At 24.8% G+C, this 72089-nt stretch overlaps 1 non-coding gene across 1 annotated transcript; it reads left to right on the top strand.

Moving 5' to 3' along the window:
- The first annotated feature begins 54881 nt into the window (after positions 1 to 54881).
- TRNAQ-UUG (transfer RNA glutamine (anticodon UUG)) lies at positions 54882 to 54952 on the top strand. The gene has a single exon. It is a non-coding gene; the product is annotated as a tRNA-Gln (tRNA).
- Positions 54953 to 72089: the final 17137 nt, after the last annotated feature.

Genomic DNA, 72089 nt, shown 5'->3' with positions numbered 1-72089 from the left:
CTAAAGCTATAATATTTCTCTCTACCTATTACATCGATTACGATAACAAAATACCCATTGGCAAGTCTGAAGTATGTGCTGTTAGATCTATCCTTTTTATTGATGTGTCTTGGATCTTGATAAATTCTAGAGACCCTTGTTTAATTTTTTAAACTCCTTTCCTGTTCTTGTAAACCTTTTGCTTTTTCTTATAATTCTAATATCGTCGCAATAGAGTAAATCACTCAACGGGTAGCTATTATGGCGTAGCCTTCTTCGAGTTCACTGCAAAAGTTACATATGATTAGGAAAGCGGGTGGCTCTATGTGTGGTATGTTAGTTTGCACCTTTTAGCTTTTTTGTAAAATAATTCGTTGTAATTATCTATGTATACTATATTTCAATAAAAAATTACTTTTGTTATTGAAAACCTGCTATTTTGTAAGTTAAGGATTAATCAAAAGGTCTTTACTCCCTTTAATTACCTCTTAATTTTCTTAAGCTCTATAGTAGCATTAGAAAACTCCATGATGTCTTCGGATATTATATTACATATGCATAGTTTTTCTTCGATAATATCTCGTTTATAAGTGGCTTAAAGGAAACGAAATGCAATAAACAAGCAAAACGGAATTTTTTTAATTGTTTTTTGTCGTGGATTTGCGCCAATCAATGCAGATTTTTCTTTTTTATTGTCATCCAAAGCGATTATGATAACGTGTAGTCATCAATTGCCGGTAAAATTGTTGCTTTAGCTAATTTTTTGATTTTTTTATCCTATCGAGCAAGGGGTATGTATTTTTTGTAATCTAGATTATAGCTCTATTGTAGACTTAATGGCGTTTTTTTATTCACCAGTGCAATCTCAAGCCTTGATCTCTAAAGGCTTGCAGAGCCCAGCACGATACCCTGCGTTTTTTACTTTTCAATCTCAATATCTACGTGTTTATCATGGATTATATAAGTTCATAGTCTTCTCTGATGATTATAAACGTGTTTTTTGGTATCAGTTATGTGCCTTTTTAATGTTTTGGTGCATTTTAAGATATCTCTGTGACCAATAAAATTAAAATTTTTCTTTGTTTCTTGAAAATATCTAGAAAAAAAAACATAATAAATTGGTCGTTTTTGGTATTTACTTTATTGCAATTTTGTTCTATTTGACATGTTTTTCACTCTATATTAAAACTCATGATCGCCATTGTTTTCGACGTGCCTCATTATAATTATGGTTATTAGTTGCATTTAAAAGAATTTACTACGTATTGTATGATAACTGTTTTTCCCATGTAATTCTTTTTAATCATTTAATAAGGGTACAAAGTGAATATAAAACTAAACTGAAGATTAAAAAATAATCAAGCCTATGAATATAAATACAATATAGCTATTTAATTACTTTGTATAGTTAAGTAAAATATAACCAGATATGTATAAAAAAGTAGATAATAATATTAGAAAACTTTTGATAAAAAAACAAAATACATCTACAACCATCAAATAAAAAAGCTGTGTTTTCAAAGATATGAACTTGAATATAAATTAAAAAAAAACCGCAATTTGACTCCGTCGGGATACTTATGCTCTTGAAAACGCATTTTCACAAAAAGAAATATCCCTTAAAATATTATACACTGAAAATAAAAAATGAAAACACGACACACTTGATTTGATAAAAAATTATTTAAATTTAATTTGCAAACTTTTTAAAAAAATGAATTCAAACTCTGTGTAAATTACAAAAAAAGTGTTTACTGTGCAATATATAATTAAAAACACTACATCCAAATTCCATAATACTTACGAGAACTCAACACTGAACGCTAGATGTTTTTATAAGTGGCCACAGTATATAAATATGTGACTATCAAAAAATTCAGACTCTGCTTAATTCTGAATAACCACATATTTTGATAATTATTATGCGTTCACTGTAATGAATCATATAAAATAGTTAATCACCTCGCAAAAAGATGCAAAAAGTGCTAGGTTTGATCACTAATAGGAAAAATGTGATATTAAGATGCCTTCACTCATGCTAGCAAGAAAAAATGGGAAGTATAAAACTAATTAAATTCACAAAAATCCGAAAAATATATATGATAAGATAAAGGTAGTTTCAAGAATTTAAATGGGAATTAAAATATCTAGTTACAGTCTGATATATTCGCAAATGACAGCAAATGAAATTGAGTCAACATGATATAAATGGTAATAACCAATATGAATCAATAAACTTAGTCAAAAACGACAAACAAAGATAATATAATTTACTAGAATCTGAATTTTCATTTATCTTCAAGTGTATTGCCGAAGTTTTTACCTTATACCGTATAGTGAAATGGTATTATTATAAAATTTCATGAAAAATATATGAAAGAGCCAAAGTCAAAAACTAAAATGAGTTAAATATATAAACTAAAAAATTGTGATATAATTTTGAATTACTGAGTCAAAGAAAGAAGAAAGGTGCAAAATATGATTACAAAAAATTGAAAGTCAAGAGTATAGATATATTTCATGCATGAGCATATAAATTAAGATCAGCTCGAAGCAAAAATTAAAATTTTGAAACCAAAATAAACCAATTCTGAAAATACAAATTATTCCCTTAATTTTTATTTATTTCTTTTTATTGCCTCTATTTCTTGTGCTTTAGGGTATAATTTAACACCATTAAGATTCAAATTATCGGATGAATTTTATTTTCACTTACGCATCTAAAAGAGCCATATCATTTTATTTTATCACAAAAAAATAGCGTAAAAATGGTTTTATAAGATTTTTGCTATCGTAAAATTTTAAAAAAATAAATTTAAATGTAGTTGTTTGCATCAATTGCCTTTTGAAACTCTCTAGATATTCTTTTACTCTCTTTTTAAAACCTTTTTCTTACAATTCTTCAATTCTAAGCATTATGTGTGCTATGATCATTACTACCTGAAAGAGATATTTTTGGTCATCTTTTTATCTAATCTATTGCTAAAATACGATTAGTTATACATTTATGTTGATTAATTCATTTTTATATATTTATTTATGTATTAATTGTTCTACCGGTATGCTTTTCATCATTTTTTTGCCTACCTTAGGCCAATACTATGACTTTTTCAACGTACTTGCTAAGCTCAAAGAAGGAATGTGACTATCTGCTATACTTCATGAAGTTATCCATATTTTTGCCTGAAGTTCTAGAATATTCTAAAAATTAAGCTTGGAGGGCTTCTTAGTTGTCTAAAATAGTTCAATTGCATACCATATCATTTCAAAAAATGTTTCTGATGACTTTAGGTATTAGATAGAAGAGCAAAAGCTCGGCTGTCTCTGTGATATTTGTTTTTTGCAAAAGATGGTGGCTAATGAAGTAAAAGAAACTCTGATATCGTAAATTTATGCTTTTTTGTCAGTTTTCTATGCTTCAGTTGTATGCGGTGCTATTTATGTGGCTTCCACGATATTGCTTCGAAGAATAAGATATTAACATAAACTTATTTTAACTATACATCATATGGTTTTATTCTTTAGTGTTAATTTAGCTATAACAGACGTATTATAGATACAGGTACTGTCGCTATGTTGTTTTAGGTTTGGTTTATATCATTGATTCATAGTTCTCTGTGGAAGAAACGGTTATATGTTATATACGACAAAATTTAATATATTTTCTTTGTCTAATAATGCTCTTGTTTATCTCCTTTTTTGGATTCTAGTAGTTCATGTGGGTTTATATTTATGTAATCGTACGTATTTGACTATGCAAGAACACATTTTTGGCCGTAATTTTTTTAATTGTATCTTATTTTATTCCCTATTTTTTTATAAATAGGTTTATTCATTAATAATATAATTTTCAATCAAACATTGACTGATACGTGTATGAATGGTATTCAAACAAAAAATATATAATACTTATTTTAAAGTTTTATTTTTTTAGTATTTTTATTATTATTATTATTACCATAAGGTTTTCGTTTCGAAATAAGCTTTAAAAAATATGAAAACGGCGAAAGACGACTATTGAAAACAAAAAAATCTAGTATGTGTATATATTTATATTAAATGAAAATATTATGTTCTTATCTTTTAAAATCATTATACAATATTATTTTTCAATATTTAGCAAGTAAAATTATCTTCAAAAACTTTTTCTTGAATATTATTATTTGGTAAATGTCTTTTTGGTGTATAATTTATCGTTAAATTAGAATGAATTGACACAAAAATTCAAATGTATTTCCTAAAATATATGGAAAAAAGGAATGGCATTAAGTCATATTCTTATTTACTCTTTAAAAATCTTAGTGTACTAGATTAAATCATTCGAGAAATATCAGTATAAAGTCATCATTTGATAAACATAAAAAGATAAATGATATTACGTTAAAATAGATAAATTTCTCAAATATCAAGAAAAATATAGAAATATTTTGATTTTGTATAAATTCTTATTTCAATTACACAAAAAATTTCTTTAGCGTTTAATTTTAAGAACTAGAAAACATATAATGAGTAAAACTAAAATGGCTGTATTTTATACTGCTAGGCTCAAGGACAAAAAATAGGTCTTTCATAAAAATATCAGAATTAATTTAAAGGTAAAATTGAATCTATGTGAAAAAAGGATTTAAAGGGACTGCAAGAATATTCATACTAAGCATTTTATTTAATACTATCTCACATATAATGAATATTTTGATTCATACTATAGATTTCATGAATAAATTTATCAATATACAGTTTTATTGATCCTATAGTGGAACATTGAGATATTTTTGCTTGTGATTTGATAAAAATTCTAAAGTAATTTCATTTTTCCTGGCAGTTATACAACGTGGGCAACAAAGACTTGATGTGTGGGGGAATAAGATTCAGGCTCTATTTTAAATTATTTTTCGTTAAAAATTATGACATTTAAACTTGATTATAATCGAAATCGGCAGTGTATATTTTTAAAACAATTATCATTATTGTTTTTTGAACAACTATTTAACGAAATTATTTTTGTTCAAAAGATATATTTCGTCTTTTTGGTGATCTATCAAAAAACTTTGCAACTAATATAGTTGATTTCGCTGTAAATATAATATTTATGAATTTTTAAAATATTACAAATCTAAAGAAGCCCCTTAAACTTGAGTATGCCATTTTCATTGTAATAAATTTCGAAAAAAATGTACATTATTCGATATACTTTATCGATTACACTTGAATTTATACATATTAATTTTTAAAGATGGTAATGTATTCATCTTTTTCTAAGTTGCATATTATATGGCCTTAAGGATTGCATCAATAAGTCTATTATTAAGATGATGGTAAAAAATATTAAATAGGCACAAATTTGAGTACAAATTTCAGATTATTATGCAACAGTGTTTAATAAAGAAAGAGGATAATAATAATGCGGATTTTATGTATTTAAAATAAGAATAAAATTCATTTATGAAAATGTCGATCTTTGCAGCATAGATGATTACGGTATTTGATAATTTGATGTTTTAGTTATATTAATTGTTTATCAATTAAAATTGGTGTTTTTTTGAAGAAAGGCTCTATAACATACAATTAAGTTACAGTCTAACGAAATGACTTTATTTATGAAATTATTTAATTTGTGGATAGCCAGTCATACAATTAAGTTACAGTCTAATGAAATGACTTTATTTATGAAATTATTTAATTTGTGGATAGCCAGTAAAAATAAAGAGCTCACAATTTTATTTTTTGAATTGTTCAAAACATTTAAAATTTTATAACAATATTTAATTTTTTACAAGTCTAGAAATTATTTCCTTATATTGCAATTACTATTGTTTATCTGCGAATAACAGTAAAGAATCAATATAAATGTTCGTTTTCTGTCATCTGGTGACATAATTATCTAACAAAAATAGATGTTCCAGCTAAAATTTGTACAAAATTTTGTAAGTATTTGTTAGTTAGTTATTATAACTATAATGGGTTAGACTTCTTTGAATATATGCAACAAATGTCATTCTGTCTATTTAAAAGCCATATATCGTATGTTTTTCGTAAATATTATATATCCAGCACATCCTTTATTCAATTATGTGCACTTGAAATATCGATTAAATGGATAGTAATGATATTTCCCATAAAAATATAAAGGTATATATTACGTAAAATCAAATTTAAAAATCTTAATTTTGTGCATGTGATCTACACAAGATTTTGGGGCTTTTTTTAATAATTCAAGCCATTTTTTATTATATTTTTTAATATTCTTGACAGCAAGAAATGAATAAAAATTTACTCGTTGCTGATATCTATGATTTAAATTGTATATTTAGGAATCAAATAAATAACATTTTTGACCAAATGAATTTATAACCGTCTTAATAACGCTTATGCTTATCTTTCTCATCGATTCGTGCTCTATAACTATCTCAAATTAAGAAATTCATATAGAATTATACTTCCAAGCTTGTAAAGAATACTAATTGCTTCTTGAAGCTTTTATTAATAAAATAATATTTTATTTAAAAATTATACATAAAAAGAATTATTGTCAAGTCAATTAAAATTACAAAAATTATAGAAATTAAATATTTACACACACATCTAAACAAAATTTTTAATTTTCTTTTATTAATGATATATTTTTAACCGTATTGGACCGAAATAAGTATTTGTAAAAAATTCTTTTGCTGTTAGAAAAAAACTTTATATTTTATACGTAAAATATAAATTTTGAAAATGTTTATTTAGCTATCTCCAAAATTCTTTTATTTTTTAAACTTTCTGGAATATATCTTAGTTTGAAGCCTCGAAGTATGATTATAATTTTAGTCTAAACATCTGGTTTTTACCTGGTTGAATTTATTTGACAATAGCAAACGCAATCATTCATTATGTTTTTGATACTATATTTAGTAAAATTTTACGATTTCACAATCAAAAAATTGTTCGAAAATTACTATCTGCCTTAATAATCGATCAAAAATTGAATTAAATTTAAATATTCTGCTATTTGATAAAATTTATGCTCAAATACACTATTAATATTCTTATATTCACATAGTACAAGAGATATGAAAAATGAACATGCGAAATAAAAGAAGAAACTAAATTAACCTGAAATATATATCAAACAAAATAGGCCTATAATTTTATTATGCGATAAGAAATGTATTGTTGTTATGTTGGTTAAAATAAATATCTTAGCTTTGACGACTACACTCAAGTTGTGGCTAAATAATATAGGATGCATGTCATCTTGCGAAAAAATTTGGTTTGATATACGAATTATAAACGAAAATAATAGTATGAGTTATGATTTAGGATGTTATGGTTAAAAAATTAGATAGACAATATTTGCGGGTGTTTAAATTTCCTTATAAATTACATATATGCTTCTCGCTTCTCAAGGCTCTTGAACTCATATCATTTGACAGAAGAAATGCAGCTTACTAATATAACCAGTGAACAAACCAAAGGATACATTCAAGAGCTGTGCAACATCCTAACGGGCTGTGTATATCTCAATAGATAGAATTTACAAAGAGAATAAATCTACGTATAAATAAAAAATTTTAGCATGTTGATACAATTTTTTACAGAGCCTCAGGTTTTCAACGAAGTCGAGGTATATATTCAAACTCCAAGACTGAACAATAACTTGAACTGATAAGTCTTGGGATAGAAGGAATATTGAAAAGTATTTAGCGGAAATAGTGATTATAAAAAGCATTGATTAATTTTTTACCTAATATTGTATCACAAATCTTTTTTACGAGTATAAAAGTCGAATCAAAGTTATACCCCTTTAAAATTCATCAATTAATATCTGTTTTTTCACCATGTATTAACCGCATTTTAAACATATTCAGATGTTGTTAAAGGGAATTACACCGAGATTTTTTTTCTAAATAGAATCTTTATAAAAAACATCAGACGGAACACATATTAAACCTTATAAAATCATTAGAAATACAAAATTTAAATAAAGATACTGCTCAATCATATGTTTTTGATGGAATTCAGCTTTTGAAATGTTCATTTAGCGGATAATTGTTTTTTATACCTTTTTAAAAACAGAATCAAGCTTCCACATAATAAAAATTTCAAAAGCCTGATATTCAGTCTCTTTATCTTAACGAATAATACCTTAATATTTTTTTTATGTACCTTTTTAGAAATGCAATTAAAATTCTCCATTATACAAATTTAATCGGATTTATATTAATTCATGTTTCTTGAAAATTAAATACCTTATTTTTATGTTTTATAGGATGTTTTAAATTATTTTCTTTACTGTTTTAAAAGGTGTTACTATCGGTATATTTCAACTTAGAATGAAACATTGATTTAAGAAATGATGTTTATGGGCAAATGAAAATAACTTGTAATGCTTTTAAGATAGTCATAGTGTATAAATTATTGAGATAATATATTTGCATACTTATTTATTATTATCATTTGTTTATGTGTTATTGCAATGACTTTCTATTGGTACTAGCTCTATTACCAAGACTTTTTTTAATTTTATTTATTGTAGTATAAATGTATTGTTTCTGTTTGTAAATATTCTTTTTTATATGCACTATATAGGTTAGAATTGTGAAACGGTAAAATAGCCATGGATTTTTTTATTTTTACTTTTTAGTTGCAAAATGTTGAGAAGAAGGCTAATAATACCCTATCAACATATATATGTGCATTTACACACATCACTTCGTGAAAATATGCAATATTTTTTTCATTTTTACCTTTATTAAATTCTTTGAAATTACATAAAACTAATCTAAATATCACAGCACAATAAATCAACATATTAATTATTAATTTCCACCTTTATCTGCGATTTTTATAATATGCTTTATTCTCTGTAAAAATAAAAATTTAAATTTAATTACTTTATTAATTTTGAAGAGTTTGAAATTTTATTATCCATTATAAAAAGCTTTAAGAAGAAAAATAAGCATTAGAAAACTGTAATTGCTTGTCTATTATGTTATTTAAGTGTTTATTGCAATTTTCGCTATTCCTTTACTTCTAGTTTCTGGTGTAGGATTTAAAAGACTATAAACCTATGTGTATTGTATTTTTCTTTATAGATCTTGATTGTGCATGTAAAAGAATATTTTCACAATTATTATAATTACTAGATATCTATGATTTTTATAGATTGTTTATTACTATTTTTTCGTTTTTTATATAAGATTTTCATGCCTCTGTTTTTATATACTTGAAAACATTTTGTGACATACATTTCTTTGGTAAAAAATTGCAAAATTCACCAGTTTTGATATTTGAATAAATAACACATTATTTTGTTTCATTTTTTCTTAAAAATATATGATTTTACTCTTTAATTATGTTAACGAGCGTCCTCAATAAATTCATGAAATTACAATTTCCTGACCCAATAATTAAATTGAATCAATTATTTTATGCGCTACTTTTCCGACAGTTAATATTTTGATTTTATAAATATGAATACTCCATCTAAATGCATGTAATTTTTGAACCAATATGATCATCAGTTTGTCCATGCCTATATTTAATTATGTATCTCAGCTCAATTATTTGTTGTGTTGTATAATTGCATTTTTAAAATATTTAGTATGATTTTATGAGATATTCGGCTTTTGGTTCCTTTGTACAATATAATACAAGTTTTAGTCTATCATACCAAAGTTTTTCGGTTGGAATACATGATAAACGGCACGTGGGAATAGAGATTGTCATATTTTTAGCTGTGTTTAATAAATTCATATAAGAAAGAATAAAAAATACTTATTGTATGCATAAAGCGAAAATAGATCTAATTTTTCTCTTTATATTGCCATCATATTTTTTGTGTGTATATTTAGCTATTTTGGTTTATATATTTCTTCTAAATGTAATGTTACGAGTGTAGTGATTTCAAGGCATAAATAGCATTTAACTCGTCGTTTTTTTACTACAATGTGACACTTTTCTTGAATTTTAAGCAAAAACATATAGATTTCTTAATTTACAAGGTTATTTTATTTTTAAGAACTTTAATGGTTATCTTTTATTTATGTATTAATTTGAATCGCTATCATTTATTTATGAATCGATTTAAATGGTTATCATTTATTTATGAAACAATTTGGTTTTTGAGCATTTAAATTTGTTCTATTAAAACTTTAGTTTGCTTGTTAGAACGAATTTGGCCAATTTTTCTTTTAATATCCTCATATTAACATATAGATCCTTGCATATCTTATAAATTTAAGTATTTGTTTCAAATTACAATTATTTTAGCGAGTTCCCGAATGGGTCTTTCTGACGCTTTAGTATATGGGTAGAGTATTTTGTTGATTTTATATAAAAAATAACGTTTGTTTGAGAATATAGTGTATCATATTATGTAAGAGTCAATATGCAGTGGCATTGAATTCCCAACTATTTAAAGGTGCTAAATATAGATAAAATATGAGAATTACCCGTAATTTTTTTAACTATATTATTTGGGGTTTATGACATAGAATAGATCGGCTATGGTTGTGTGATGTAAAAATTAACTTATAATCTATGGTTACACATGTATTCTAGCTTGATTCCTCATCGCACAAAGGCATTTATAAAATCCAAAACTGATAATTAATGCCTCCTATGCGTAAAGAACACACCAAGCATTTATAGGGAAAGGCTATTTAAGATAATGACATTGGGGTTTTTTAGTAATTAGATAGCTGTGGCGCTGAAACAACTTTACTTGATTCTTGACACCGATTTCGGCAATCAAAGCCATCATTGATATGATGAAAATATTTCACAAATGCAAGTGGAAAAATTGAAATTTCAAATAAACCTTTATATATTTTCATCGTTTGAACCAAGTATATTTTTTGAATGTACTTATTATATAAATAGGTGGTTTTATTTATAAAATAATACCAACAAATCGAATTCTCTTTTTATTAATTCTCATACTTGTACCTTTTTTAATAAATATCTATTTTTCGGATAACTCTGCGCTCTTTATGCGTCTGAATTGGCTTTTTCTATAGTAATATTAAAAATTTTAATTTTCTCTTTATAATATTCATCCAAATTTTGTGCACACTTGTAATAATGTGTAAAAGGGGCATTATATAACAAGCAATTCTCGATCATTTGCTTAAAATCGTTATCAAAATCGATAAAATCGCGATATTTCTCACTTTCAATTTTCTTTTCCATCGTAGAAAGATCCATAGGCTTTTTTATAACAGTGTAATAGTCGGGAACATCGCTCGCTTTTACAGGCACCATAAAGGGCCAAGAATTGGAATTCGCTTGTAAATCTGAAAGCAGGAATTTCAATACATTTCTTATATTTTCGTCCCTGGATCTTCTAACTAACATATAGTCTTGAAGTTTTGCTTCTTTAACTCCTGGAATGTCATAAATCGATGAAAAGTCTTTGGGATTTATTCCATCTCTTATAACATTGAATGAACTCCTAACAGATAGATCTTCAACTAAAGATTTTTTTCTTTCAAATAGAAATTCATCCTTTCTTATATAATTTATTTCCCATATTATTTTACATTGCATCATTGTACCCCCGTCATAATCTTTAATACATCCTACCCAATTCCTAAATTTAATTTCAGTTGAAAATCCATTTTTTTTGAAATATCCAATAGCAAAATTATCTGCATAAGTCATCAAATGAACAGAATGATTTTGCTTTTCATATTTGGGTTCCAAATAATCTAACGATTGTTTTTTGTATATTAAAACACCAGACCCAATAACTTTTAGAAATTTATCTATATGAGTTTTTGTATCAGCGGGTTTCAAATTGAGATAAAATTCAGATTTGATGTGCTCTTTAAAAAAGTCCATCAAAAACCCTCCATATCCTTTAACTTGTGAATCTGCTTCAATTGCACAAAACACAATTTCTACAAATGTCTTTTCATAAAATGGACGGTAACAAATCCCTCCTACAAGACGTAAACTTTCTAAAACAACAAGTGTTCGATGTTTTGGATCAAATATTTGTCGATGTATGTATTCTTTGGGCATCTTTGGAAGCTGTGTTTGAAAAACTGTTGTTATTTCACCTATTAATTTAGAACCTCCATCTATTTTAAGACTGTGGTAAATGTCATTACTTAGTATTTCAAATGTTACTATTCCCGCTTTGAATTTCTCTTCTAAATCTTGTACTCTCTGTTTTTTGTCGTTGCGATTTTCTGTGAAGAGTTCGAATGTCATTTTTGATTTTGGGTGGTTGTATAATTTCTAATTGATAATAGTTTTAAATTAAATTTATATATTAAAATTTACCTTCCGTCGTATATTAAGGAGTTAAGGATACCAACAGAAGCATACGCACAAACAATAGTATTGAGAAAAATACTTGAATTTATAAGTCCTGAGCGTAGAAGATGTATTTAGGAAGACTATAGCATAATGTCTTGAAATGAATATCCTGGAAATCTGTGATATAGAGAAATCTGAAGTCTTGTTTTTGCAAACACGAAAAGTTAAAATAAAAATTAGCCCTTGAATAAATAAAATATACAATAAAATTTGGTGACACACTCCATATACCAATATATATAAAGTATGATTAATAAATTTATGCAATATAATGAATACTTTATAAATTGATATTTAATGCTAATTAAAAGGCACTTGAACTCATCTCATTTGAGAGAAGAAAGAGCAGTCTATGAAGATAGGTCGGGGAAGGTGTCAAAAGATGTATCAAGGAGTTGTGTAATATTCCAAATGGGCTGACTACGTGTCAATAGATATATTTGATAAAAAGAAACTTAACTCACAAATAAATAAATAAAATATTATATAAATTTATAAAGTTTGCTTAAAAAAACTATTGCGTCTTGGGTTTTAGAATTTTGCGAATTTATTGAACATAATTTCTTAAGTTATTAGTAAACTGCGAACCAATAATTATTCTGCTTTTTGGAACTTATTTAGGATATTTTGCAAAGCTTATGAGTTCAAGTAAATTTCAAACATTTTAAAATAAATTTTTATGAATTTCTAAGCATAGTAAAAAATTATCATTCTTGTATCTTTTAAAAATAACTTAGTAAAAAGATTCAATCTGCCATTTTAAAATATAGATCAAAAATTCAATTTTTGAAGTCGATGATATATTTATATTTTTAATTATTTCTATTAAAAATAATTTTTTAAAATTTATTTATAATTCAGGGTATCGCGAACATCCATATTTCTTATTATGCTGGCATAAAAAATGATGTTTTTTTTAGCTATTAAAAAAAAATTGTGTATATTTTTAGCGATTAATTTTGTTTAAATAAAATATTTTTTATATTTTTTTCTGATCAAGGTTATAAAATTAAATAGTAAACATAAAATAAAGCGTTTAATATTATCCATAAATTAATAAAAATTTATTTATTACAATTTAGTGAATAAAACTAAATATTTAGCATTGAAAATATACAAAATAAAATAAAATACTATTTTTGTGTCTACATCTGCTTAAATATAATTGAATGAATGTTGAAATTTTTCAAAACAATGTTTCTTAGTAAATATACATTTAAAATAATTTAAACTTTTCATGGCATTTATTCAAATTTCTTTATTACATAAAATAAAAAAAGTCGAATTTTACTTCTTGTGTATATTAATTAAATCACAACAAAATATTTTGTCTTATAAATTATTAAAAAAAATAATATGGGTCATTGTAATGTTTATCGAAATCTATTATTTTAATTTACAATGTATATTAAATATGCATTAAAAAATCTTAAAGCTTTGATGAACATACAAATTCAAGCATCTTTTAAGACATTTTATTTTATATATTTTTAGCCGTCAGTGCTTATATATTTTAATGTACCATATTTATATGTTTTTACATTATTCGATCAGGTTATATGTTCTTCGTTCTTTCTTATGGCAAATAAACACAATAATATAATAAATTGTTAATTTCGCCTTTAAATTACAGCAGTCGATACGAAGCGATCCGATAATATATTTAAAACAAACCTTTAATATGATGAGTTTGAATTGGGATTTTTTGTGTATTTTATAACTAAAAAGGAATTAATAACATCTTTTACGTTTCCTTTTTTTTTGTAAAATATAGCATAAAAAAGGCACCATTTATCAATATTTATTTAAAAATTAATTTGCTGTTTATTTTAAGAATAATATGTTTGAATATCAAGTTGTAAACTCGGCAGGTTTTCTAATCTTCTTTCAAAAGAAAAACATTTAAAGCGAAAATAAGTGTTAAAAAATGTTTATATTTCTTTATAATGATATATATTAATCTTATAAAATTCAAATTACAGATCTGTAACTTAAAAACGTTTGAATTTAAATTTATCAGCGTAGAGCAGCAATAAGACCATTATGCGGTAAAAATTTCTAATCAAATAATGATATAATGTTATGCACAATGGAATTTATTGTGTTTGAATATTTTATATTTAAGATCGATTTCACAATATCTTGAGTTTTTATCTAAAAATAAAACCTTTCCATGGTAAGAGATTTGATTGTGACTGATTTTATGGGATTTTTCTAAATAAATAACTGCCATATGAAAAATTATATTTCTAATAAACAAGCTATGGAAAGAGATCAAGATATTGCAATTATATTACTCTAATCATCTATTTTCTATCTTTTGAAGTTTTTAATTTCTTTATCATAAAAAAGATAATCTGCATAGTTTCAAAATTACTTTTTTTTACTGCTGGATTTTCAAGTTATATTTATCATTTCTTTCTCGGACACATATTAATTATCTTCGTCGTAAAGAAGAGGTAAACATAATTTTGTACATAAAATTTATAGAACATTTTGTGCTATTTTATTGATTTTCTGTGTTATATTCTCAAAAGACCAAAATTCAAAAAAATTTACATATGTCTTTATAATTAATTCAATAACAAATGCTTTAAGTTTAATAAAAGAATTTTTTAGCTTCATATATCTATATATTCTACCGTATTATATATTTAAAGGCATATAAAACATCGTTAAAAATTATTCAGCGGATTTTATTTAAAAACTGAATAGTTGATCCATTTTAATCTTAAAAAAGTCAATCCCGTAATCGGAAGATTTTAGGCTTGTACCATTTAAAATATCGTAAAATTATTTAATCTATGTAAATTGCCTATAGCGAATAAAACATGATTTTTTTCATTTGTTTATTCGTTACTTGTATATTTATAGAGTCGATTATGTAAAAATAATAACTTTCTGTGCAGATTACATATAAAACAGTGCAATATGCGGGGGAAATTATGCATAGTTGAAAAAAATATGAAACTTTGATCGAAATAAAATAAAATTAGTAAAAACTTAGCAATTTGAAATTATAAAATGTTAAAGCACAAAATAGTATTTAATAATCTAATTCTTGTTTTTTTTACAACCATAGTTTTCTTCTCTTTATAAATTAAATATTAGATAAAAAAACCAGACGATATGATATTATAGTTGTAAATTGATTATATTTATATCCTTTTTTATTATTTTTATATGTGAAATTTATTTCGATGTGTATGGTTTTTAGATATAATGATATCTTCTGCTTAAAGGTATTGCAATCATTTTTTAAAAAAATATGATCGAAGTAATTTTAAAATTTGTAATAATCTTTTTTGTAATAAATAAACAAATTATAATTCATGTTTGACTTTTTATAATTTTAGACAAAAACTCTTTGTTTTTTCAATTCTAGCATAAAGGTCGTCCCTAGGTATGGTAGTTATACTATCTTGCTCATTATAAGCTTAGCATGGGTGTTTATAGTTTAGTAGCTTACTTGAACACCTGAGTTATTTTATAATTTTTAGGGGGTAGTAATAAATTGGCATAAGGCTTTTTTGCAATTTATTATTCTGCTTTTTTTACTGCTATAATATAATTAGAATTAATGTCTTTGAATTAGACATTATTGTTTAGAATCTAAATTCTAAGGAAATGAATATTCTTATGTGCGTAAATACATGCGCTATAATATCAGGGCAGAGAAAACATAATATTTTTAATAAGCGAAGGTTAAGATGTATGATGGTGATTTTTTAACTCGATTGAATATAAAATAATACAAATATTAATCGAGTATGGTGCAATCTAACGTTTTTTCTCGGTTCTAAAGTCTTAAAAATAATAAGATGAAGTTAAATCTCGAATAAATATGTATATGTTTTTAAAATGTATAAAAAATTATTTATTTAAGGTTATATTTGTGCATAATTCAAAGTGTTTTTTAAAAAATTATGCTTTAAAATCCTACTGTTTGTATCATGTGTTCGTGGTTCTCTTTATGTTGAGTGATAACTGTATGCAGATAGATATGTTGTTTAACACATGAAAAACTAAATCAATGAATTTAAGGATGCTATTAATAATCTTGAACTTTCAATTTTCAAATTTATAAATTATCAATGACTGCAAACTATTTAGTTGAGTATAAATAACTGCATCCTAAAACTAATAAATATTATCTAATATTTGATGCCCTGGTCAATTCATTTTCGATGATCTTATAATTGAAACAATCAAACTTCGAATAAAATGCATTCAATAATTTAACATGCTTTTACTAAAAAAAAATGGTTTTTTTACACGCCCCTGTTCACTGTTATATTTTTTAATTCATAATAAGGCAACACAAAGACAAAAAATGCGTTTTGCATTCTGAATTTTTTTGTTTTAGAAATTATTGATAAATATTAATATTATGATACTTTTACTTTTTTATGTGCAAAATAATTCTTCGCGCTTTATTTAGCAATATTATCTAAGTTCAAAATATTAAAGAACTGAGAATCTATTGCTTGTATAAAATATTGAAACACTATTTATATCAGATATGAATCGGTATGCGCAATATTATCCTCATATGTGGTTGTTTTTAATGATTAATTTTGTCTGGTGACAATCAAAAAAAGCTGAAATATCTATATATAAAATTAAAATCATCGCTTATAGTTAGTATTATTCATATCAGCCTCTTTTAAATTTTTTTGATCACATTTAAAAAATTTGAAATACCTTTCACCCATAGTTTACCACCTAAACTATAATTTATTGCAAAATAAATATAAAACAATGTATATCTAATTGTTTTCACACCTCGTATTCCTTTTAAAAAATAGTTACACATATTAAAGACAACAATATCATAACTTAAATCCTACGGTTTGCAGAAAGTAGCCATACTATGGATTTAATTTCGTAGTAGGGGCCATGATATTTTACTGTAATTAAAATTAAACTAAAATAAAATTTTTATAATTGATTTCAATCTTCTTATTGATAATAGGTGGTTACCATTAACTGAAAATTAAATAGTCGCCGTATTATGCAAAATAACAAGTAATTGTGTTTCTTTTGTTAGTACGGATTCTTTAGTTCCCTTTATAGTACTTAAAGATAAAGGTTTTTTCATTGTAAAAATCAACATAAAAATAATTTCATTATTCAAGACTTCAATCAAAATTATATGTGGCGTCTTTTCAACATAATTAATATTGTTGCAGAATTTATCTGCTTACTTGCGTGAGAATTATCAACGAAATTGCATAATAGATTATAAAAAACTTATCAGATTCTCATGGATAAAATTCAAAATATGGACATATATAATTTTTACGATTGGTTGTTTACCATTGAAAGAATCACTGGTTCTATTGGATTTTGTATCAAAAGTGAAACAGTTTTGACAAATATAAAATGATTTCTTTAGTTTCATAATGATTCTGATAATAATTTTGGTTATTATAGTTGTATTCTTCTTTTCCATACTTTTATCACTTGTTCTAAATGTAGCATGGTTTGTGGGGTCGACATTTGCTCAGCTGTTTGGTATAATCATAAGCATGAACGTCGCAACACTAATAGTAATAGGGTTGATTGTATATTTTGTACATAAATGGTATCATAGTCAGCATAGACATTAAAACATTGCGGTGCCTAGATTTTTCGAATTATACATTTAATATCTTCAATAAAAGTTAATCCACCAGACTTTAATGTTTTAGAATAATTTTAGCATAAATATTTGCTTATTTTTTTTTAATTGTTAAAATAAATTGTTTTTTTTGTATTTCTCTTGTAAACGAAAAATTGTAAAAATATGACCTGCTAGCACCATAGCTGTCATTAATATACAAGTGCAAGACAAAAATTATCCTATATTTTATAACATGGGACGGTGAGGTGACACGATATCACAAAAGGCACCCTAAGGAACTAGATATCACAAATCAGATCGAGGCATATATACAAACCTTTAGATTGAGTGAAACCCTTGAATTAATAATTCTTGATGGGGAAAGGTATTGAAGAAGACTTTGTAGGGAAGAAGATAATTGAAAGTACAAATACGCTATGGCTGCGGGGAATGAAGCAAGTTGTGCTCAAGAACAAAAATTTAAATTATAACTATAGTTTTAGTCTATAAATAAAAAAAAATGATTTTTGTTTCTAGAATTGAGGGTGTTTATAATAAATGCATGTGATTTATTTTGCTAAATAATATACCATTAAAAAAAATTATTTTTACTGATGTAAAATATCTAATCTCTTGCATCTGATAAATAAATCTTTATAAAATAAAATTATTGTAAGTATTTCGCTATTTTCGGCCTAGAAAGACGATTCAATTAATATTAAACAAATTTTAATATGATTCACATTTTCTACTTGAATATGGTATGAGTTTTAATTTTATAATTTATAATCAACGTATAATATAATTTAATCTTTAAAAAAAAATTACAATCACCAGATGCAATTTTATGATTCTCAAAATTTTTTATGTATTCTTTTAAATAAATATCAGGTATTTATTGTGTGTAAATATCAAATATCACATCTTTTGTTTATATTTTTACATGTGTAATTAATGATTCGGAGTATTTTCAATCAGTAAAAAATGATGTTAATATAATTTTTTGCTTCAATTTTATAATATTTTTTCATGTTTTTATGAACTTACCAGTATTATACTAACTATATGCCTTAAGTACTTCATATGGTTCAATAATTTATAATAAATACTAAAAAATTGATTTCTTATTACATTCTTCGAAAAAATTTATGGGTTCCAACTACACCAAATAGAAACTTATTATTACAAAAAAAAATAGAACTTGGATTAATAAGCTTTATACATTCAATAAGAGAATTATAAAGTCTAAAGCGCAAATATTGTCTTAAATATGGCTAACAATCTAGAATATTTGTGCGATTCATCATATTCTGCTGGCAATATTTAGATGAAGGTATGATTTTTTCTTAGGTATTTCTTATATTCGTTGCGATATATCAATAGGTATTTATACATAGGAGCTTATGTAAAAATGCATTTTTGTAACAACATATGTCTTTAAGCTCTACTTTGCTCATGATTCTTTTCTTGCTAACGAATTAAGTGATTTTGGGTCACGGCTGATCATGTCGTCGTTTGTAAATTTAATTTTAAAAATATTATCTTTCAAGGTTTTGATTCATACCCTATCTGATTTGATACGTTTAAGAATGTGATTTCTCTGTATTTGATGCCCAACAAAATAAATTTGAGCCGATTAATTTTGTAATCACGCGATTTATGCAATGAAATAATTAAAATTTGGAAATGTTTGGGCTCTGTCACCTTCTTAATTTTAGTTAGAAAAAATTCTTGGGCAATTAATTGCTGTATTTTATGCTGAATTTAACTAATGGTTTATTTCTTAACGTACTTATATAATAAGTAGCATGATTCCTGTTTCATGTAGAATATAAATGGGTACCAAAATTACAATATAATTCTGTTGATAGAAATTTATGGATTTTTTGTCAATGAGTTAGATTATGATTTTTTTATATTTTAATTGCTACGACATGAAGACGAAATTTGAAATAATTTTCATCGGTAAAACTTTTCCTTAAATTATCATGAAAGTCATTCTCTGGAATATTATTTTATTTAGCTTGTATGCAGTTTTGTGCATGTAAAATTGTTTATAATGCGTATATAAATGAAAATAAATTTTTTTCGTGCTTTAAACTACTAATAAGACTTGGGGTTCATATATACACTAGTTTTTGTGTGACTTGCTGAGAAAATAAAATATGAATAGGATTTCTTTTATCTAAATTTCTATGTATGTTGAAAGATGTAAATTTTAGTTGCAGCTTTTATGAAAGTTTGAAGTTATAAAAACTATTTTTGAGGATTATAATATTCCTCTGTAGGAATTTAATATGCTGATTAACAATCTTAAATAATCTAAAGCGCTTTCTGAATAATTTATGCGTCTAAATAACTTGAGATAATAATATGTATTGAAAAAAAAATATATTTTTTTATTTTATATGTCTATTTTTTATTTAGTTGATCCGCTATAGTAGATTAAAATCTCATTTAAATAGTAGTAATCTAAATAAAAAATGTAAAAAAATCTTATATATAGCTTCAGGAATTTAAAAACGAAAATACAGACCTGCCTGGTAAAATATAAAAAAAACATCTTACATTATTAAAGTGCTCCATTGATCTAAAAAATTTACAGATGGAAAATATTTAGTAAACACTTACATGTTGCTTTTAATTTAGAAATTACTTTTTATAGTGTATGGGATAAAATCTCGGCACCTCTCAACAATTTTAACAGGAAAATAAAATTTAATTTATAATATATTAGGCTTGAATATTTTAGCATTGATATAGTAACAAAGTAATATTTTAAAAAAATATTGAATTCAAATTTTAAATTATGATAGTGTTGTTTCTGGTGAAATCTTACTAAAGCTTTATTTTATATAATATAATCTATATTTCAATTTAAATGCAGAACTATAAATCATTTTGGGATACAGGGACTTGATTTTTTTTATTAGAATCATAAATATAGAAAAAAAAATAAAAGCATAGTATAAGTTTTAAAAGCTTAAAAATACCAAATCTTTCTAAAAATTATAAATCATATTTTCTTCTATAAAATAATATGATTTTATAATTAAATGTACTTAAAACACATAGAATGCTTATTTATGTAGATGAAAGGTAAGATAAGCATGTGTATTAATTTTTTACGGAATCATAGATATAAAAAATGGCTGTAAACGGGCCTATTTCGCAGTAAAATTTGAAAATAATATTTCATGAATTACAACATGTTTATAAATTTTATTTAAGCTAAATTATTTATTATAATATTACTTATTCATTATTAAGTTAAATTTTTTAGTTTATTTTTTTATTGATTTTTTAGAAATACCTTATAAATATTTTTTAAATTGCTTAACATCAGATTTCTAGTTTTATAGACGAAATATCTAATGTAAGTGTAATAAATGCTTCTTATGCTAAATTTTCGATCTTATGTGTGTTAATATATATTATACTTATTTTATTTAATTTCATATAAACAAAAATATTTTATTAGACCGATTTTGTCACGAAGGGATTGATAATTTTATTGTAGATATATATTATATGCAAGATGGCGAAGGTTAATCGGTGTAGATATTTAACCAGGATATTCATTTAAATGATTGAAGTTGGAATCCTTCTCACACAAAAGCATTGATAAATTACCGAACTGGTAATTATACCGCCATTTGCAAGGGATACAGCAGGGGCTGTTAGGCAAACCTAGTGTAAAAGAAAGCCTTTTGCTGCAAACATACACTTGATTGCGGCGCTGAAGCAATATGACACGATTCATGAATGCAAGAGCAAGTAAATAAAGCCAGTATTTCTTAGGGACTTTTCCTTATATCCATAATATGATTGACGTAGTCAACACCTTTAATTTTTTTAGGTATATAAAACCGAGTTTATTTTATGCCTAAAAATAAATAAAAGTATGGGGTTTTGTTTTGGCCTCTTATTTATTGAAGTTAAATTTTTGTTTAAAAGATTCCATTTATAAAGAATAATAAGGGTTTTTTTCTTGCTGATATTTATTCTCTAAGATATCGGAAAATAAAAACCACCGAATAGAAATTTATACTACTTTTCTAACCTTAAATTAAATTTTTATTTATAAACTTAATAGTTTATCTATTTTATATATTAAAGCTTAGAAATAAGACTGAAATTATCTTATATTTATAAATAATATTTTTTATCGCGTAAATACGTTATGTATCTTTTGTACGAGCAAAATATAAGCTGACCCAAGACTAGTCATGAAAATATTTCTATTTCTAATGCACAAATTTTTTTGCACATATCTAATATTTCAAACCTATTGATGGAAAGAAAGTCCGGCAAAAATCGTTTTATTAGTGGCTAAATATAGTTAATACTCGATATAATAAGGAATAAAAACGTTTAAAATGATTTTGGGATGATAATATTGCATTTAAAAGATCAGATTTACTTTTTGGGTAAAAATTTCTTCTCAATTAGTTAATTGCATTTTTAATTGCTTGTGCTATAATTTATCACTACCATATTGTATTGTTATCATAATAGATAAGGCATTATTTTTATTTGTAGAAAAGAATATTTTGCTATCCGTTGAATCTGTAAAATTTTAGATGCAGTTATTATTTTATGGCATGTACAATTGAAGCCTTTATCTGTGGTAAATTAACATAAATTCCATGTTTTTATTTGAAATACTACGGTATTTTATATAAATTTTGAAGTTTTTTATATTGGTCATCAATCTTTGAATATAATTTAGTTCATAGTAGCTAGTATTGCGATGGTTTCAAAAAAATAATTTTAATCTTGTGGTATAAGGTTTTAAGTCGATCTAAATTTCATATGAACCGTATTGAAGGCATAAAAATGTTGTGTGTGATCCTTTAAAGTACTAAGAAGCTGGTATTATGTAATGAGGACATTCCAGTTGTAATTAAAATGCTTTTACAAAAAATTAGGGCAGGGTGTTTTATAATTTAAAATTCATAGCTGTTAATAGATGTGTTTTTGGCGGTAAGTTGTTATTTATAATCAATAATAATTGTATTCCGGCAGAAAAAGATGGTATCGATAGCTTTAAAAATGTATTTCTACAAATTATGAATAATTTATAACATTCTTTCAACTGGTGAATAAATATCATTTTTAAGAAAGCTAAACATAAAGGATTTATAAAATTTATCATCTTCAAAATTAATGCATGAAACTTCGTATATGCATAGTATTAGATTTATTTATAGGGCAAAATTTTTAATCATGATTATATTTTTTGTTTTAATGCATAACTAGCTTGATTTCCCTTGTGCACAGCGTCTTTATATTTTCGGGTATATTCACCTATTCGAAGTCTTCTTCGATACCTTTCATCCCTTGAGATCTATTAATTCGATGGTCTCTTTCAATTCAAAGGCTTTTATATAGGCCACAATCTGGTTCGTGTCTTCAAAATCCTTCAGGTACCTTTTATGACACTGTTCACCCCATCCAAATATATAACATATGCGATAATTTTTGACCGAAAATTGTATATTAACGATAGTTCAGATGCTAGCAGATTATACTTTTATTCATAGTTTTTTATTATTTATGGGTTGATTTTCTTTTTATCTATTTAGACGTGGTTAGCATATTGGGAGTATTGCACAACTGCTTGATGCATCTTTTGACACCTTCCCCCGATCTATCTTCATCAACTGCTCTTATTCTCTCAAATGAGATAAGTTCAAGTGTCTTGCGGTGTGCGAGAGCTTGCATGTATGCTTCTAATTCGTCCGGGATTTTTAACACCTCAACATGATTTTTATGGAATTTTGTAACCACCCTATCCCAATTCATCACATATAGTATCATTATTCATTGCATAAAAGGTATTTATATATCTTGAGGCAAATAATCGTAAATATTAAACATACTTCATGCTGCTTTTATGTGCAACGAAATATTCCTTCATAATTATTTCATCTCTTAAATATATATTTACAGGTTAAGTTTTTTATGCTGATTCTTAAGTAAATACCGTTTTAATATGTTTTTATTCTACTTAAGTACTATTTTCTTGGCTCTTCTTTTGATGGGTAATTGAAGTATTTTTTGTAATAAATATGTATAATATACACCAAGCTACAATAATACACTTCTTTATATTCGCCTGTTGTGATTCCTAAAAATGATTATTGTTGCTAGAACTGATAAATAAAATATATTGAATTATTTTAAGTAATTTTAATTTTGTTATTTTAGTTGTTTATTTTTAAAATTATAAATGATACCATACATTATTATTATTATTATCTGGATTTCGTAAAATACGATATAAAGCTATATGAAAATATAAAAATTAACTAAATATGATTGCAAAAATTGTACATTTACAAAAAAATAAACAAACGATTTCTGGAAATAAATATATTAAAATTTTACATTCAATCGATGTGAACCCTATTTATTTTAATCACACCAAATTATTAATTTCCAACGTTTTCTAGCATTTCAATTTAAATAAATACACTTAATAAGCTTTAAAAAATGTTTATCTTCCATATTAATTGTGTACGCATATTTTTTTTCCGATCGGGAGTCAATTCGGCATCTGGAATACCCATTAATGCTTGACATAGGCATATTCTAAAATTTTCTTCTTTGCAAGTACATCAGTTTTATTTACTTTTCAAAATTCAATTTTTTATGTATTGGTTTAGCTGTTTTTGTTTTTATATTTATCTTTTAGAAGCCTATTTAAAGGTTTTTAATGATATATGGTGTTTTTTCATAAACAGGAATTAAATTTAAAAGCTAAAGAATGCCCAATATATAAATAATGTTTATTTTTGTGAAGAAAGCATCAGAGATTTTAGTTACATTATTTTCCCATATATATTTTCTTATAATGTGGATTAAACCGCTTTCTTGCTTGATCATTTGTGTTAGCTAATTTAACTTCTCATTTGGGAAATAAATATAGTACTATAAATTTATTTTCTATGTGATTGAATTTTTAGCCAATGCATTATTCATCTTTAAGAATTATAAATTTTTTTAAAATAAATTGCTTTTTTCATAAATATAATATTGTTTTAACTGACCCATAAAAATCGAAATAAAATAGAGTTTAGAAGCCAATGAAATAGACAGATTTGTCAAAAACTTCACAATGATTTTAGGCCCGTTTCAAAAAATAGATAATAAATAGCATCAAATATGTAAGATGTTTGCATTCACAAAAACAAGTTTGACTAGTTCCAAATAATGAGTGTAAAATGTATTTGGTTTCATCCGATCAATGATGGTAAAATCCGAATAAAATTCATGCTAAAGGAAATTTTTAAAGACTTTTAAATTATTCAGAAGCTAAGATATGAAGGACATAAATCCAGAAATTTTGGGTTTAGATGAGGTGGGCTATATATTAAATTAACATTGCTATAATAGCTAGGATTCAACGAATCTCTTTCACATTTATTAGTAATTTATCATAAAAGGCCTTGATAAACTTATAGTTCTTTAAAATGAGATGGTACAATTAAATTTTTGTGAAAATATTTATTCACCGTTAAAATCATTTTTTTATATATTTATTTATCGCCTTTCAGCACTTCCTATTTGCTATTTTATCTGTTCATAATAATATATGTATGCTCAAACTCATATTTTCATAAAATCATACTTTTTACCAAAATATATTTATTAAGATTCATGCTTTTGGCCTTTTCACCTTTATCTTTCATTTTATAGCATGGGTATTTACGTCTATCTTTTAATAGAATGCTTAACCTTGACCAAGATTATTAGATATACACTTTTTATTACATTTTCACGGCTTTTATTCATTAAATTATGAATTTTTTTGGCTTTTTAAAGATTAGCGGATAAGTATGTTTAGTATAATAAATATATTTAACTACCCGAAATTTTCTAAATAAAATACATTCAATATTTGAAATTTTATTGCAAATTTCGCTTAATAAAATGTTTACCCATATTATCATCTGTATTTTCTTCTCTTTAATTAATACCTGCTGTTTTCAAGGTCACTGCATGAACCTTAGATTAAAATTCATATGTGCTAAAATAATGGCCCAAAAAAATAACGCAATGCTTAAAAATTAAAATAATACCTTTCTTTTAATATTTTTACATAGAAAACGATGATATATGGGTTAATCTCTTCAGTATCTGTTATCATTGGAAATAAATTTTATATGTTTCTATTATGCTTAAAGAAAGTCTTAAACGGAAAAATACCCTTCAAAACATACTTAATCGGTTCAAACTTCCTACAAGGTACACCATATTCCTGATGTATTAAAACTTATATTTTTGTCAAGACCAGATTATTTCAGATTTTAGGGATTTCAAACATTTCGAAAGTAATATAAAATTAATAACGAAATATCACTTATTCTTCGATATTCATTCATTTTCGTGATTTTTAAAATAAAATTTTTTAATGCACTTTTATGTTGTGAAGAAAATTGGCTAAATTTTATACATTATATTCAGCTATAAGTATTAAATTTTAATATTTCTTTTTCATGTAATATTTGCCTTTTCCAGTTCCTATTTATCTGATTAAATGGACAAAATATTTCCTTAAATCATGATTAATCAAAATGGTTTTTCTTTTGGTAGAATCAAAAAAAAAATGCAGAAGCCTATAGATTAATCTTATCAATAAATTATGAGTTACTAAATTTTAACCTGCTCTATCATAAAAAAATAACACTGGATCATTTATAAAATTTATATTTTTACTTGCAATTATCTATGTGTGTTTAGAAATTGATAAAAAAATGTTTGAATAAATATTTTTAAGCTTTAATTAAGGATTTTAAATTAGTTGGAAGCTCTATTTTGTAATAATTTATAAGTTCGTGGACAAAATAAAAAGGATTTTGAGTAATTCCGGTTATGAAACACCTTTATAACTAGTTATTTTCATAAAGACTCTCCATAAATTGAATTTTAAATCAAAAAATTTATTCTATGCACAATATAGGAAAAAATATAATTATCTGAAAATTCGAATTCTAAACGAAATCTTGGTTATATTTCTAATAGCTACAACAAAAAATAGCAACTACTTTTGAAATTTATGTAATATATTTTCATATTAACAATGATTTGAAGGGCGAGATACATTCAATACTTATGTTTTAAATATTAGAGTTTTAATTTCAAGCAAATTATATATAAAATATATATTTGATTATTGTTCTATTTATAAGTCTTAAATTTTATTTAATTACTGAATTTCTTTTGGCTTATCATCATAGCCAAACTTTTTTTATTCTTTTAATGATATTTCAAAAAGAAATTAATAAATATAACGTTAAAGAAATGAAAATCGCCTTAAATTATTCTAAAAATGTTCAAAAATGAATATATAAGTACAATATCAATGAAGTAAATCTTTTATTTAAAAATTCACATGATTTAATAAAAAAAATAGGTAAAGGTTTTATATCAATGAATGAACTTTGTCTAAAATTATTCTAAAGGTAGTTCAGAAATAGATATGGCGTTTTATATAGAATAAATAAAGTTGTATTACTCTGATTATATAAAATTCAAAAAAAATATTTGCGTTTGAAATTTGTTTATTGCTTTTTTGTTTCTGTATTATTTTATAATATTAGAAACTCATGTGTTTTTGTGATTACTCTGCATAAAAAATACGTTTTTTTTATATACTAAATCTACTCACACGCGCTAACCCATGTATGAACCATAGAAGGAATTTATATTGGACATAACTTACTTTATATTTTATCTGACTATAGTTAAGTCAAAAGAAATACTTCATCATGAAAAGAAAAATAATTGTCGCCTTATGTGAATTCAAAATCAAATGTTTAAAAGATGTCAAATAATTTATCAATAATCAAATATTGTTCTACCTGAATTTATTACATGTTTGAACTACTTTTTTATGAAAATTATTTGATTCATAAGCGTAATTACGCATCTAATAATTCAAAAAATATGGTTTTTATTCGACCACATCAATCGTTTCATGTATCAGTAAAAATCCTCATCATCCCAATCATGACTTTATTGGCTCGGACTTCACTTATAGGTTTAAGTAAAGTCTTTTTAGCGCTAAAATAAATTTATTTTCATGTCTGAAAGCTTTCCTTTACTGTCAATCGTACATTCAATGGTTAAGACATCTAAAGACGCATAACGGCATTATATCCTGTTTGATAATTTAATAATTGTTATGTGCGATGGATTCGAATCTTCAGTCATTTAATTTTAAGATTATAGGAATATTTACAACACTTGATAAATAACACTTCAACTAATTCACCCTTGATTTGTGTATTAAAAGGTTTTTAAAGATATTTAGGTATAAATACGTGAATAAGAAGATGTAACAATATATTTGAGATTTTTCAGATTATAAAAAAACCACTTTTATAATCATATTTATAGAATATCCAAATGTTTTAGATCATTATTCTGAAAATTTAAGTTTAATTTTGTTACATATCCAAAATTTGATTATCAAGCAAAAAAAAAATTCAAAATTATATAAATTAATCTAAGTTATATTTCAAATATTTAACCTTTCAAAAAAAAAGAAGAAAAAAACCACGATTCCTGAATGACAAAGACTAATTTTCTATGAAAAAACAAAAAAATACCAAATTCGTATTTAAAAAAAATATATAAACCCAAATTCATCATGATCTTTAAAATTGTATATATTGCTAATATTAATGCGCATGTCACCGACTCATGTATAAAATAAGCGAGACAACAGATTTTTGGTCATGTGATTATGCATCAAAATATATTTATAAATTATTTCGTGTTATTTCTGATTAAAAACACGACTTTTAGTCCAATGTATTATTTTTTAGATATTTACCAAACAATATCGTATATATCCATATTTTTTTACATAAATTAGATTTTTTCCTTAGAATATGTTTTTCAAGCTATTATCTTTTTAATTTATTTATAAAAGCATTGTATATCAATTTGTGATTTTTTTGTATACGTCATACATCAATATTATGAAAATTTTCAACAAAAGTATACTTATGATAATATTGAAATTTTCACGTGATTAATGTGAAATTTAAACCAATGAAAACAATAAATTTATGATTTTTTGTTTTTCTAAAGCAAAAAACAAGAAAACAAAAAGTTTTGAATTTTTGAAATCACATTTTAAAAACAATTAGGCATTCGAAAATAGATACCAATTTCATGGAATTTAGGGTTTTATATTGAATATTTAAGGTTTTTATATCTATTCTATAAAATATTTTATATTTTCAATTTGATGTTGCATTTAGGTTCTATATAAATGAACTTAATTTAACATAATTTAAATCCCTGTGAATTCGAAAAAAAACACAATTTCTTTTTGGATTGATCAACTCTCAAGATTATATTTACAAAAAGAATATGTATGTCAGTGTAAAGTAAAAAAAGTGAGATTATTGACTTGTAATCTCTGCAATATTATATTTAAAAAAAGAAGCTAAATTTCTGTATAAAGTAAAATAGTGTGATCATTGATTTATAATCTCTGCATATACATTATTTGAAAGGTAAATGACTCTATTTGATCCGAATAATCAAATATTATGCAACTTATACCTTTTAAATATTATTTTTTGTTGTAATTTTTCATTTTTTTTGTCGTCTAAAAATACCTAGCAGCACCACATTATTTTATTTTAAAAAAACTATATAATTAATAAATAGCAACCTATTGGTATATCCGATTCATTTATATGAAAGGCGTTTCATTTCATATGCGAATTCCAACTCCCATTAACATTACTTAAGAAATTCGATTTATTACGCAGCAATCTTTAATTTATAGTTCATTTTTTAATATAAGTTGCTATTATTTGTTATCTTAGCGCCTATAGACTTTTTCTTATACAATTTAAAGTAAAAATACAGTATATGATGTTTGAAACTTCTTAGGGTTTTTTTATGATTGAAGAATGCAATTTTATAACTTTATTGGATAGAAATTGGTTTTCTATATTTAATTTGCTCCATCATCGGTTTAGATATTAATATTAATGATAAATGATCTTTGGAATCTATATGGATGTTTGGCATCAAATTCCAGAGTAAAACCATTTTGTATATTTGCTCTTAATATATTTGCTGTGGCTGGTTAAATACATACATCTAAATTTCGATGTGATATTAATATAAAAAGTTATTATATTTTATACAAAATACGGTTTGCTTAAAAAACCGATTTTTAACAAGCTTAAATAAAACTTATGATTCTATTCAGTAAAGTGTTCTCTTTCGTAAATTAATTAAGGTTTATTCTATGCTCTTTTTGATAGGAAATATATAAATACTGTCGTAATACCATACGAAAATAAAAATATTTGTTAAGTTTTTATGTTTTTGCTTCTGTATATAATGTTTTACATTCGCGAAATACTAGGTTTAGAAAAAAAGAAGGGGTCTAAAATCCGTACTTATATAAGGAAGTATGATAAATTGGAATAAATACAGTGAAACTCAATTCACTCTGAAAGGAATATTTTTTGATTCCTATTTTTATGGAAAATAATGTTGCATTAAATTTCTTTTTTTTGAATTTTGGAGATTTTAGTTATTTAAGAGAGGTATCATAATTAATTTTTTAAAAATATTAACAACTTTTTCACCTAAAATAATTGAATTATAATTAAGTGTATCAAATCACGATGGTCAAACGAAATTGAAATGATTTTATCGATAGTATTTTAAATTTATATCAGATTTAAGTGCTGTTTCACAATGCCAACTGATATTAAAATCATGTAATGGATAAGTTATGCAAATCTAATAAATAAAAGCATGTTTTTCTTATAAAATTTTACACGCGATTATAATAAATTTGATTCTTCCGAAAATCGGGAATAAAGGAAAGCCATGCTTGTGATTTTCATAAATAGTTGGTTTATTTGCTTTCAATAATCTAAAAGATAGAATTTAAATCGCTAAAAATTACTTTCTTAAAAAAAGTATACAATTTCAAAATATAATATAAGAATTTCGATTCATGATTAAATTATATTTGAGATATAAATGGAATCTCTTATTTGATTTCCAAGATAAAATTGAAATAGATAAGAATCTAATAAAAAAATTTCGTGTTCCAATTATAAGTGGCTTTGGTTTTGATTATATACAATTTAATTATATCTAAATTAATAAAATGTTCTTTTAATTTCTTGAGTTTGAACTTTCATAAAGATTTTTTTTTATTTTGTTGGATACAAGAAGACATTTAAAAGCGTGGCTTAATTAGAAAAATTATATTTATGGTAAAAAATAATGGTTTCCATAAAAGTAATTTTGGATATAAATTTATAATAAGTACTATTGGTAACATTAATAATTCTATCATAAATAATTTAATTAATCCAAGAACGTCATATAATAAATTTTTAAGATTAGATTCTTAATTTCGAGAATTCTAAAAACTAAGAGTAAAAATTGTGGTCACCTTTTTATTGTAATTGGATTATATCAATATGGTAAATGCGTAAACTGTATTTATTCGTATGTTTACACCTCTCTGGGCATATAATTAGGTCGTAACTGACTTTTAAGAACACTAACTGCATTTTTTTCCAACTCCGTTCGATCTATTTGAGGTAAAATATTCTCAACTGTTGGAACTGGAATATTGAATTCTGTAATAATGTTTCGATTTCTTATTGCCATTTCAGAAATAAATTTATCATTAGAAAGATCTGGGTGTGTATTAATGCAGGTTTGTAAGTCTTTAAAAAATTCTATCCCGGTTAGTGATCTTTTTTCGAAAAATGGTTGATAATAAGCAATCACGTGATAGCTTTTGTCTTCATGTACTATTGAAATTGTTTTTTTGAAGAGGGTGAATTCTTCATTTAAAGCATCATTACTTCTTTTATCGTAAGGAAAATAACTTAGTCTTCTTCTATGAAGATCGCTTATTCGTTTCTCTTTCTTTAGTGCTGATTTACTTAAATGCCTAGGAACCTCCTTGTACAATAAAAAATGCCCAACTATCTTTGATGGCGACCAGATTTTCCCATCTGTCCATCTTTTCATCCCCTCATCACTTTCTATGAAACAAAAAATCGATCCGCTTCTTATTTGCTCTCGTTCATCCATCGTTAGTCTATCTCTGGCAGGTTCAAAGAGCCTAAATCTTATGGAATGCACTATCAACATCGCTTCTTCTTGAGTTTTAATATATCCACATAGTTTTTTCATGTCTTTGACTTTAGACAACTTTTTTATGTCTGCTTCCATCGGTCTAGTTCTGTCTGGTTTTTGGTTGTGATTTGATGATCTAAATAGCATATAATTTAAAAGGAGATTTTTGAATGATTTATTCTTTTTCCTTAAATAAACAATTTGATTAATTTAAAGTCTAGGCTGCTATATGTCTAATTTATCAAAATAGTAAATTATGATTTTAATTTAGTGATTAGAACAGATTGGTATTTCAATAACAATCTATTCAATAAAAAGATTGAAATATGTCATTAATTAAAGTTTCTAAAATTCAATTGGTGTCAAATTTAAATAAGATATAAGATAAGGAATAAGGAAAGTCCTTTAAAAACAACTCAATACAAAAATTCAGTCGTGTTTATATATTGTAATTTGGTCTAATTACACTATGAATGGTTAATTTAAATTCTATCCTCCCCGGTCCAATTAAAAGCATCCTATTGTAGAAATATACCTATTAAAGCAAATTATACTGTGTTTATTATTCTGAAATTTCAAATTCATAATAAACGTTATATATTCAATATAATACAAATTTATCTAGTAAAAATTTTAATTGAAACTTCTAAAAACTAACAAAAAACTGAATATGTTACTAGATCTATTGGTTTGGCTTGAAATAACTCTCGCTTTCAGATTATTTGACAAAAAACTTATATCTTCAATTTAAAAAAGAAATGGACTAAGTGAAGACTTTTTAAACTTCAGTTACCAACAATAACACATAAAGTAGGTATTTTTCTTAATTGTATTATTTCTATTTGTGATAACTTTTAAAAAGGAACTTGTGATAAAAGCTGCTGTATCTTCAATTGTAAGATGAAAGCTTACCTTTGAAAGACTTCTTTAATCTTTAGTTTTCAACACTAACACATAAAGTAGTTCTTTTTGCGTAATTTTATTTTTTCTCTTTGTGTTAACTTCTAAAGAAAAACTTGACATAAAAACTGCAGTATCTTCAATCGTAAGATGTATTCTTACCTTTGAAAGACTTCCTTTAATCTTTAGTGTTCAACATAACACATGAAGTAGTTGTTTTTCTTGATGAAATAGTTTCTCTTTGTGATAAAAGCTACTGTATCTTCAATTGTAAGATTATTTTCGCTTTTGAATAATAATTTAATCTATGCTATTAAAAAAACAAAAAAGCTTACTGCCTTTCTACACACTATTGTTCAAGTTTGATATTCTTTAAATTTACAGAAAAAATTGTATAAATCTGCTGTACAAGAAATTAAAATGGATTTTTACTTTTTAAATACTTCTTATATCTTTAGTGTTCAACATAACACATAAATTGGTTAAGCTTCTTAATTATATTGATTGAATTTATGTCAACTTTAAAGATGAACTTGACATAAAAGCTTTATATCTTCAATTAAATAATGGACTTTCGCATTCGAAAAATATTTTAATCAAAGTAAGTAAAAAAACGAAATGGACTGTTGTGTCTCTTAATACTATTTTTTATGTTTAAATCGATCTAAATTTGTTTCAAAACTTGCTCGAAGCTGTTATGACTCAAACTTAATGAGTAATTTTTCCCTTATTGGATATTTTAGGTTAGAAGCCAAAAACTAAGGAAATTCAAGATGTTTTTCTTATGTATATTATTTAAAATACTTTAAACTTAAAGAAAAACATGAAATAAAGCTTTTATAGTTAAATTTAAATTTGAATTAATAGTATAGAAAGACAATTTCCTTATAGCTTCTAGAAAAATGCACAAAAGGGTAATATTTTTTTAATTCTATTGTTTAAGTTTGAAATATATATGCAAAAAACAATCTATGAACAAGCTTGTTTAGATATATAATATCGGTTTTAATTTTACAGGTACTTAAGAAAAGTTTTCAAAAGAATGCAAAAAAAGGGTTGTTTTTTCTGATGTTATTGTTTCATCTACAATTACTCGAAGCATAAAAAAGGATATCATAAATCTTAACAAAATTTTAATATAGATCTGTTTTTAAAATTCATATTTTGTTTTCAGATAAATTTATGAGAAGAATTACTAAATTACTTGAATTTGGTATAAATGGGGATATATACACGTTTAAAGTAAATAAAAAACTCTATTTAGAGCTAGGATATAAATGAAATTTGCTGAGATTCAATTGCAGTTTTTCAACTGAATTCCTTGAATGTCATTATATATGGTTTAAAATTATATTTTTATGGTTTTCATTGTTTTTCAATTGTATTTTACAAATTTTTGTTGTTAATTAACTTTTTTTTTAAAAAAATTGTTATATATTCTAATCATAGATATCAACATATTTGGATATTGTTTGAATTCGATTTAAAGAACTTTTAATATAAAAAAGAACGTAATGGTCAAATAAAATATCTACAAAATTTAATCCCGCAGCAAATGAGTTCGATCTTTTATCAATAATTGTAATTAAAATATAAATTGGACATTTAATTACAATAACATTAAAAAAATACATTTTGATTAATAGAAGACCACGCATTGAGGCTGATCATTTATGTTTAATGTACCCTAAAACTCGAATTATTCAAATAAATCTTAATATTATACTAATTTTTGAGTTCTACAATATAAAAATAATTGGAATTTTAAGTTTAAGTTTAACAAATTAATTATTTTTATGCTCCACTTTCTTGACTTCAAAAAATTTTAGTTTTATATTATCTTAAAGGCAACCACAGCTTAGTGGCACACATGGCTAAATATTCTTAAATTATATGGAAATAGATTAAATTCTAGAACTTCTTGTAAAACATATATTATAATATAAGAATGGCCCAATCTATATATTTTGAACTTTTATTCGTCTTATTAAAATAAAATTAAATGAATAAGAAACTTATTATATAAATTGTTATTTGAGTATAATTATAGAATTTTAAATGATTAAATTTGATTCTGCCATTAAAATTGTTCAAATATCTTTGACAATATATATTTGATCAAAATAAAGAAATTTATTTAGGAAGAAACTGATACACGTGATTACTGAAATAAAAGGTTAATTGATTTTTGAATAAAAAAAATATTTTTATTGAAAATGCACATCTAAACATTTTAATTTATTTTATTATCTCAATCGTTTAAATTTTAAAATACGAACAAATAAATTATTTATTTGATTGGAACAAATGTGTTTATTTCATTTTTTATTGATATTTTTTTAATTTATAGTCCCGTTCTATTAATAAACGAAGAATTTAATTGTATGTAATTTAATCACGCCTAAAATTTTTTAAATTATTTGAATGAAAGTTTAATTCTTAGTTTTAAACTTTTAAAATAAACATGTACTTTTTATATAATGAAAATAGTTGGTAATTGTTGTTTAATACTTATTAATTGTAACTATGTGAAATTTCGGTTTTATTTTGTTAAATTTTTGTAATTGCTATTAAGTTGATGATATCGGCTTTAAAATTTTTAGTTACCAAATTTTGTTTTGCAAGGATATAATTAAGTTCAAAAGTCAGCGTATTAATAATGCTAAGCTAAAATTATAAGATCTCTTGACTTTCTAATCCATAGTGGGCATGACATTTTATATCAATATTCCCTCTTGATATAATTTCATGAGCTCTTGAATGCCTGCTTCTACAAATATCCCTTACTTATATCATATATCCTTTAAAGTTTGTGAATTTTTTGCGGAAAAATAGATGATTTTATTCGTAAATTTTTTTAACCTTTAGAACTTGGACTTATAAGCCTAAAAACATCATCTAACACTATATTTATATTTTTTAGATTGTTTTGTACCATTCTAACTCTATTAAAACACATCTCTAATAGAACTCGTGGCCTAAGTTATATTTTATTTGACCAACTCTACTTGTGTTGTGCTTGTTTGGCACGATTGACGAATCAAAACTTTTATTTCAGAATGGGCATTTAAACTTATACTGATTGTTTTTTTGATCCTGGTAACTTTATTTAAAACCTTTTTTACTGCAGCTTTATACAATATCTTGTGTTGTATATATTAACCTCGGTTTTCTATACCTTGCATGGACTTTTCAGCTGTGTCATCTCATCATTACTAATTCTTGATTTAAGCTAAATTTTTTATAGAATATGGTTTTGTGAAAATATAATGAACAATCACAGGCAAAAAAAAAAAATTTTTTTAAAAATAGTTTTTAAAAATAGTTTCGAAAACATGTGGTTTGAAACCGTTGACGAATCAAAGGCCACATAATTTTGCTGAAATAATTTGTATTTTCTTGATTTTATACATTCCTATAGCATAATTTGCTTATGTTTCGCTTTTAGTTGTTTAAATCTGAATATTAGATTTTTTATGATCTTTTTTAACTACCAGTGGTAGCTATTTTTTTAGATTTGACGCTACTATATAGAATTTCGAGTATCACCTGATGACTTACTATGTTTTTACCGTGAAAATATTAATTTAACAAACGATAGCAGACTTTTGTTTGATAAAATATATTTAAAACATATGTGTAAAATACTCTCAATATTTATATAACACGTTTTAAAATTATTATATCAATCACCTGTAACCTTCATTTATTTATGGTGACTTCAGATAGTTTATATGGTGTAAAATATTAAGATTTTTGATAATAGATGCAAATGTTAATATTTCGAAAAAAAACCTTTTTTTTAGCTTAAAAAAATATGTTCTTATATAAATATAGAAAAATCTTATTCAACATTTTACTTTTTTTATGCATGTTTTACCATGAGGAATATAATTTCCGCCTGTGCATCGCACATTTGAATATAAATCACTCTAAATAAACTAACAATAAATGCATTTTACAGCAAAAAAATTAATAATTTTATATTTAATTTCTCTAGTATTCAAACGATACTTTTTATTGCCATTATTTCTATACATCTTGCGCAACAATAATACGTATTTGCGAAAAACGGCACCTCGTATATTTACTGTCATATAAAGATGCCATATATTTTTCCTGAAAATAATCATTTATAACCATAATATAGTTTAATACGAACTAATCATAATACTGCTATTATTTTCATGTATCTAATTGTATGATAAAACACCTAGAAAATACCAAACAATTATATAAATTTAAAAAAAAAAATTTACAGCATTAAATGATCTTATCTTGTTTAAAATGATAAAAAATCCACATTCCGGAAGGCTTTAAAATATTTGGTACTCTATAATTATACATTTTTTTCATTGTGCTACATAGTATGGTTTCAAAATTGTTTATAAAAAAAATCCACTCGATTTTTCATAGGTTTATGCATATTATGGCTTTCTTCCGATAATTTTTTTTAAAAAGTAATATGCTAAATTTATTGTCAATAAAGTTGTGTTTTTACATATTACTAAGACATACAAACTAAGTTGTTATGTAAAATGCAAATTTTAAATCTTAAGCTCGTCTATACATGTTTTAAAAATGAATATATATTTTATTTTAAAGCTTATTAAATTTAACTCTATCTGTTTGCCCAGATTTATATAAAAAATTACTGTAATTTGACTAGTGATCTTTTAAATAATATTATAAGTTATATTCCGTCGACTAACTATAGATTGAATAAAAATGTTTTATATAAAATTATTTCAATCTATTGAACTATTACTGCGTTTCCTATTTTTCTTAATTAATAAATTTTTAGTGCATATCATGTTTTCTATGCCATTATATAACCGATTAAACCATTTTAATATTCATATTTATATTATGAAAACACCAAATCATTAATTTTATTATGCTAATATCCAAGAAAACCTTAACTTGTTCATATATCTGAATAATTAATAGAAAACCAAAATAATTACACGGCCCGATATGTTTTTCAATATAAAAAACAATTTTTTTGTTACATTAGTATATTTGGATGAATTTATACACAAGTTTATGGTGTTATTTTACGTTTATCTGTCGAGAGATGTAAGAAACTTCTATATTTTTGGCCGAATAACATTTAGCAGTATAAACTATAATTTTTGATTTTTTTGTTGCATACGAAAAAATTTCATATGGTTTATATTCATGAATACATAATCTGGATTTATCGCGAAATCAACAAAATTTTCTCGCTTTTCTTTCATTGAACCTTATATCACGGAAATGCGAGTTTATAGTAAATAGTAAACACAAAAATTTATGTTTATTTTGCTAAAAATGGTGTAATATAATCAAATAATCTGTTTGATTTTAACTTCTTTTATTGCAGTTCATAATGTTTATTTATATTATAATAAGATGGTTCGTCTAAAATTAATTATATCATAAGCGATTGTTTTGTAAATACAACTTTTCATTAAAATTAAATTTACATTAGTATCGCGAAATATCATCTCAATCATATATTTTGATTGATGATCTAAGCGGTGTTTTTAATACCAATAAAACACTTGAACAATAACACAGCAATATTACAACTCAAAACTTCACTTATGAATGGTTACTGTGTTGTCATACCATTTAAAATTGCAAATATAGGAAAATTTTTATTAAAAATGTATTTAATTGACCAGAAAGAAATTCAATTTTTAGTCTGTCCGTATTTTGAAGTTCTTATACAAAATAACCCAGATAATTTTTTTTCTATTATAATATTATATGCGTATATTTTTGTAATAAGAGTGGGTAATTCTACACGAATAGAAAATTCTGAATATTAATACAAAAAAAACTCTTATTGATAGAAATATAAAAACTGATGTTATTTTTCACTGATATTGTCTTGGTAGAATCTTCTTTTTAAACACGTATTTGATTGTAATAATTATCTCATAGAACATACTTTAAATCTTAAAAATATCCGAAAATTGACAATAAAGATTATAGTTGTGGCAATATTCGGTTTATTAAATTCTAATAGCATAAGTATGACATATGGATGAAATAAAGTATTTTATAAGGTTTCAATAAGAAACTGTAATATTATGCACCATTCTTGAATTATTTGTGTAGCAATATTATCTTTTTTTTTGCTGCTTTTGTTATTTAAATTACAAACAAATCTTTATTTTGTTTTAAGTATACTATAAAAATTTGTTGTATTTTAATATCATTTTATTTTACCATGAAGTATCTGGTCATTTTAAATGCTAAAAAGTACGGCATAAAAATTTATTTTTTATATTTAAAGCACGTGTTTTAGACGCGGAAGATTCAATATGTAAGCCATTTTATATGTAAAAAAAATGTCAAATCGGTTTTCATGCGCCTGAAATTTTTTTTTGATTATTGTATAATATTCCCATATGTTGATAGCTATATTTCTTGTTACTAAGATTTCCATTCAAGGGTTACATATAGGTGTTTTTGTTATGTAAATGAGTTGTCACACACATATTTAAGCTTTAAAAATTGTCTAAAAAATTTATTTTAATGATTTATTATGTTTAAACTATGTGGATAAGGTAAATATGATGAAGTTTTAGAACAGAAATTTTATAACAGTGCAAAAAATGATTTGTGATCTAATTTTTTTGCGGCTTATAATAATTTTATTGTTTCAAAAAGGTTTGTTTTAATCTTTTTATCACCTATTCTTCGCAATAACTATATCTTAATTTTTGAAGTAATCAGAATATATTAACAATTCTAAAAATTTTACAAAGTTGCGATCGTTTTATTAATAAATTAAATTTTTTGTATAAATTGATATTCTAATACGGAATAATTTCCTATAAATTTCATTTTTGGGTGTTAATACAGCAAAAAAAATTAATTGTCTTATTGTAAGGTTCTGTATATTTTTTTTATGACTTAGATACTCTATATTCTGCGAATTTATCCTTATTAAAATTTATAGACGCTTATTTTCTAGATAATAGAAATGTTTTAGTGCTCTAATTCGCAAAAAAAATCTGAAGATCATGTTTCTAAAAGTCTAATCTTAGTAAAAATACGCAAAAACTGTAAATATAAATGCAGTATACAAAAAATCCTAGTATATTCAGATGTATCGCGAAAATATATTCACCCCGATCAAAAAGCAGCTATAAAAATTTTTTTTTAAATATGCGCAGCAATATACATGACAAAATAAACTAGATTTATACAACAGATCTTCTAAACATTTTATACCCAACTAAATTGTGTTTTAAAGGAATATAATTTAACGGTATGTAATAATTTTGTTAATATATAAATTTCAAGCGCCCAGAAGATATTTTTTAGGATTCAAACACAATTATGATAAATAAAAATCCCAAAAGATGTTGTATTTTTCAAGAATGATACCTATCAAAAAATTACATCGTTCTCACAATAAAAACGCAAAAGTCTATTAAATTTATGTTTTTAGCATTAAATAAATTTCTATATTTTTTTTCCCAAGCTAAATTGCAGCAAAAAAACACTAATCATATTAAACTATTTAGATGTTACCTCTTTTAATCCTAATTAGTTGTGGGAGCATTCAAGAAGAATTAAAGCCATCTAACGTGCATAATTTATAAAAATCATACAAGATACTCTTGTTTACTATAAGTAAAGGTGAATCAAAAGATTCTTAAAAAATAAAGGTTGGTGTGTTTTAAAAATCAACTATAATTTTTTTGGTACTTTACGCTATCGTCGTTGTTTTTACATTTAATATCGGTTTTTTATTTGGTTTTTACATAATCATATATGCCTTTTGAGTTTCTATAGTGAATCTAGAGGGGAAATAAGTGTTGCTCCTTTCTAGTTAATTTAAAATCTTGTCGCAAAATTTAAAGCTTATCTATATTTTTTGTACTCATGATAAATCTACAATATTTGAATCAAATGGTTCAAATTATAATAATCTCAGATATTCATTTGAGAAGACGGATAATATATTGCATTGGCTTGATTAATAATTTAGTAAAATATGGTTATATTTTTAATCTTCGAAAGAAATGAAAAAAACATAATAATATATTGTATGATAAATTGAAAGATCTATTTTTTTTCATTGTATATTCGAAAAAAATTATTATCGTGGATATTTTATTGTATTATAATAAGATTATTAAAAGTATATTTATTGAATTTAGGGCTTCATTATTCGTTATAAAATTAGTTTTTGTTCTCAAGTACAACTTGCTTGATCTCTCATGGGAAAAGCGTATTTTTTTCCCACGCTATTTTCAGCTCTCAGAAGTCTTCTTTAATATCTCTTCACTGTTTAAGACTTTTAATTCATGATTTTTTCTTAATCCCAAGGTTTGTATATATACCTTAATCTGGTTAGTTACTTCGAGTTCTTTCAGATATTTTTTATGATTTTGTGTTACCAAGCCGACCCAAGTTATAACATATGGAATGATTTTTGTCTTGCACTTGTATTGTCAGTCTAGATGTTAGCAGATACACATTCTCAATTGTTCGTTTCAACTATGTTTATATTTTCAAAACTAGTAAAATTAATTTTTTAGAGAGTGATACAGCTCTTACTTTTATTATATATAAAAATATCAGGTCTGTCGTTTGATAATTTTGTAACTACTTTGATCCATGCGAATTCATTTTACATCATTACTTATACTGAGTTTATATGAGGTTAATTGGTTTTTAGAATCTATTTTTTTGTTAGCAAAAAGTGAAATCACACAATAAGATTATTAATTTATTTTTATTTAATTATCGGGTAAATTTGGCATCGGAATTTTTGATTTTTTCTTTAAGCTTAAATTGATTGATTTCCGTGGGCATCTGTACATATCAAGTTTGGAAAATTACCTATATTCTCTTCTCTTAAATCTTCTATAATACCTCTACTCTTTTCAAGACCTATTAGTTCAAGGGTTTTTCGCTATCCTATGATTTGAACATATGCCTCTATTTGGTAAAATATTATTAAAAATTTATATATAATTATTCCTATTATGAAATTTACTAATATGGGCAATATTTTTTAGAAAAAATTGGGTGTAAGTCTTCGGCTTTGATTTTACCTATATATTATTTAACATGACCAAAAATGATAATGCTGTTTGTATTGTATCGGGGGTATATTTTTTAGAATATATTTGGCTTGACAAAAATTTCTTTAAAAAAAATTGTTGATTCAAAGTTTTTTTAAACGTTATATTTTATGCATTGTAAGTTGAGATAGTCTTATTTGTGACTTTATAAATTTTCAAATATATAAAAAATATATATTGGCATTAATACATCGAAAAATAAAATGCTATTTGTGCAACTATAATTTTGAAATGCATTTAATATATCCTTCATTAAATCTTTTTAGGGGAAATTTTTACTTACACTTCAATATAAAATATAAATTTTTATATAACATGAAATTAAAAAGTAGATAATTATCATAAATCCATAAATAAGAAGCGTTTTGTCTTCTATATACGGGAAAATAACTTTTTAATGATCTATATGTTTTTTTCAATTTTTTAGTTGTTCAGAATATATTTTTTATATAACTCCTTTAAAAATATACCTGATTGAATATGACACCATAATACTTGCATATAAAAAATAGCATCCATCTAAAATCAAAAATATTTTTGTAAAAATTGTAACAAAATTTACCATGCTTCTTAAATTTATTGGCTCAGGTGAAAAACCTTTTAGTAATTAAGAATTGTATTTTATATGGCAAAAAAATTGACCTCTGCACTTTTTCTCAATTGTCTTTAAAGGTAGCAATGGTATAAACATTATTATTCTCACTTAAAAAAATAAGTAAAGCAGCATAAATCTCTTTTAAAACATTTTAAGATATATTCAATGCTTCTAATATTAATAATATGTGTTTTTTCGATTAAATATCAATACATAGTAATTTGTAACCTCATCGAAAGGCTAAAAAAATATACGTGCTGTATTGATCTATTGGTTGCTCTTAAATATAAAAAAATCATAAAATATCTAGTTCCCGTGGTTTTTGATTATTATAATATTTATTTTGTAAATTTTTAGCAATATAAATACATTTTTCAAAGGTTTTTTATTTACAATTATTTATTTAAATTGACTTCTTCAATCTTTTGAGCGTTTGCAATTATATATAATATCTATTTCTTCTTTATTAATCATTAGAGTTGTATTCTTTTAATAGAATAAGAGCAAGGCCAAGACCTTTATAAAAAAATTGCGAGATATTTAGACTTTTTGTTCCAAAAAAAAGCCGTATGGATTCATATGAAATAAATATAAGATATTGACAGGTGAGATTGTCTATTCAAAAAAATGTAAAAGATTTTCGATTCTTAAAAACAATAATTCTGATGTATTTGAAATTGAAAAAACTAAATATATAAATTTATCTAGTTTATGTTTTTTTCTGCTTTTAAAATTGTGTTTTAAAACAAAATTACTTGCAAATAATTTATTAAACATTTTTGTGTTTTTTTAAAGTTCTACAAACATGTAATTTCAATATAAATGCTTTTTTTTTGCATAAATTTTTTGAATTTTCTTTAATTTAGCTTAAAAAGGTAAAATAGAGTATTTATAGCATGATCACTTCTTTTTTATTCATAATTTGACAGATCTAAAAATTATAAGATATAGAAAAATTAAAGTGAAGAGAAAATCAGATACGTCATTGATAAATAAAATCTATAAATCTGTACTTTTTTTGATTATCATCATTTAAATTACGTGTTTATTTTGGTCTTTTGAAAATTCAAAATTTTATTTAAGCATTAAAATATAATCTGGCTTTACTTTTTTAGAATTTAATGTCTAATTTATGCACTTTAATTACAATTAACATTGCTCCTGTGGTTTATACGAGGAAATTTTGTATTTTCTTTTTGTGTCTCTTTTATTTTGTTATGCGCAATCATAAATTTTTGCACTTACAGATTTATTTTGTTGGAATGATACAAAATAGCTCTTTATTTTTATTGATATTGTAAAAGGATCAAGAAATATGAAATACATGACTAAAATAACACAATTAAATAATCGTATTATTAATGCTTTGTTTATCTTCAGCATGTATATATCAACAACAAAAATTGTGCATATTTTTATAAATAAGCAGCAAAAGCCTCTATCTTGGTATCAACTATAAAAAATATCCGTATGTAGAATTAAATTATATTCAAAAACTTCGGAACACAAAATTTCAATGCAAGATTATATTATAAACTCAGAATTGAAATATAAATAAATCGCAGTAAAACTGAATATTTATTAAAAAAAATGTTTTTTTCTTCCAAAAAAATATATTTCTTCTTGCAGAGTTAATAATATTCCGTATATAAGAATCTGGTAAAAAAATTGTATTATAAATTTTAAATTAAAAAATTGAATTTCCGCGAAGGCTTGATTAATAAAATAAGTGTATTTGCAACAAACATAACAAATTTATATGGTTAAAAAAATATCTTTTGCCATTTATGTCTGAAATTTATAAAAAGTAAAGCTATATACAAGCCTCAAATCATAAAAATATTACTGATTATCTTTTTTTCATTATGTATTTATTATGAGTACATATTTAAATATTTTTTAAATCCAAAATTGACATAATATGATTTTTAATGATAAAATGTAATGCTTAAATATTCGCACCAAAAAAATAACATACCAGCCTTGTTCTATTATAAAGTTTCTTTTTAATAATTCATCCATTTTGTTTATATCTTTAAAGCCCCATGATAATTCATAAAATTGATAATAAGTTTTGCTTACTAAATTACAAAAAATTGAAAGTTAGTTGTTTTTTTTTAATATATTTATTATCTTAATATTATATTTGAAGTTCTCATTAGAATTAATTAATAAAATTCTTATTTATTTTAATAAATTTGTATAGTTTAGATCCTACCTTCAAAGTTAAAAAACATTGCAACTCTTCTATTAAAATTGGTTAAGTATAAATCCCATTGTCAAAATAAAAGAACAATTTTTTCATACTATTCTTATATATCATGATTCTAACGAATATAGGCAAAAAATCTTCATGTTTTTACATAGTTCTGAATCATATCACATCAAGCCGTGTTAAAAAAAGTCTTTTTATATGATTTCAGAGTATATTATACATGCTTTAACAAAAATGAAGTCTTGATTTATGAAATTCTTTTATATCCTTCATTCCGCTGATGTTGTCACAAAATATCACATTTTTATATATAAATCTTATTATATCAAGCATAAAAATTCATAGGTAATAAATATTATTGTTTTTTTATAATTTCGTTATATGATTTAAGCATTTTTAATTCATAAAATTATGTTTTTTTATATAACATTGTTATTGTATAAATCTTAGTCCCATAAAAAAATATACATGCAAATTATAATATTGTTTATATTTGATCACATAGATTAAAATTAATCAAAGCATGTAATAATCTTTTTTTTTGTGTTTTTTTAGAATCTTACAGCTATTTTTTATAATAAAAATCACCAAATTTGGTTATTCTACTTGATAATGTGATAAAAATATTATGGAATATATATTTTAGCCTCCATGGCTATAGTTGAATGACGCGAACATTCGATATAGAATCTTCAATTATAATACAGGGGATTCGAATTCTTTTTACAAAAAGGAAATGTGAATTTTACAAAGATTAATTAATGTTGCGTATCTAGAAGCAATGCAGTAAGCACTAATAGATACCCCACAAATAAAAAAAGATTTCGGCTACAAAAATACAGTTTACTATGGCATAGAATCAAGTTTAATGTGTTCCTGAACGCAAGTGAAAGTAATTAAAGCCATTATTTGCATATTTAGAATATTTTATGATGCATTGTGCTGATTAAGATGGTCGAATCTCAACTGTTGATTTTTTTTTACATATTTATGATTGAAAAATTTTTAAAGGGATATTTCAGAACTAAGTAAGTAAATAAGTATCATATTTAACATTTTATAAATACAAATGGGCTTTTAATCTTCCAATTATTTATTAGTTTACAGATAAACTAGTTAGTTTGAATATAATATTTGTTTAAGGCTTTTATGATTTATTTATGGGTTAAGTTTCTTTTTATTAATTTTATCTATTTAGACGTGGTCAGTCCATTGGGAATATTGCACAACTCTTGGTGCATCTTATGTCATCTTTACTGATTTATCTTCATCAACTGCTGTTATTCTCTCAAATGTGATGAGTTCAAGTGTCTTGCGGAGTGTGAGTACTTGCATTCTTTCTTCTACTTTGTATAGGGTTTTTAACTCCTTAACATATTTTTTTATGGGATTTTGTAACCACTACATCCCAAGTCATTACAGAATGGTATATCGATATTACTTTTTTAAAATAATTGTAAAATTAGAGTCTACGAAAATTTTAAATGGAAAAAAATCTAGATAATCTTTAATTAACGAGATATTCTTTATTTGCAATTCCAAATAAATGGTTTACATTATAATTTAAAACTATCAAATTTAGCTATGTTGAATTGATATATTGTGTCGATTGCTTGATATAATGATTATAAACCCAGCTGGACTCAAAAATTTAAAGATTTTTTTTATAGTATTTGTCAATAATCATTAAAAAGATCGTATCATATCTTGAACCTCCACAATTCGAAAATTTTATGCATTAATTCTACAAGCATTATAATCAACACAAAAAAAAGTGAGTCGGCTGGTATTATCATCTCATGACAATTTATTTTATAGCATAAAACAATTAAAAACATACAAATTATTTTTTAATATACAGATACATTATTTTAACTAAAACAAAAGGTTCTATGACCCATAAAATTGATTCATAGACTGTATCTAAATCTTACGAAATTTTTACATTTTTCACAAAATATGTAGATTATATTATTCTATTATATTTATTCTTAAAAAAAAAGTTTAAGAAGGCTTAGTGTTCTTTTTACTGCATAATTTCTTGTATTATTTTGTAAATGATATCTATGATTTATAAATTTTTGTAACTTGACAATAAATGCATTAAAAGTTGGAAAATCGCTTGCTCATTTTTTTTTACTCTTATAATATACTGTATTGCGGATCTATTTATTTAGCATATTTTTATATTATGTTATATACTTGGCTAAGAAAGTGTTTGCTGATAGCATACATTTTATCATTCGATAAAATTTTTTATAGTTTCAAATAATATTATTAGTTTAGTTGACTTGTAAAAGTTATTATTTGCAGATTTTCACATATAATAGGTTTTTTCTTAGAAATAGAAAAACGAATAGAGCACGCTTTTCGTTTGAAAATAACACTTCATCATAATCAAATTCAAATTAATATGAAAGAAAGTAATTAAAATGAATTTGATGTTAAATTTATATAATGAAGTCTCACTTAGCGGAATTTATTTGAATATAAGTGGTTTTTTGTTTTATATCTTGCATAAAAAAATGCTTTTCAATTTTTTTTTATGTATTTAAATCAGATAATAAGTAAAATTACAATTTTAGCCATAGAAGTTGCTATAAACTCATATTAGAATGTAAAAATATAACTGGAATGCCAATCCCCTGAATAATAACTTTTATGTACCCGATTTAGTTCTAAAAAAGTAGGGAAAGGTTTTATTTTACTATATTTGATGTAAATTAAAGCTTAAAATTCCTTTTTGTGATGTTAAAATTGATCTATCCATTATTAGTCAAATTCGAATTCATTCCTCGAGATTCACTTTTTAGATTGGATATTTACATGGCAATATAATGTCATGGTTCGATATATAAAAAATATTTTTAATTGGAAAACTTAAATTTAAAATGGCACAAAATATTCCTTAGTAGTTTCATAATTTTTTTGATACAATATTGTATTTTTAATTGAAAAAACCTTTAAAATTCTTAGAAATAATATATGAATTATTTTAATAGACTACATAAAATTATTTAAAAATATAGAAATAGAAAAAGTTGTATTATGAATATTTCAAGATATAATCCTGCCATTTTTATGAAAATTCCAATAATTACAATGAGTTAAATAAAGAATAATAATACACATTTTCTGAATTTATTTTATGTTTTATCGTATCTATGCTGGGAAAATGTAATGTTTTGCGAATTGATTATGTGTGATATATCAATTTATTATTATCATTGCTGTCGAAATGAATTTTTATACGTTATCATCAGCAATGAATACTGACTAAATTTTGAATAAAATAGCTGGTAGGCTTCAGTTGTTGTAAGTTTGATACTTGACGTAAAATCCTGCAAATAAATTTTTTTCAATATTAGGTAAGAAATCTATTAAAAAGATTTTGTACTTGCACCAAACTGTATTTTATAGATAAAAAAAGAGGATATTACGATATATTTTGTGTTTGGGCCATATCGAACTTGCTACTAATTGCATGTCTCATAAAAATTACAAAACTTCGAAATACATTAGATAACCATATAATTCGTAGATAATTATTATTGATATAGTAAAGGGATCTTATTATCTTTGTTTATTTACTTAAGAATATCATTAGCATATAAGTATATTTTCGATTTTGTGAATATAATAAATGTTTCATTCAATATTTTATTTTTGAATTTTTGCATCAATCGACTAAAATTGTGAAGTATAAGAAAATATATCACATATGTATACAAAAAACTGGATTAATAGCTACACAAGATCTTAAAAAATTTAATATTTTTAATCACGATATATAATGTACTGATTTTCAGAAATCAAAGCATATTATATTCTGTTGTTATTTTATTTTATACCTTACTGGTTAAAAAAGTTCAGGTTGATAAAATATTAATTTCAATTTAAGGCTAAAAAATTATAAAAAGAGTTCACATATTATTTTATTCTAATTAATAAAAATTTGGTGAAAATCATCTTACTAGCTCCATTAAATCATATCAAAGAGTATATAAATGTTAACTATAAAATACACACAATCTTAATGTGAAATTTTATACTTTTTTTTACCTTTTTTATTCTTAACGCTTTAAGAAATTATTTATTTGGCCAATGAATTCTTATTTTGCATTTAAATGCCCTCTTTTCGCTCAAATGAATTTTTAAATGTGAGTTTAATCAGCATACAGGTACCATAAAAGAGAGGGCTTTGTATTTTGGTAAGAATATATTGAATTAGTTAAGTTCCGAACCAGTAATTAAAATAGACGTAAAATTGTCACTAAAAAGAGTTAAAGTACAATTATTCATTCGAATGCATGTTTGTTTATATTTTTAAGGGCGAGGACTGTTCGATATTTGAATAATTATAACGTGATAGACAAATTCCTGGTTACTATTTTCTTGTGAATCTTTTTTGAAGGTCCTAATAGCATCAAGAAAATATAATGTTTTAATATTATATTTCTAATATAAAAGGTCACTTTGTGCCAGATATTTATATGGAAATGTCTGAATACCGTCTATGAAAATCAACAGTGCAGAGTTTCAATCGCTTTAGACAATTTTAAGTAATATGCATATTTATTCAGCATAAAACTGTTTTTATTTGTATTTAAAATGATGCGCTTTTACTGTAGTTTAAGAATATTATATTATCTGATTTGATAGAACTATAACTGTTCATTTCACAATAAATAGCAAATATCTAGGTTAATTGTATGTAAGATAGTTTATTTATAGTTAACTATTTATATTGTAAAATCTTTCGATTGCACAACTACACTTTGGGGTTTTTTAGCTACTATACACCACATTCGTATTTATTTGTCTGTTTTTCACTTCGCTGTTCATTTATATAAACGTGGCTTAGAGTTGATTGCGTAAATTTTAATTTGTTATAACTTTTATTGCAAAATTTTCTAATACTCACCAAAAGGAACCATATCATGACAATCATGGATATTAAAAACCTTGAACTAATAAATGTTATATGGTGATCCAAGAAAATCTTTGGTTTAATAGAAAATGAATTATTTGTTTAATTGTGGAAAGTTTGTTATATAGTATAAACTAGATGCGTAGATGAAGAAAAAAAAATAATGTTTTTGTAAAAATAATTTACATTTAATCTTTTATCAATAAAATACATACCAGATATATATTTGATGTGCTTTTTTGGATTTATATGAATCTTAGTGGTGAAGTGTGTAACAATTTCAGTAGATTACGGAGCACCCAAACTACTTGATTCAATAAATTCACAGTATCACAATGATAAATTTATTTAACACTTTTTTGTGATAAAATTTATTTAATTTATCGCTTTGGCTTTTCGAAATAATATTATTGTACTGGATTCAAAAAAACATCGCTTTTATTTCAACTAACAATAGTTCGTCTCTAATAATTTTTCCGAATTTCTACAAAATAATTTGCGCTAAATGGTTATCATATTCTAGATTCTAAATTTTCTTCCCGTGTTTGAACGCGTTAAAATATGTAATATTTCAATTACATATTGTTTTTTACGGACTTAAATTTGATTTTTTCCTATTTAAATTTGTTCAACTAATGAAACTTTATGTTTTATTTATGGATTAAGTTTATTTTTATCAATTACATCTATTAAGATGTAGTCAGCCCATTGAAAATATTGCACAGCTGCTTGATTCATCTTTTGACACCTTCCCCTGATTTTTTTCCATCCATTACTCTTTTTCTTTCAAATGAGATGAGTACAAGTGTCTTGCAGAGTGTGAGAGCTTGAATGTATTATTCTACTTAGTCCGGGATTTTTAACTCCTTAATATATTTTTTACGTTTGTTCAACTAAAACATTCATTTGGTAAATGAGCAGATTTAATAAATATTTATTATATTCACACTATATGTAAAAATTTATATGTGCATAGTCCCCTTTCATAAAAAATTATTTAAATCCTATTGCTTGTGAATATGCTTCAGTTGGCACCTCGAATTCTAAATATATAATCATCAAGTTTGTATTTATTGCTTGTTATCATATATTATAATATATTTTTCCCATCTAAATGAACTATATGATATAGTCTTCTCCATGGTACTATTAAATTTTGGTTAAATGTCATGTAAATTTTACTAAGAAATAACACTGTTTTATAAACAAAAATCCATCATCCAAACCATATCATTCTATTGATCTTAATTTTATCATAGCCGATAAATCACTTTCTTTTTCTAATTAATATTTTTGAATTCCACAGATATAAAGCTTCCGAGTATGTGGATATAGGTATATGAAAAAACCTTGGTTTATTATAAAGAAACTAGATAATAGCATAAATTTTCAAATTGATAGTTTCGAATCATTCTTTTTTTATAAAACAAATGGATTTTTGATACAAATCTCTAAATTATTATAAGGCTATTTTTCATCGCAGATCTAACACAATTTTTTTTGGTGATCTGATTTAATTTTTTCGAAATTCCAATTGTAATAAATTTAAATAAGTCTTAAAAACCCCCTAAATTATAAAAGCAAATAAAACATTTAAAATTGTGGAGTTTCTTAAAGGCTAATAGATCCCGAAAAAGGTTCGAGACTTTGAGTCAATTAGTTTTAATTTGATAAAAAAAATACAAACTCAACGTCGTCAAACATATAACATATACAAAATCTTTATTACTACAAGTATAATGTTTTTTATTCTAAGACTGTAAAAATGCTTTCTAGATCCGTAAACTCTACTATAGAGTAAGGAATATATAAAATAATATATAGGCGTAAATAAAGGATAAAAAATATTTTTATCGTTTTTTTGGGATTTTGAAATTTTATTATTTAGATATAAAATATGAATTTATTATTGGTAGAATTGAAATTTTATGCACAAAAATAATAAATAATACAAGATAACGAATAAACAGTAATTTTATATTTTTTGCAAAAATATCTGGCTATATATTCTTGATTTGTATGAAAATAATTTTAACTTGACTAGATTTATTACTGATGACTTAAGACAAGTATTCTTTATAAAAATGAATAATTTTAGAGGCTAAAATCGAGATAATTTTATATTTTCCTATTATAAATGAGTTTTGTCGCACTATAAATAAATTGAATCGACCCTATCTTCAAAGTATTATAATCAACGCTATCTTCAAAATACTGGAATAGGCGGTATCTTCATAATATTGGAATATACCCATCTTTAAAATATTATAATCAACGCTATCTTTAAATATTGGAATAGGCGGTATCTTCATAATATTGGAATATACCCTATCTTTAATACTGGAATATAATCTATCTTTTAAATACTGGAATCAACCCCATCTTCAAAGTATTATGATCAACCCTATCTTCAAAATACTAGAATCAACCCTATCTTCAAAATACTATAATATATCCTATCTTCAAAATACTGGAATATACCCTATCTTTAAAGTATTGGAATAGGTGGTGCCTTTTTAAGAGAAGCATTTATAATAGTCTAATTGGATAAACATGCGGTGCAAAAAGTGATAAATACAAAAACTGATATTCTCCGTATATGCGTGTCTTTATCATTATTTTTTGTTGGTTAGCAACCATAATATATATTTCTATATTCGTAAAATAAATTAATATCTGCCAGACCTTATTTATAAATGTAAAAATAAAACACAAATTCACAAAAAAAAAAATTATCTTATTTTGTAAACATAAAATATAGCACCTTTAAATTCTACTGAATTTTCTATAATAGTCGGTATATAGATTTAAAAAAGATACGCTGTGCAATTCGAGCATTCCTATTGCATAATTATTTTTTTTATTTCAATGAAAATACTATATGTGGCTTTCCAATTCTTGGTATTTTTTACCTATCACGGCATAATATGCCATCAATGATGCTTGTAAATGGTAATAAAATCCTTAATTCTTAAATTAACCCTTATTAATTTTGAATTTAAAACATCGAAATATTTAAGAAGAATTATATTTATACATGTTTATAGGTCAAAATAAGATATAAAAAAATATTCATGATCATAATAAAGCAAAATTCTTATATTATTTCTGTAATCTGGAGTATATGGGTTATATGTGGTGTAATACTACTTCAAAGGTGTTATATATTTCTTGTCTTTCGTTTATAATTTTATTAGATTAGAATATTATTCATTTTTTGTCTACAATTTATACTTGTAAAAAAATACCGCAACTGTGCTTTACACATGGGTGTAAATTGTTATATATTGTTGAAGTATGTTTTATAAATATAATAATGCGCTCTTGCATAGGCGCACCTATTTTGGATACATTTTTATTTAAATAATTTAATCTTAAAAACATTTAATATATATATTTTTTGAAATTGTGTCTTTTCAGGTCAATTTTTCCTGCTTTTGACCACTTTTGCCAATGTTCGTTTCGTATAAGCAAATTTAGTTTAGATAAAAGTAATGCTATTTTGATGTTTGAACAATTATATGTCATTTAGTACTGTCAAAAAACATATATCGAAATTTTCGACGCTATTTAAGACCAATAGTTGCTTAAATGAATTTATAAAACAATAATGTATTTCTTTTACAAATTATGCAAAGTTTTTTATAATAGAATCCTTTAATGATTTTTTTCATTTCAAAAATTATATATATTGTTTTGAATAGATCTCATGGATTTGATTTTTTTAAAATATATGAATACATATGTTTTTATAATTACAAATATTTACTTTTTAAAATAATATAAATGCTATAATAACCGTATTTAGAAAAAATTTCTAATGGGGGTTAAATGAATTATTATGCACATCTTTATGCCTAATTTATCATGGTCTGAATACATCTATTGCATGCAAAAAACGGGTTTTCAAAGAATGTCAAATCAGGGCTCTTTTTGCTACATTTGATATTTAAATCTTTTGTTGGGTTTTCCGTGTTTATTGAGAATACATAAAATTTTTTATCGATTATGAAACATTAATTTCGAAGCTTTTTTTATTAGAGGAAGAAAAGCACATTTAACATCATTTATAATAATTGAAATTTAAATTACGGAATGTGACTTTAATTTATCACATGCGAGCTTTTTCTAAATTTTTTAAATTAAAAGTAGAGGTTTTAGAAATAATATATTTCGCATAAATTGTATGTATTTGTATTTTATACACTATTATTGTTTTATTAGCTGGATTCATTCATTTTATTCGGGGTTTAATATACATATAAGGGCGAATCTATATTGATTTATATAATTAGTGTGCTTAAGATTTTCACTTTTCTGTTTATTGTATAGTAAGCAGGTTATTTATTGAAATCATGTATTAAAATTTCATTTGTTATCTGTTATTACAGTCCTGATATAAAGAGAAACAGTCTTTAAAGTTACTAGAAACGCAAGAAAACGTATTCGATTGGAGAAGAATTACTTGATGGTTACATATGGGGTAATAGTGAATTCACAAAAATAGATTTAACTTTATCTAAAACACGGGTTTTAAAATATATAAATGTTTCAAATTAGCTTATTTCTGATTTATTTTTTAGATATAAGAACTTTACATACAAAATCTGAATTAGATTAGTAATTTTTATATTATAAAACTTTATATATTAATTTTTCATTATGGTCTAAACAGATGGAATTGAATAAATGAAACTTATCCCATAAATAAAAAATATTTTTAACAGGTTAGGGAAATTTTTGTGGTATACTCAATATGTTTTTTTTTCAAATTTAACCTGATTCGTTTACCACATGTGTATGCTATCTATCCCTTCGGTATTTACTTTAATGAATTCAATATTTTATTTATTTATGGGTTAAGTTTCTTTTTATCAATTTAGACGTGTTCAGCCCATTAGGAATATTACAAAACTCCTTGATACACTTTTCCCTGATCCATCTTCATCAAATGCTCTTCTCCTCTCATTTGAGAGGAGTTCAAGTGTCTTGCGAAGTGTGTTGAATTCATATTGTCATTATATAAAAAATGCAAACTTTTAGATAAAGTCACTCTGATTTTGTATCGTATTTTTATATTATAATACTCCCAGTGTCATGGTTTCATGGTGTAGTGGTATCACTCAGGACTTTGACTCCTGCGACCCGAGTTCAAACCTCGGTGAAACCTGTTTTTTGCATTAACTATAATTCGTATCACATACTCTGATCAGAGAAGAAAATTTAGCCCTATTCCCTTATTATTTTGTGGTTCAATAATAAAAATTATTGTATTGACATACGAACTAATAAGTTTTGAGAAAAGAAGGGTTATCGATGAGGATATAGCAAAGGAAGAGATAATAAAAAGTATTGATGAATTTTGGTCCAAGGATTGTGTAACACGATCTGTTTGAAAAATATAAAAGTCAAATAAGAAATTAATACATAAATAAAATAATATTGACATACCAAATTTCGAGATGAAACCAAATATACTAATCAAGAATTTAAATTCGCCCATCAAAAGTATCAAATGACAAAAAAAGAAAGTGAAAGCGAGAGCGATGGAATCAGTATAGTATCGATAAAAAATGAAAATACAGAAAATGAAAGTGACAATTTTATGATAAAAGTAGTTCGTGAAGAGTTCAAACCAAAAACTGTAAAATCAAAAACTAAAATATTACCGAATTCTGATACTCTGAGCAATCTTGAGAATATTTCTAGCAAGAGAAAATCGATCTTAGGAAATTTCATGTATAGAAATTCTTTAAGTAGCCATGATTACAATGGAAATACTGGTTCTTCTAGCTATGCCAATGTGTATCCGTATCCAAAACGAATAGCGCCGCCTCCAAAGATCAAATCATCAATTTCAAATACACAGAAACCAGAACCAATTAATAAACCACTTAATATTGTTACAAAAGCATCCGAAAATAATAATGAAAACAATAGCAAAGGTGAAAATAGCACCGCTAAAAATACATTACCCAAAAATACTAAAGCTGATAAGATTGCAAACAATTCGATTTCAATAAAAATTATGGATAATGGTAAAATAATAACATTTAACCAAGCCGAAACAGAAACATTTGAAAAACTATACACACATTTATTTAAGAACGATCCAAAATGTAAATTGAAATACCGAAACATGAATATTAGCAAATACAGCACATTAAAATCAACTACCTATTTAAAAGACAATTCAAACGATTGCAAATTTCATTTTCAAACTGTCGGTCGATCCGAACCTTCAAAAACAGCAGAAATAGAAACTAAATCAAATTTGAATAAAAATACTATTGGCGTTAAAGTTAATTGTTCAGCAACTAAAAGTATTGTTGTTGAGCTGGAAAAAAATGATAAGATTCGTAAAATTGTAGAATTGGCAAATGAACAGATTAATAATGCGAAGTATACAGGTGTTATTTTTAATGGAGCTTTTATACATTTGGATGACGAAGTCGAAAATATTTGTGATGAATTGGATGTTGTTGATGTTGTGTAGATAAATATCTATTTTAGTTCTTCCCAGAGTTATCATATAGTATTTTTACATTTAACTATTTTTAAATTTTAATAAACTCCAGAATTTTTTATTTAATGTTGATCGTCCTTTTTATTACTGGTTAATTTTGGCATTAATATAAGATTCCTTTTTAATGCATAAAATGATCGATTACCTTTAGACACGTCATATCTATACTCATGAATCTTAATTGAAATATATTTTATAATAACTGTTTTTCATACCTTTATATTAAGAAGTTCGGAATACCAACCGAAGCGGAAACTTGCACACAAACAATAGTATTACGGAAGAAACCCAAACCAATAAGTTCTGAAATAAGATGGGGCATTGAAGAAGAGTTTCAAGATGATCAAGGGGAAAGAAGGATGTATCAAATCTTTCTAAAGAAAAAATCCAAAGTTTTTTGAAGAAATTTGACGTCTAATAATTATTTTGACCCGTAAATAAATTTGAATGCTTTAATAATACTAATTTTTTATTTTAATTATAATTTTTATATTATGATTTAGAGGGCGTGTTATGGTTGAGTGGTTTACAAGTCGGACCCCAGTGAGGGGTCGCGGGCTCCACTTCCACCCACCCCACCAATTTCAAAAAAGATTTACTCTAAAGAAAATTACTCAAGGGGGCGGCCAGTGAACAATAAAAGATAAACTATAACGCATTGCACGCAATGAAAACTAGTAGTTTGCTTGTAAGCCGTTGAACTGTGCCACCAGTATGGAAAAAGATCCCACACCGTTCAGCAAGGATATAGGTAAGTGTAGTTGTAGCTTGTAACTCTTAGCGATGAACAGTGTACAGAATCTAATTCCCTCCACATAATGACTGCCGCCTACGAGAAAGGGCCCAATCCACGGTGATTAACGGTGACAAGAAGTGCTGGGGGAGCTCCACAGAGAGATACAGCAGTTAAGTTATGGTTCCTATTATTTAAAAGCGAACTTCGTAAAAGTAATATAAGTAAAACATTAATAAATAAAGTAAATTGGATTAGAATTAAATTTTTTTTTTATATTGTGATTAAATTTTATTAATCTAACATCATCTAATTTTCATAATAACTTTTTATTTTTTGTGACGTAATGGCAGTTCAGTTTTTTTTATTTTGCTATTATGAATAAGATATGAGGTTTTTATTTTCATTGTCTAACCAGGCCTGTTTTTTACATACTTTCATTTTTTATTCAAATTCCATAAAATTATGTTTGATTATTTTATACGGATATTATGCTACAATATTTAATTTAACATTTTAATAATTCGTTTCAATAACAAAATGTATATCGAGGTTTAATATTTTTTTATTCTTTTTTTTTACGCGTGTTAAGTCAACCTCATCAATTGATCCCGGTTTTTTAAATTATCGCAATAATTTTTACTTTTTTTTAGTAAACTAGAGTATTTTGTTTTCAAAAATTATTTAGAAAAGATGCAAACAATTACTAGTTTTTTAGTGAATTTTTTAATGTGATAAATATGTATTATATATGACTTTAAAAAAAATTACATATAATTTCTTGGTTATATATGCTGCTTATAAAATAAAATATTTTTATCTAAATATTTTTTTTTATTTTGGCAAAGTAAAACCTGCATATTTTTTATAGTTTTAATTTTTTTTTATTTAGATGAAATGAAAATCTGCATATTTTTTAAGGTCTTAATATATTTTTTCTTGTTTTTCTAATGTACAAACTTATATAAATTTTGAGAAAAATCTCTGTGATGAACCCTTATTTATCGTTTCGCCTGTGTTAAGATAGTTGATTGTCTGTATTTTTTTGCTATAACTTCATTTTAATATACTATTTAAACTCTTTTAAAAATTTAATATATTATGACTTAGTAAAAAAAATATTTTTGAACACCATTATTCATAAAATAAAGTTTTAATTATGACCTCTCTACAATTTTATAAATTGTCTCTATTTTTATCAATAATATCATCATTATAGTAGTTTGCTGATATATACAAGTGATGGACTCTAATTATATATTATTGTTTTATTTCTTACATCATGAAATTCTATTTATTTTATAACACAAATTAAGATTTTAGATATTATTTGCCTTCTCATAAATAAAATTCTAATAAATCAAAGAAAATTTTAGAAAATATTTTAAGGTATTTATAATATTATTTTTGATATTGATAAGATTTCTGCAATATTAATGATAAACTAAGATTTGTTTAGACAAAGAAGCACGTGAAATCTTATTTTAAAATTATCTTATACAATATTTCTGTTATTATCTAGGCAATAACAACATTATGTTATGTATACGGTTACGAAACAAACAAAATTCAGTTTTGGATTGAAATGCTGGCTATCAGGGCATTAAATCCAACAAAAAAAACGTAACAGAATAAATAAATAAAATATGTTATTCAAATTAAAAGTACTGTGCTTAGGTATTATAAAGATAAAATTGTTATGTATCGTAAATATTGTCAAATCGAACTTACCAGTATAAATCATCCTTTTATAACTATTATCGTTTACATTATTTATGTGATATAGCTTCTATTCGAAGAAGATAGGACAAATATATTAAAGTCGTTTTTTTATTACACATACCATTTGAAATGGTTTATTTTATCATAAATTCTTTCGTATGTTATGTCCTAAGAAGTATCATACAGAATAGAAAGAGATCATATGCATTATTTTTTAAACATGGGACTGTTCCTTCTCATAGTATGATTGTAGACTGCTTCAGATTTTATTATTAGTTAGTATATTATTTTAGAAAATAAACTAAAAATTGTTTTTTTTCAGATGCTTTATAACCGGAGAAAGAACCTTAGACTTCAGACCTCCGCTATTGCGTAATTAATTGTTGTCATCCATAAAATAATATATATTATATACGAATCTGGTACTTTTAACATCCGTTATATACTACTTATTTGTAATATTATTACAATCAAGGTAATTATTTTAAAAATATGGAGTATCTGAATGATATATTCATTTTGAATTTCTTAGTTTTTTAATCGGTATAATCAAGATGATTATATAGACTTTCTCAAATATTTCGACAAAGGCTTTTTTACGAGAAAAGGGTATTTCCTTCATTTCATAGATTTTGCAAATTTAGAAAAACTGAATCCAACTTGTACATTTATATAATGTATTCAATTTTTCATTCCATTAAGGCACAAATATAATTGTAATAATATATATTTGACTAGACACCCTTTTTTTTTGTTGCTGGTTTTACTTTTGTGTTTTTTGTATTTAAACTTATAACTACGACCTATTTGGCTCTATTGATGTTTTTTTCTTTTGTAATTTACGAAATTATCCAAATATATTGCTTTTATTAGGAACTGGATTTATCTTCTTGTCATACAAACAATTTTCTTGTATTAAAGATTTATGCCGACTCAATTATAAATTCGATATTTTATTGTTTTTAACTATTTAACAACTAATTTGTTATTCTATAGATTTACTGAAAATTTAAGTCTCTGATAATTATAGGTTTACCGCGAATACAAATTATCCATTTTTTTGAAAACACATATATACATCATTAGAACAAGATTTTTAGCCAAAACTATTGTAGTAAAAGATCGAAAATTTTGCAATAATTTAGATAAGATCTCTTTATAATTTTAAATCTAATATCCAAAGCATAAAAAATAAACAAGTAACTATTTAATAATTTACCATAAAGATCAATCAATCCAAGGCATCATAAACCGAAAATATAAATGTGGCCGTCAAATCTGCAATATCCTCCGAAACCTTACCACTTTTCATAAGAGTACGATCATGAAGTGCATCAACAACATCTCGATCATATTTAACCTCATTCAATGTTATACTTTCCACCTTCTTTACTGCCTCATTTATAACATACTCAATCTCACTAGTAATCAGCATTTTTTTAAGCTCATCAAGTCCATCAAAATCATCTTTAAAACCTATATCAGTAAACCCATCCCCTCTTTTCATAATAATATTTTCAAGCTGCATCATCATTTTAGAATAAACTATTTCCATTCGATTTTTAAGTATATCGTCATTGTCCCATGTCGTATCCTCATTTCTGTGATTAGTATCCGATACTATTTTTTCTACATACAATATACAATCCCTAAACATTTTATCAATCGTCGTTTTTATGAGGTTATCACTTTCAGCCGCTTTTCGGTGCATATTCTCTATGGATACATACATAAACTTATCGAGCGACATAATAATTTCGAGATACATATCGGCTAACGAAGAAACAAACTCGGTCGGTGCTAGTCCCAATCTTTCATTAACCTTTCCAAGGGCTGTTTGAGCGCTTTCTGGTGCATTTATATCAATATAAGTATCTGTATTCACTAAGAAAAGGGAACTTAAGTGGTTTTTCAAATCATTTCGAATAGTTTCATATTCTATATCCTGGAAATCTTCTAACTCTTTTTTCTTATGTTGCACATTCTTTTCTGGATCAAAAAGTATGGATTCGTTAATTCGCTTCAAGAATGGCTCTTCGTTAGAAAATTGAGCACTAAATCCAGTTGTCCAATTACCTTCAAAACTTTCATCGAATTCATTAGTTAAATCACTATATCCGCCTCGTTTAGATCGCATAACGGGACTGTCGCTCATAACACCCATATCTTTATTTTCCACCACATCAGAACCTGTTTTATTTTTCATTCTATCCGCATATCTTTTTTTAGTTTTATTTCGTGGTCTTTCGGTAACTTCTTGCTGATTATTATCTGTCATCTCTTTTACTGTTTGTGCAATATGCATCGTATCTGAAACAAGGCTTGCGGTGTTTGCAAGACTGGCAATATCAACCCGTTTTTTTATTGGCCTCGTCCATTTTCGGAGACGTTTGGCGCTTGATCGACCGACATGGCTTATTGGACGCACTAGTCGGCCTATCCTACTAAATCGTGGTGTTGTAAAATTCAAAAAATACATGAAGTAAAACTTAAATATGACCATACTTTTTATTTTCATTGTTATTTTATATCTGTGCTTTTGGTGTTATCTTTTTATATATATATGAAATAGAGTCTCTTTTTTTAACGGACTACATTCTGGCACTTAATTTAACAGTAACGTGATCTAGTGTATGGTCCTCATATAGAATCACTATTTTATAATCCTTCCTAATAGTTGGTACTTCTAGCTCTTTTTAATTTATAGATCGGTTTTGTGATAGGGCCATAAATTAGTCAACAATTTGGTTTTTATTTACCGTGAATTCTAGATCTTCTTGTGCAAGAGGGCCATATATGAATCGATACTTTATTTATTTAACATAGAATATCTCAAAATGGCTTATTTTGCATATATTGATATTTATTTGGAAATATATTCCAGTGTTTTCTACTTTGGGAATAATAATTATACCATTGTCTGGCGAAATTATTTTCATTCTAGCATATTTAATATGTCTATTTTTACTGGTTGGCCTAGGTTAAACTGTAAATTAAAAAATCTGTTTATCAATACTTGAAAAATATTAGTACCGTAATGTTTTCATTGATATGTTTTTAGAATTGGTATTTTTACAAATAAGTAAATGAAACAAAATTTTTTACTTGCCAAAATGTTTATTCTTTGAATGAATATAAAATATTAATAAAGTTACTTCGCTTTAAACAATAAAATATATTTTACATATAATATTTGCACTTATACTTTCATCTAAAAAGTCGGTGTTTCTCGAAATAAATTTGTTAAATTTGTACCACATAAAATATTGAATATAAGATCTTGATTGTCAATTTTTTTTGTATAACATAATAAATATAAATGACAAAAATATCTATGCCACTGTATTTTAATTATTTAAAATATTTTTAATAATTGAATTCCTTTCTTGATACCGGTATATTTTTGAAAAAGCGAGGCTTGTTTTGATGTAACCATAACTCAACGAAATTAAATTTTATATGTCTTTATAATGTGTCTCATTCGGAATTGTAATTTTAGATTTTCTCTTCAAGCATAGCGTGATTGGTTTTTCTTGGACTCACAATATGCATACTCTTGACTGCATCCTCTTCTCTTGTATGTTCTTCGATATCGCACCTCTTTTAAAGACTTATTAGTTAAAGGGTTTTCCTCAATCCCGTAGTTTGTATAAATGCCTGATATATCCATATTCATACCTATTCAAGACGATCATCCAGAATCTTCTCTTATAAAGAAAAACCAAATCAATTGTATTTGTCAATTCTATTGTTTATGCATATGTTTGAGTTTAAATTCCCAGCTTCTTAATATAAAGCAAATTTTTACATCATCAAAGTACCATAAATATTAATTATTTTTTATTTGTGGGCTAAGTTTCTTTTTATTAATTATGTGTATTGACACGTAATCGGTATTGAAGAAGACTTTAGAGAGTAGATAGCCGAAAGTATAAAGACACTGTGCGTACAGAGCATTAAGAAATCTGTGCCTGACAACAAAAACTAAAATTACGACTATAATTATAGCCCATAAATAAAAAATAACTATTGACACGTAATCTGCCCAATAGGAAAAATAACAACTTCTGTATACCATAAATATTAAAATAAGTTACTTTTGCATAAAAATACATGCTTTAAAATAAATAAAATTGATAAAAAACTAGAATAACTTTTAAAATATGTCCATTGAAAAAGTGATGCATCAAATATTCCACAAAAGGATTATTTCGCAATTTAATGTTACATTTTTTAACATAGGCTTATAAATAAATAATTTATACCATATTATAAATGTTAAGGTGTTGAAAATCCCGGCAGAAGTAGAAGCCAAAGTGCAAGCTCTCACACTTCACAAGACACTTGTACTCATCTCATTTGAGAGACGAAGAGCAGTTGATGAAGATAGATCAGGGGAAGGTTCAAAAGATGTATCAAGGTGTTGTTCAATATTTACAATAGTCTAACCACGTCTGAATTGATAAAAGGAACTATAACAATAAATAAATAAAAATTGTTTCCAATTATAAAAATATTTTGAATATTTATTCTATTATATGGCTAAATTATTCGTTATAATTTTACTTTACGTTCCCATGTACGAATCGCTTGATCTCTCTTGCGCACAGCGTATTACTACTTTCGGCTATCTTCTCTTATCTGAAGCTTTGATCAGTGCGTCTCCTCCGTTCAAGACTTATTAATTTAAGAGTTTTTCACAATCCCAAGGTTTGTTTATATGCCTAAATCTTGTTAGTTACTTCAAGTTCTTTTAAATATTTCTTTTTGTATATTTATTTTAAAATATTCCATATTTTTATTTCAAAAATAAAAACAAGATGAAATATAGTTTCTTATCAATAAAATAAATATTTAAGAAATACATATAAAATTATGGGATGGAAGTATGATGATAATAGAACTGATACGCTAAAATATTATAAAATAACTTTATTTATGGATTTACACTATAAAAGACTATAACCAAGGAAATGTAATTTCATGGGATGTAGTCTTTGATTGCTTTGTGAGACTAACTTAAAGATTTCACAAAATATATACTAAATAGTTAAAAAAAACAAACAAGTTGTGGTTTTACGCGCAAAAAAAATTGGATAGTACAATTATTTATTTATGTGTTTATTTGGTTTTTTACCATTGTTCGCGTAAAACTTTAGTTTACTTTTTAGAGCAATTTATTCAATAGTTCATCAAATTTCTCAAATAAATCTTTTCCTTTCAAGACTTTATAGTCCATGTGTTTTATAAACCCCTTGTTTGTGCGTATTCTCCTGCTTGATTTAGATTTCTCAGTGCTTAATATAAGACTCTTGTGTTTTGTGACGACATCATACATTTTATGAAATAAATTCACCCAAAATTAATTTAGTCATACACAATTTAATTCACACTTCTAAAACCATTTCACAACCCAAATTAAAAATTTAACCTACCAAAAAAGAATGTTCAACAAAAACGATATCAAAGACACATTCGAACAAATAAAACCATGTGTCATAAAAACAATTACAACAGGCATACAAGGCTACATTTTTGGTTCAATGGTAGGCATATTTACCGGCGATAAAACCAACAATGAATCAAAAACAAGTCATTTTCTTAAAGGAATGCACAATAGAGGAGTTACATTTGCAAAAGTTGGACTTATTTACTCGTCCACTGAGTGTTTGATAGAAACTGTTAGAAATAAAAGGTGTCCGTGGAATAGTGTAGTGAGTGGAGCATTGACGGGTGTTGTCATGGGAAGATCTAATTCTACGCCTGTTTTGAGTGGTATTGCCTTTGGTGCATATTCTGGATTAACGGAGTATAACAAACAATAAAAAAATTAGTTTATGTCCAAATTTATGTTAAATTAATTTTAATATATTTATAATGGATACTTGTGATCTTTTTGTGCTTATCCTGGCAGATAATTTTCTATCTACAAAGAATGATTCTTAACAAATGCAATCTAAAGAATCCATGTGGAAATTATTTAATTTTTGTTCTGGATTAACCTTTCATCTTTCTTGTACCCTATAAAAAATAATAATGTTTTTTCTTCCTTAATTAATTAATAATTTCCAGTAAATTTTGGGTTTGATTTTTTATAAATGAGGCCTATGTGATGTTCACTTTTATATCGAATATTTACGATCCATAAAAAATATTGTATTTTATAAACAAAAAAGCTTTTAATATTAAGTTTTAGGCTGATTCAGATTTGTATTTGAATATTATAATTTATAAAAGTTCCAATTTAAAAGGATTTTTTTATATTTTGTCGACAATTACCAGAAATGTTTGTTCGCTACTGCATTTTCTTCTATAAATAATTATTCAAAGGTTTTTTTTATCAATTTAGTTCAGAAGAAATATATCCCTCTGTGGCTTAAAACCTCTTATATTGAAAAAAAGTGAGAATATAAAATAATCGTAAATTTAAACAGCACCATACATTATTAAAAACAATTAGATGTCACAGATAACGAAATTTCAAGTATAAATTATAACAGTTATTTATCCATTTATATAAGTTCACGTGTTTATACGGGAAAATTTCAAAGATAAAAACATAAATTTTAGGTAGAAATTCCGCTTATTATGTATACACAGAAATATCTGGGAATTAGAATTCAACTTCGAGTTTAATATCTAAAGATTCCAGACGAATCAAATAAAGAGATTATAGTCCTTGTTAAGATTCTCAAATAAATTATATCCATACCTGAAATTCTTTTAGTACCAATAGCTATTAATTTTTGGCATCAAATGCTCATTAAAATACAACATGCATGTATCATTATAATGAATCTTCGACATGGTTGATAGAAGTTTAAAAAAAATCAAGGTTATAGAATGATAGCCTAAATCATCGATCCTTGCTGTTTAAATTATTAAGTGATATAGCTAAGGCTCGGGTAAAATGCGTTTGTAAACACAAAAAATATTTTTTTTTGTTTGATGAATATATTATAAGGAAGCATATTTTATGATAGGGGAAAATACTTCCGTTTTAATATTTCGATTTATAAATTATAACATCTAATTTACCTTTATTCACATCTTATTTAAGAATGTAATATTTCCTAATATCACCATAGTGAAAAAATACGCATTTCAGACATTCTCTATTTTTTAGTATATTAATGATGGCTTCTAATATTTTCCAAGGGTAATTATTCTAAAAATACTATAAAGGTTCTGATGTGCGTGAACAAATATAAATATTTAGACATGCCATATTTTTATAAAAGTAATTGTAGTTACCGCTGTTTTTCAAATATACTAAGCAACCTAATATGATATAAAGACCCTTGCAACCAAAAATTATTAATAAATAATACGTGATTTTACAAAACACTAATTAATATGATAAATTCTGGAAGTTTTCATATTTTTATTGGGTGCTATATTTGTTAAAGAAAAGGTATGAGAAAATTTCGTCTTGCTACAAGATGATAAACAAATGAATATAATTCAAACAAGAGATTATATTATGCTAACAGAACTTTTTTACTAAAAATTTGAATTCTAGAGGGCTGGAATTACAATAACAGAATTAATTATATAATTATTTCTTTCTAGAAAAAGTCAGATAATGGTAAAAATCACAGTTTTAGTTTTTTAAGATTACTTTTAGGCGTAAAAATGAATATGGTTTTCTTGTGGTTTATCATCTATAGGCAAAGATAATTTTAATTTACAATAATCCAGAATCAAATACGAGTACTTATTTAATAATTAATGTATTTGTTAATTTTGGGGTTAAAACAAGTATTTTACGGTTTTTTATTATCCTCAAAAAATAATTGGGTTTTTGTTCGTTAACACCTATATATTATTTTATAAGAATAATTCTTGTAAGTATGTAATTTATTTTCGTAATTTCTAAAGTATTTTTCACTTAGCATATAAAAATTGAATTGAATTAAATCATTTTTAAAATGTATTTATGGATTATACAACTAAAACAAGTATAATTATAAATAGAAAATTCTTAGGTGCATTTAAAAACCAATTTAAATGTTAATAATCTTTACGCAATAAATGAAGTATCTAATATGCTTTATTGAATGTATATGAATAAAATGTATTATAATTTTTACCTTTATTTTTTATTTATGCCTTAAGTTTCCCTTTTATAATTATATATCGGGTCCTAGTCAGGCCATTGTGAACATTGCACAGCCCCTTGATACATCTTTTAACACCTTCCCCTGATCTATCTTCATCAAGTGCTCTTCTTCTCTCAAATAAGATAAGTTCGAGGGTCTTGCGTTCATATTTTTATATCATGTAATTTTCTAAATATAAATCTATATTGATTTTAATTTATGCGTTAATTTGATTTTTAGCTTTTTATAGTGGTTAAAGAAAAATTTAGAGTGCACTATAGAATATATTTCACTTATACTTCTTTCCACCTGATCATTTTTACAATATTTCTCAATGCATCCTCTTCTCTCATAAATTATTTGTTCAAGTGTCTTCCTCAATCCTATTGTTTGTGCGTATGCTTCCGATTACGCTCCATTTGGCATTCCTAATCCCTAAATATACGAATTATGGTAAATATAAATCTATATGGAAGTTACTTAATGTAAAAGAATAAATAACGGGCATATCATATAATTTTTTTAATACACCAATATTCGCCTTTAAAATATATGACTTTGGAAAACTCTTGAATTAAGTAGCCTTGAAAAGAGGAGATAGTTATAAGTATTTATAAAATTTCTGCATAGAAAACTCTTGAACTAAGCTTAAAAAAGGGAAAGTGAATATTTTATTTGCAGAAATTGGCCAATAAATATACTTTTTCGTATTTTTTTTTAAAAAATTAATAATTTAAATTGTATCGGAAACTGCGAAATTATTGAATATGCTACATATATATAGAAATAAATTATTGGCCTCTAAATTAATGATGCTTATGGCGTATAAAAAGATATTGTTTATATTCATGTCATTTTTAGCATTAGTTTTACATTGAAGTATTTTTGAACCACATGTTTTTTTTTGAATATTTTTATTGATGGAAAATTAATGGTTTATAAATTATTATAACAGTGCAATTTTTTTTATATGATGAAAATAAATTATTTAGACTGTATTGAAAAGCCATCTAGAATAATTTAAATTAAAAATCTCAATTTCAAAAACATATTCCAATTATTCATTGATATGTGCAATCTGTTTAAATGGATATGTATATTATTCTACCACCAAATATATTTTTTGTATTAGAATACAGACGCTGTTATTAGCTTAGTTACAAAAATAAATTATACACGAAAAATCTAAAAGTTCTAGAAATTTCGATATTATAAATTTTTTCTTCCAAAAAACAACATCTATACAGCAGCCATAAATAATTCAATATAACTATCGTATGAAATGTTTTGAAGTTTTTTTCGGGCGAAAATTATAAGATTATTTTGCAATTATAATTAATATTTTCAGTTTTAGGATTGAAATTCTCGGCTATAGTAATAATAATTCTGATTATAATGTATGGTTCATTTTGAAATTTCAAAAATTTATATATATATCATATTAAAAGATTTTTTTTAAATTTAAATCGGGGTTTAGGCTTTAAAATAATATCAATAGTTATTATGATTCAAATTATAATTTTGATATAATGATATTTATAATTTTTTCATTTTTTTTGTATTTTTATTATCAGTATACAGTGAAAAATTATGGTTTTCTTATATTCAATGTCAAATAGATGTTTTAATCTTCTTATAAATACACTTGAACATATATAATTTCTGAGAAAATGGGCAGCTGATGAGAATAGATCAGAGAAAATGTCGATAGATATATTAAAAAGACTTAGATATATTCACATTTAATAAAGTGGCATTGCGTAGGATGGGTTCAATCCAGATTAATGATTAATGAAAAAATGGCGGCTTTTTGCTGCTGAAAGATAATTTTTTGTTGCTGAATTAAAAGTTGAAATTTAATAAATAACAATTTTTTTTAAGATATACTCCATCAGATAACTACGCCAAAGCCAAAGGAAATAGATGAGCTTCAAAACTTATTCCACGAATAAAATTAAATATTTTCTGATTCTTATTTTATATCATTATACCTTTTTTTATTTTTGATAATTTATTAATTATGATTCGTGTGTTGCTAAATATTTAGAAACTCACGCTATAAAGAGAATATTGAAAATTTTTATAGAGGTCAATAAAATTTTGAGCTCTATATCTGAAGTGATAAAATAAGATGATTCTAGTAAAAATTAGGACGGATCAATAATATTTGTATTTTTCCTTGAATCTATTTATAAACCTATACGCCAATCAGAATCATATAAGAATTATATGAAACTCTACTTGTGATGAAAATAACCTTATTATCATGATATTTGTGCATACGAAGTAGGCTCATGTTTAGAAACAGCAAAAAAAAAAACTTAAGTTTATATCTGATTTTTAAATACCAAAAACATTTTTTTTGTAGTATTACTCGTTTAAAAATTGTTATAGTCTATTTCAGAAATTTTAAATAAATATGATTCAAATAAACGATGTTATCATTTTAAATTATATTTTCATGGATATATATTTCTATTTCTCGTATAAGTTGGAACATTCATATTTTTTGATGCTAAAATTAAAAAAATTATTTGAAAATTTCGAACATACAATAAATATAAAATTATGTGTAAATAATGAACATATTCCATTATTGTCCTGTATTAAGGAAAATAAAGCAATAGTGTATAATACGTAAAAAAATAACTTTATCCAGAACTATATATTATCACACTATCGACTGATTTTCCCAGCAAACAACCTATTTAATATTTTATTTCTAGTAAAATACTGGTCGGCACTAAAATTATATTTAGAGTGATCGGAAAATTCTTTTGTAGAATGAAAAACGAAGAAAATAGCAACAAACTCGAGAACACCTGGACGAGGCTATCAAATGAAAATAATTAATAAAAACAGAATTTCTATTCTTATATCTTGATATTTATAGAGAAAACATAATAAATCGCACTATAGATTTTTATGGAAAAAGATATTCAAGTTAATATAATTTAATGCAAGTAAAGCCTCTAAATACGAATGCTATACTTTTTTGTCATTGCGTATTTAGCATAATTTGACTCCTTGGATCAAGGTGTTCATCTGTTACCAGCTTAATTTCTTCCATAAACAATTCGTTTTCTAACCCTATTGTTTCTATCTATCAGACACCGGTATCTATTTGATATCCCCTTCACTCATTAATTTATCCAAGTCGCAATTATTTTATAGCTAAATTATCCTTTTATGATAAGAAATATTACTTTTAAGTAAATTTCCGGTCTTCAGCGATATAAATACATAGGTATTTGAAAAATATTAAAATATAATTCAATCTTTTATTATGTGTTATTTAATTAACTATATATTTTTTTTCAAGTAAAACTAATAATTTTCTTTATAGGGCAAATTTGGTTAATACCTGTTATAATTTAAACATATCTACGGCTTTAATTCATACTTTTTCAGTTTACAAACATATTTTTCGACTTTTTTATACAATTTTATCGTTTGTTTCTATTATTTGTCGCTATCCTGATCCCCTTAATATACGACTTGGGCATTTTGTGAATATAATTTCATGTTTGATAGCCACAAACGAATTCTATATTATTTTAGAAGAACATTAATGCAAAAAAAGCTCTTTTATGATCTAATATTTCCCACAAAAAAATTTTCAAATTTACTTTTGCTAAGTTAATTAGGAAGAAACAATTATTAAAAATTTAGAGGTTAATTAAACTAGATTTACCCTAATCAAGTTTACAGTCGTTAAAATACCGAAATCTACGTTTACATTAATAAATGATAAAAAAGTGGTATATTTTAGTTGTATTTATTTCTGAATTGTATGGTTTTTTAAAAGAAAACGATCTAGAGAACAATAATTTAGAGCCAGAGTTTACTAGAGATATTTTTGAAGAAATAGTAAATGTACGCGTAAATTATCTTAAAGAAATCGAGCTTTATAATTTATCTTATATTCATCATTCTCTTTTTCAGTATGTCTGTAAACACCTTGATGGATATGATGATGACGAATTAATGAATAGCGTCATAATCACAATAAGATATTATACACCTCCACCAGAAAGCAAAGATACAATAAAACAGAAGTTTATTCAATTATCAAAAAAAATTGGCGAAGAATATATGCTTAATAATTTTCAAAGTAAATGGGATGAACTAAAAATCCATAATTCTAAATCAATAGAAAAGACATTTGAAGAACTAGAAGAATATATGAATGTTGAAATAAGCTCACGTCATGAACCTCTTGATAAAATTATTTTGAAAAAAGATCATCATGAACTGTTTCTTTTTTTCAAAGAATTAAGTTTTAACAAATCAACTAATTTTAGATTGTCCGTTTTCACATCTAATTTCTTATCTGAGCTAACTAAATTTGTGACCGAGATAATGAAAATTCATAATACACCGTTCATTGATCCTTTTAATCTTTTGCTTGGAAATGATGGCTGTATTCTAGCACAAGATAATTATATATCAAATGCCTTAATTCATTTAGAAAGAAGAGTAGTTATGGGATGTAGCAGAAGATTGATTTCCTGGCTAATACATTTTTCAAATATCCTTTACAAATCCCAAGAAAGCTTCTACAAGTCCTTTGAAAAAAATATTAAATCAAGGCATATGTATGTATGTCTAGAAAAAATTCAGGAAACTAATTTTACCGATTCTTTAGAAAATACGAACGAGCGTAAAAATAAAAAATACTGCATTGGATGTTTTAAATATAGAACGAAGCAATTATTTCAAGAAATTAATTTTATTAAAAGAAAATGCGATCTCATAAAAGATGAAATTTCAGATTTAATATTGAAAGAATCTAGATCTTTGAGTTTTTCTTTTCTTATTCCCGTTTGGAGTGATGCTCGATTCCTATCCTCATTATTAGATACCTTGTGGGAAAATACAAGTTCATGCCTGGATTTTATATTTATCGAGCCTGTTGATGAACAAGCGATCCAAAAATATTCAGAAAAGAAGAGAATTTCTAGATGTGTAGATTCTTTGCTAGAACTTGCTTTAGCGGTTGAGAATAAACTTGATAAAATTAAAAAGGCTTGGGAGTTTCTACACACAGAAAGAATTTCTTCATTTATGATAAAATTAAAAAAAAATTAACTTCCTAATTTTTTGCCTATTTCTAATCACTTAAGCTTTAAATCCAACTACATTTACCTTTAAAATTGAAACAAGCATTAAAATTATTTTATGAATAAAAAAAATTCATCCGCTATGTACATTAAGATGTACA

Source organism: Rhyacophila brunnea, unplaced genomic scaffold (genome assembly GCF_057557595.1).
Source record: "Rhyacophila brunnea isolate RB1 unplaced genomic scaffold, BYU_Rbru_1.0 scaffold_173, whole genome shotgun sequence".
Lineage (NCBI taxonomy): Eukaryota > Metazoa > Arthropoda > Insecta > Trichoptera > Rhyacophilidae > Rhyacophila > Rhyacophila brunnea.
Note: the sequence above shows the minus strand (reverse complement) of the source record. Positions and strands in the feature narration are given on the sequence as shown.